The 72,089-nt window shown below is 40.6% G+C and overlaps 1 protein-coding gene across 1 annotated transcript; it reads left to right on the top strand.

Annotated features, from left to right (window-relative positions):
- The first annotated feature begins 37,229 nt into the window (after positions 1–37,229).
- Positions 37,230–45,081, top strand: LOC100773844 (NUT family member 2). The gene is made up of 7 exons (XM_027434000.1): positions 37,230–37,287; positions 39,693–40,401; positions 41,371–41,499; positions 42,494–42,651; positions 43,093–43,388; positions 43,673–43,789; positions 44,227–45,081. The coding sequence occupies exons 1-7, from the start codon at positions 37,230–37,232 to the stop codon at positions 45,079–45,081; spliced, it is 2,322 nt and encodes a 773-aa protein (XP_027289801.1).
- The last annotated feature ends 27,008 nt before the right edge of the window (positions 45,082–72,089 follow it).

Genomic DNA, 72,089 nt, shown 5'->3' with positions numbered 1-72,089 from the left:
CTCACTAATTTCACATCAACTAAAAAAGACAAAACTAAACTGCCCTAACTAGAGAAAGCTACTTCTACTAAATGTTATGTTCTATCATGGACGGGATTTTTCCACTGTGCTTCTATCCATGGCTTAAATTCCTCATTACAATTTTTATATGAGTTCTTGTCTAGTAAATACTTTTACCGGTGTCTTTGGCTTGTCATTCCTGGCAAGACATAGGACACACTCCAGCCTCCTCAGACACGTGGATAAAATCCACACAAGCTTTGAATTCACCCACACCTGACTGCAGGTTCAGCATATACATCATATAAACTTTCTTCCTCCAGATAGACACAGACAACTGCCAAAACACTGGATATTCACATAATCTGCCAAAGAACAAGCACATATATAAGGCATGCCCCACCACAATCACATAGGATGGCTTTTAAGCTCCTCCATACAGTTCCTCACATCCAGGTTGTACACATCAATTCTAATGTTTTACACAATGACAAACTAACCTGAACACACATAAATTCCATAACCCCAAAGGTAAACATGTGTCTTTCTTCTATCTTCCGAATTTGTGGGAAGAAATGGAATCCAGGTGACAGGAGCAGCAGTAGGGCATTGGCCACTTAGATTTCATCCCAAAGGAAGTGCATGCTTTAATAGTTTCTGAGAACACTACAAGAAGACAGTCTCATCATCAGCCATTTTAGCACTCAGTGTCAGGTACAAGCAGCATCTGCTTGTGAAGGGCAGAGGAGAGAGCATGAGATCAGTGACCAAGCAGGTGACAAACAAGCTAAGCCAAGACAGCGTTAATGAGACCTCATTTCAAATCCAGGTAAAACACAGCATCAGGCAAGAGGGTATCAGGGGTGTAGTCTTTATATTTTTATTTTTAAGTGCTCATATTTACATATCCATCTCCCCATTCCCTCACCCTCCCCTCCTTCCATGCTCCCTAACCAACACCCCAACTCACCCACCTACCCACCCCTGACTCCTCTCCATGGATAGATAGTATGTCCCTCTACCAAGGACCTACAAAGTCTGTCATATTGTTTGGGGGAGGGCCTCTGCCCTTCTTGCTGTATCTGGGCTGCAATAGTGTCCCTCCATAGGGAATGGGCTCCCCAAGTCCATATGTGCTCCAGGGATAAAGACTGGCTCTGCTGTTAAAGGAGCCATAAACTGTCTTGGACTCCTAGCTGGCACCCACATTCAGAGGGTTTGTTTGTTCCAATGCTGCTTCCCCAGCTTTATGATTAGGGTCTCCATTCTATCAGTAAGTCTGGTCTGTTTCTGCAGGTCTCTCCATTCCTGTCTTGGCTCCTTTGCTCAACCCTCCTCCCTCTCCTTAACTCAATTCCAGTAGTATGGTTCAGTGCTTAGCTATGGGAATCTGGTTCTGCTTCAGACCTCAACTGGATGAAGACTCTCCTTCCTCTCCCTTAACCTGGGCTCCCACATTGGCCAGGGGTTCTTGTCCCCATCCCCTTGATAGATGGACAATTCAATCTTCTCTTGGTGTCCTCCTTATTTCCTAGCTCCTCTGGCAGTGTGGAATGTAGGCTAATGATCCTTATTGTTTTCTTTATTTTAATTTAATTTGATATTCCAATATATTTCTCCCACCCAACACTAACCTAGTCATTTTCTGTGTGTAGGGGAGGGTTGTGGGTACATTGTGTGTGTGGGGGGGGTTGTAGGCATGTGTAGGCCAATGGCTGGTATCATGTATCTTCCTGCATCACTCTTATATTTGAGACAGGGTCTCACTGACCCAGAGCTCACTGAGCAGCTAGGCCTACCTAGGCCAATGTGTTTCCACAGGGTTCTCAGTGCTGCAATTACAAATGCATTCTGCCATGAACAACATTTTACATACTTACTGAGCATCCAATCTCATGTTCCAGTGTGTCTTAGTCACTATTCTATTGCTGTGAAGTGACACCAAACCAAGGCAATACTTATAAAATAACAACTTTATTCATGGCTTGTTCACAGTTTCAAAGGTTTCATCCACTATCATCATGATAGAGAGGATGACAAGGAGCATGGTGGCTCTGGGAAATCAGAGTCAACTAGGGTGGTAGACATAGAAGCTCTCTTCTCAACCACAAGCTTCTGAGCCTCTAATGGGAAAGCTGTTGCTTATCTCTGAGATACCAGGACAAAGCAAAGGACATGTTTCTTTGTACCAATCTGTAAGACCCCCAGAAGCTCAGGCATCCATGATCTCAGCCCAGGACCACTGTCACCCCAATCACCAGGCAGATTCAACGGCTTGAAGCAAACTGCATGAGGCTTTTTTTTAAACAAGCTAACCCCATGTTACCTCGGGTCTTTCATCCACCCACCATGGTGGATGGCTAGGAAAGACAGCTCCAAACATCTGCATAGAGATCTTATAGGGAGGTGTAATGGGAGTGTCTAGGGGTACACACAGGCTCAGGATTGGGGCGCCTCCAGGTTTGGAGATTTTTCCCCTGTGTTGTTTGGTCAACTGGTTGATATGGCCCATAGGCCCTCCCAGGGTGGTTGCTATGCTCTGCACAACATTGCTGTGCACTTTTCTGTAAAGCACACCCAGAGCCTTAAAGCATAGTACCACCAGCTAACTTCTGATTGGTTCCTTGCAATGAGGCAGGCATCTAACCTCCTAGTGACTAACACACACACACACACACACACACACACACACACACACACACACACTGCTAAACCTCCTCCTGTTGCTGCTGCCACACCCTCCATGCTTCCCTTCCTCCATGATGGATCTGATCCCTGTGGAACTGTAATCCCAAATAAACCCTTGATTGTATAATTTGCCTTGGTCAAGATGTTTTATAACAGCAATGCAAAAGTAATTAATGCATATAACAAATGACCTCTTTTTCAATGAACAAATATACATATCTCATGTACTCACTGATAGATAAATACAAGCAGTGTAAATGCCCAAGGCAGAGAAATATCACCCACATAACATTTAAATTACAAATACAAACCATTTTAAATTCCTCCATTGAGAAATTTCTAATTTAGTTCTGTATCTCACATTTTAAATGGATTATTTGGTGTTTTGGGAAACTATCTTCTTGAGTTCTTTTTAAATTTGGGACACAAGCCCTCTGTCAGATATGGCGTTTGTGAATATCTTTTCCCTTTCTTTGGGCTGCCATTTTGTATTGCTGACTGTGTCCTATGCCTTACATATGCTTCTGGTTTTGTAGGGGGATAAATTGAGGAGAGCAATATAAGAGATGCCATCATAGAGAGAGTTATTATAGAATTAAAGAGAAATCAGGAAGTAGAGAAATGTATAGAGATCTACAAGGATGACACCAAACAGCCATTTAAGCAACAGTGGAGAGTATACATTAAATTCCCTCCCCTTATAATGAGATTGATGACTTAAGATATATGTCATCATGGAGCCTTCATCCAGCCTTACAAAGACTTTTCAGTCTCAGGGGTCCCCATAACTGAAATGTCAGTCTGAGTGGCTGGGCTACTGTTAATATTCAGAAAATTGTCTGTTGTACAAATTCATTCAATCCTACTTTCCAATTGCTCCCTAATAGGTTCAGTGTGGCTGGATTTATATATAAGAATTTGATGCATGGGGACTTAGTTTGGTCAATAGAGGAATCTAAAATTGCAATCTATCAGCATGTATCTTTTTATTAATATATCATGTCCACTGATATTAAAAGATAATAACCGGTGATTGTTAATTTTTTTATTTTTTATCAATTTATTTTTTATGTTCCAATTCCATTCCTCCCCTCCTCCCTCTACCCCTTCTAATACCCCACCTCTCATTTTTTCCTTGGAGCTAGTATGTCCTCCCCTAGAAAATACACTAAGTCTCTCCTATTATCTAGTTGAGGCAGAACCAAGGAAATTCTATTGCCACCATAACACCATGTCAGAGCTGACCAAGTTACCTCTCTATATAGAACGGGCTTCAGCAAACCATTTATTAAATTAGAGTTAGAACTTGTTTCCACTGCCAGTGACCACATATTGTCTGACAATCACCTCTGTTACCTGAAATAAAGGAGTGAAGTTCTGTCTTATGTATTTTGTATTCTTTACAAGACCAAAACCAGTGATTTCTCATTAGCTTTGGTGAGCTGGTTCTGTTTGTTTCCCATCAGGTCTTGGCTCCATTTTTCAGAATATTTCTTCTTACTCACTTTGAGTTTTCTCCTGAAGCTTAGCAAACTGGTTAGTGGTGTATTTCTGCATTTGCTTCCATTTCTTTCTGCAAGAGGGTGGTATCTTGTCGAGGGTTTTGAATTGTAGGCCAGGTGTCTTTTGTGTTTTTTTTTTTTGTTTGGCTGATATCTTTTTTATGCTTAGCCATTTGATTACTTTGCATATTATAACTGCATAATCTGGGATATTAAAGGAAAGCCAATATGACAGACAACTTTGTAGAAGTAGAAAATTTTACCATGTTCTCCCATGATTATGTTGTTGTTTTTAACTTTAGATCCCTTCTCTAGGAATTCTTTTTGTATTGTCCTGTATAAATAAAGACAAAACTCTTGATCCTTCTCAATTTGGGACTTTGCTTCATACTCATCTTCCTCCCCATTTTCTCTCATAGCAGAAGGTGTCCATTTGCTAACCAATAATGAGATCAAAGGGATGATCTGTGATCAAGACTAAATATTTTATCTTTTTATATCTTATTTATTTATTTATTTATTTATTTTTAATTTCATTTTACATTCTAACCAAATTCTCCTTCCTACCACTCCTCCCATTCCCCTAGTCTTTCCACAGAACACCCACATCTACTCTTCCCATGGGGCAAGAATTCCCATGGGATGTCAGCAAAGTCTGGCACATCAAGTTGGGGCAGGAACAAGCACTCCTACTTTTGTTGAGCCTGACCATGACATCACCTCATAGTGAATGAGCTCCAGCAACCTGTAACATGCACCAGGGATAGATCCTGGCCCTTACTGACTAAATGTAACCAGTAAAAAGAGCCAAATCATAACGTCAATCAACTGCACAAAAAATGAATTATGTGACAATCATTGTTTCAAAGAAGCCACTCATTTCAAACATGTTTCCATTTAGAAACAAACTATATTTCTTACATACACATTTTAATGATATACTTTCAAAAAAGAATACTTATAAATGAACTCCTAAAACAGTCATATTGTCTTTAGATATGAGCATGTGGAAAAATTTGATAGAACTGTGAAGATGCAAAACAGTTTTTAAATAATTGCATATTCACATGCCAAAGTAAGATATAATATGGTGGGTCTGCATATACTTTTCCCAGATCACTTAGTAGTAATATTTTGAGAGAAGTGAACCATTAATACTACATAATCTTATCAGGGATTGATTAAAATCATGATAATATTTTAATTCAGATTAGCCTTACTATGTATACCATGCTGGTGTCCAGTTTGAGATGATCCTGTTTCAGTCATTCACATGCTGTCATTATAGTTCAATATGACCACATCCTATTTATTTTCAATACTGTGATATTAAACTATTTTCTACTCATAGGTCAAGAATAGAGAGCCTTACTCATGAGATAATAACTGTAATGGTATATTTATTACGTTATTAGTTATATAGTTATTAAGTAAGAATCCATCAAATCAGCTAATTGTTGAAGGCTTTTTTCCAAGTTGGTGTCATTACTAAGAGAATATTTGATTAATAAAGGGTTAATTTCATCAGCGGGCTATGAAGAGGCATCAGATAGTTGGAAACGGCAGTCACTAAAGGCATGCTTTGAACAATATGTCTTTCCCTTTGAAACCTCTCTATCTGCCTCCTGGCTGGGGTAAAGGATCATTCCCCCATCTTGACATCACTTTCTTTCATAGGCTGAAGAGAGTGCAGCTAACCACACATGAACTAAAATTCCAGAATCCTGAAGCCAAAATAAGTCATTTCTCTCTTATGTAATTTATTTCAAATATTTTGTAACAACAATAAAATACTAATGCAAGAAAGCTATAACCATATGCATTTTTCAAGGAATAATAAAGTATTAATAATTTCAAAAGAATATTCTCCATTAAGATTGTGAGAAACAGTCCTTTTTAAAAAAAATTATTTATTTGTTATGTATACCACCTTTGGCCTGCATGTATTCCTGTATACCAGAAGAGGGCACCAGATTTCATTACAGATGGTTGTAAATCACCATGTGGTTCCTGGGAATTGAACTCAGGACTTCTAGAAAGAGAAGCCAGAGCTCTTAACCTCTAAGTCATTTTTCCAACCTGTGACAGACTGTCTTATGCTCTACCTTCTACATTGCAGTGAACTTATTGTAGGTGACTATTATATAAATATTGAAGAACTTCTTTGAATAAAAATGTATTTTACCACTAAATCACCATTTAATTATATGCTATGATAAAAAGACTTTAGAAATCTGTCTTAATGTGATTTACAGCATCATAGCTAAATTACAGGAAATGTTCTTAATGAGTCTATTGGATATATTCAATACAATTTGAAAGAAACCCTTTATTCAATCCACTGATGAGAAAACAAAAAAACCCCAAAATTTATCCACTTAGATGCACTGTGCCATTTCTAGCAAGACTGAATTTAAAATGGAATTGATTTAATGTATATATACAAGGCAAATATAAGTGAGCACATACAAATCTTCACAAGGTCGGATTAGAATTATCTGTTCAGCAAATGATTGTATTTACAATTTACTGGATAGGATATAATCCTAATTTCTAGGCTCATTGGTCAATTGTTTCAGTACCACAAATCTACCAATTTCCCTGAAACACAAATACTAGCAGAGGTTACATCTATTTGGCATCTGATACTGCCATATCCAATATACAGATGGAATTCCTTTATCTAAAATTTTGCCCTTGAGGCCTGTCTAATAACAGTCTAATTTAAACACTTGTAATGTCCTATCTGTCAATTCTCTCTCTCCAAGTAGCAAAAGAACTGTCACAGCTACTTACATACTATCTTTATTCACGAATGCACTTTCTCTTATCATGTGATAATGGCCCACAATGGTGGGCCATTAAGTCTTAAAAGGAGCAATTCGAGGTAAAATTAAAGAATCATGAGAATAAAAATTATTTATCATAGTCATTAATATTGTTGCTATATTAATATTATTGCTTTTACTTTTATGGAGATATCATTTTACACATAGTGTGGATTTTTATAACTATTAGAAATACATGTTGTTTTCTACATTTTTGTCAGTTTACTAATAATCAATTTTCCAAGTCATTTTAAAATCCCATTCTTCTATCCACACAGTAAAAGGTCCATCACAGCCTAAATATTATTTTAAGAGTTACTAATAGGGTATGTAGGTATATCTCTGACTCTTTTGGCTGTTCTTGGGACCCATTCCCTCCTACTGGGTTACCTTTTCTAGCCTCAGTATGAGGGGTTTTGCCTTGTTTTTTTTTTTTCTGTTTAGCTCTCCTTTCATTGAGGCCAGCCCTTTTCTGAAGAGGAAACACAGGGGTACGGGGCCTGAAGAAAAGGAAGTGGAGGGAGCTGCAACAAGTGGAGAGAGCAGGAAACTGTGGTCATGTTGTAGTATATGACAGAAGAATCCATTTTCAATAAAAAGAAAAAGTAGTCAAAGAACTCATCTTGAAACGGGGATATAGATTTAATCAAATGCTTCCTTGATTTAAAAGAAATTAGACAAAATATTTGTTTCACTTACTTTAATCATTATCACTATATTTTTTCATTTTTTATTTCACACAGCATCTCTGTATTACTTTATGCTAAAGGTAATGGTAATATTTATCTTGATGTGAATGAAAGCATATATGATTAGTAAGTACATCAGGAAAACACAAGTATAGAAAGACTGTCAGAGATAAACCAAAGCATATGGCCAATATATTTTCAGTTTACATATTACTCTTGCTCATGTACTAGCTTACATCATTACCTTACATGATGATATATTGAAGCCAAGGATTTGAGTATATGCATTTTATTAAGGAATTCCTGCCAAGGAAAAAGAGTAAAGGAATAGATGAAGCAGAATGGGAAGTTAAACAGAAATTTCAGATGAAGTCTGATTTTAAGTATGTTTCTTAGGAGAAAATGAACAGTAAATTACAGTACAATATACTTCCATACTTAGCAAAGAAGCTGTGATTTCATCCTCTCATACCAGCTAGCTCTTATCTTTCTTCTACTCACAACACAGGAGGCAAAAATATTGAAGTACTGCCAACTTTCCAATTGCCATGCAGTTGCAATTCATCTTCTCAAAATGCATATATGGGGATTGGCTAAGTATCACCAGAGCCCACTCTATCCACATGTCAATTTATTTTATCTTTCCAAAAATTCTTTAAATAAAAAATCATACATTAATATCCAGCAAAAATTTTCCTCATAATTGCAGTCAGAATACTTGCTGAAATATCTGGGTATCTTTGGGACTAATCAAGTTTACACATGAAATATCTTCAATTTCTTATCTAAAATTAATACCCTGTTTAGCATTTCAAAACTTTATCTGGCTTTCTAATTTTAAAACGCATTTTTCTTCTTAATTTGTGAGTATATGTCTGTGTTTGTGTGGGGAAATACGGTGTGAATATGGTGTATGCTTGTGGGGGATAGACCATGGGGGTCATTTTCCATTTCCTATAGACCTTGTTTATTGAGATGGAGTTGCTCATATGACTTAGGGATGGATGATTGGGGTATCCTGGACAGCCAATTTGATACAGGGATCCTCCTGTCTCTGTCTCTCCAGGTCTAAGAATAAAATTGCTCACCACTGTGCTATACTTTTTCCATGAGCGCTGCAGCTCAAACTTGCTTTCTCATTCCTGGAAAGCAAGCACTTTACAACCTAGAAATCACATTAGTCCACATTTTCCCATTTAAATAATTGTGAATATAGAGATGACATCATTTCATAAAAGTTCTATGTGCTTATTTATAATCCATTCTGGCTAGTATTTTTGTTTTATGATTTAATGTATAACTATGTAAGCTAATAAAATATCCTATAAACAAGTATAATAAATTTTTATATTGTTTCTATGAGAAGAACAACATAAAAAGGGTTTTCCATAAATAATTTTAATGTAATCACTTTGGAGAAATGAAAAAGTAAACATTCCATCCTTCCATAATTTATCAAAATCCTTAACAGTTAATATGTTAATTGTATTACAAGGTGTGAGATTGGGAGATAATTAAGTCGTGGATGTGGTGCTCTCTTGAAGGGGATCATTGCCCCCTATGCCATTAGAGCAAGAGTACAATACTGATGCTAATGCAAACTTTCAAGAAACTCAGTCTGCCAGCAACTTTCACATTCTGGCCTCCATCATGTTGGGAAATTACATGTCTATTATTGTAAACTTGCTGGTATATGTTATTTTATTCCAATGGTCCAGAAAAGTGGAAATAATACACATAAAGATGAACACACATTGTTTGATCAAAAGATATTGGGAAATGTAAGTAGAATAACTGAATTGTCAGAATTATTTGCTTATGCATTAGTGGGAAAATTATTTCATTATTAATATAATATTTTTAACCTGTATTGATCTTATGGATTACACATAATGCATCTCAATCTGAATCATCTCCCTGTCCCTTTGCTTTTGCCCTCTGCCCTTGCAACCTGCTCCCTAAAACAAAATTTACAAGTAAAACTAAAATATAAGCTGGTGTTGGTGGCAAATGACTTTAATCTCAGCACTCAAGAGGCAAAGGCAGGTGTATTTCTGTGAGTTCGAGGCCAGCCTGGTCTCCAGAGTAAGTGCCAGAATAAGCTCTAAAGCTACTCAGAAAAACCCTGTCTCAAAAAACAAAAGACCTAAAATATAAAGACCAAATAAAAACAATTTAAAAACAAAATATCATTGTGGAAGCTGTTATGCGGCCTAGTGAATTACACAACATATCAATCCACACATCTTTTCTTGTAAGAGTTCATTGCAAAGGATCATTGTTATTTGAGACCTCTGGCTTCTGCTATATGGGGTTCTCCTGGGACTCCTCTTGGATATCCTATTGTTCTGTGTCATGGATATCCTGCAGCTTTGGATCTGTAGGTCTGGCCCCACACTTGTTCCAGCAATTCATAAATGAGGTGGGTGAGCTAACTCATAGACATATCTCTGGGCCTCGATGGTTGCTGGGTTGGTTGGCCTGCCAGCTATCCCCCATTGTCACCATCTGGGCGAGCTCTCCAACACTGCCCTGGCTATTTCACTCAAATTAGCAGACAACAAAGAAAGGGGACAGTTCTCCCGCTCTCACACCCTTGAGGCCAGTTCACCCAGTTGCACACCACCAGGAATGACTCTAGTGTTTTGCCCAGGAACAGCACAGGATCCACTCTCCAGATTGTTGCACTTTGTGAGGGGTAGCCCTTCCATTCTCAAGATTCCAAGGTTGACTTCTCACCTGTCACATGGTGCACGGGGTGAGGGAATATTTCCCTTATGCTTCCCATCCCATGGCACATGATGGAGGGGCAAGGTCAGCTCACTGGCTCTCACATACAAAGGCATGGTCACTTGTGTCCCACAAAGAAGGTCAGCTCTAGTGTGTTGCCCAGTAGAGGTGCAGGACCAGCTCTCCTGTGTGTTGCAGCTGGTGAGTGGCAGGGCCATTGCTCCACTCTTGTGCCCTTGTCACCTGCTGCAGTTGGCAAGAGGTGAAGGGAGGGAGGGAGGGCATTTTTCTTCACTCATGCTACCACATGGCAGATGAAGTGGGCAGGGTCAATCCTTCTTCTGTCATGCACCATGGGACAGCTCACCTTGCCTCTGCCAACAGGGTCAGCTGCATTGTGTTGCCCAGCCAAGTTGCAGGGCATGTTCTCCTGAGTTCTACTGCCTAAGGGGGTCAATGCCAATTCTTCCACTCTCATGACCACTGGGACAGCTCTCCTATCGGCCACAGACAGCCAGAGTCAGAGGAAGTCATCTCTTCATCACCACCTCTATCTTATGGCAGATGAATTGCGGGACTAGAGTCCCATGCTCATTTGCACTGCTACATTACGTGTGTCCCCATCACTGGGGGCAGCTCTACTATGCTGCCCCTGTTAGGTTCAAAGCCCATGCTCCAAGTGCTGTAGCCTTTGAGGGGCAGGACGAGTTCCCCCACTCTCATGACCCCGGGAATATATTTTCCTGTCAGGGCAAGAGGCAAGGAGGGTATCCCTCCTTCACACATGTTACCGTGTGACAGACCAGGGGGTTACACTCTTTCATTTTCAAAGCTTGCTCACTTACACCTTGCCAGTAGGGTCAGTTCTACTGTGTGGCCAGGGAGTTGCAGGAACCCCACTCCAGAGTTCAGCAGTTAGTAAGGGGCAGGGCCAGTTCTCCCTAGAGCTTTAGCCTGTGAACAGCTGGACCAACTCTGTGTAGCCCTAGCCTCACTGCTTTTGGTGGTAACAGGATCCACAGACATCAACACAGACCACTGTTGCCACAGGGACATGAACCTAGACATGGTCCCTGGAAGCCACCCAGGCCTAGACAACACCATGACCCTCGGTGGCATTGCAGGCAACTAAGATCTGCACAGCCATGGCTGAGGCTCAACACCTGCCCCTAGGTGGTGGCCAAGGCCCCTGACATATGTGTGGCCTTTAGAGATGCTACAGGCCATGGACATCATTTCAGACCCCAATTGTGATTGCCCCAAGGACCAAAACATGGTCAGCGGCTGAGGCTCAGATTTCATCATAGTCCTAGTTGGCAATGCATCTCACTTACATTGGCATGGACACAATGGCAGCATGCCCTTCAAACACCCACATGGCACCAAGTTGGGCCCAGATCGCTGACATGGACATCTGCATTCCTTTCTCTAGCAATAGGAGCCTTGGGCGTCAGCATAGGTCCTGTCTATGGCAGGTCCACAGATCTAGACATGGCCCAAGCCACAGCTCTGGCTCATACAATTTCCTGGCCTTATGTGGCAGCACACTTTATTCAAATCTGCATGGGCCTGGCAGCCACACAGCCATTGGGCATCACTAAGGCCTTTGGTGCAACATAGGACACAGACCTCAGCACAGACTTAGTGTCAATGTGGCCCTAAAAGCCAACAATGTCCCCAGATGGCTGCCTAGATCCAGAGTATCTATTCAGCCTTCGATGGTAAAAGGAACCACAGATATTGACACAGACCATGCCTGTAATAGGACCATGGAGCCAAATAAGTCCCACAACTGCATTTTAGGATCTATTGACACCATAGCCCCAGGGGGCATCACCAGCCACCTAATTCTATATGGTCCCAGTGTGAGCATTGACTGTGGACCTCTGCACAACCCTCTGTGGCAACAGGAGCCATAGATGTCAACTTAGAGCTCAGCTTTAGCAGGGCTGCAGACCCAGACATGGCCTCTAGCTGCAGGCTGCGGCAGATGTTACCATGCTCCTGGGTGGCAGCACAGTAATCCTGGGTCAGCATTGCCCCTATGGGGGGCAGATCCCTTGGACATCAACTGGGTCACAGGTAGTGGCCCAGAATCTCTGCAACAATAGGGCTCTCAGTGATAAAAGGAGCCACATACATCAACACAGGACCCTTTAAGCCACATCAGACCTAGGGACCAAGTCATAGCCTTTGGCAAGCAAGCCACCTACCTCAGCCTGTTCCTCACTGTCCTAGCCTCTTCAGGTATGCTGATTTAACACATTATTCTCTCTCTCTCTCTCTATCTCTCTCTCTCTCCCTCTCTGTCTCTCTGAACTCACTCACCACAATAGTGCCCAACTGCTAGAAGCCAGAGGTACTAGGAGAGTTTACAGGTGAAATTCTTCCCTTCCCATGTCTAGGGACATAAAAATTATTTTTAAATCATTATTTTAAAGATTCTGTTTCGACAACTTAAAATCACTATTTAGCTTCTTTTTTCTTTCTTCTTTTTGTTGTTCTTTTCTTCTTTGATTTTTATTCAAGGCAGGCTTTCTCTGTATATCCCTGGTTGTCCTGTAACTTGCCCTGTAGAACAGGCTGGCCTCAAATCAGAAAACCCCTGCATCAACCTCCTGAGTACTAGAATTAAGGGCATGTGTCATTACTGCCCAGCTTGTCTTCTTGATAAAAAGTTAACTTGATTGTAAACTATTAAACATCTTTAATTCTTTTGAACCAATTAATTTAGACTAATTATAGAGACAAACTGTGAGTAACATAGCTGGTACACAAATTAAGCTCATAGACACTGAGCACAACTACCTCCTCAAGAGGAATTGTGTACATTTTCATGTGTTTTATTTTCAAGTGCTTATGTTTAGCATTTTATAAATCTAAAAATATAATTTTTTGCTTCTTCTTCACGTGGATAACTTATTCATCATTGGAAACTTCCTCTAATGCCTCAGTGAGAATGCTTCTCTGCTCCCTTTCCTTTTCTGACATAATCTTTAATGCATCTCTATCAAAAATTCTATTTGACTTCACATATATCTCTCCTGGTGAACTGTTCTTTCCCAGTGGGTTTGAGACATAATCCAAACTAGGGTTAAGCCGCTTAATAACTTTTAAATGAATGATTCTCAGTCAAATTTACTTATATTGAAGAAAAATAATAACTGGATATTTAAAGTGATCAAGGCATTTGTTACAGACTAAAATCCCTGGTCTGGAAAACTTACAGTATAGGTGACTATGAGATTGTTGGTGCATGGACAGCCCTTCGGGTTGTAAGGATATAAAGCAGCACTTAGTGTTCATGCAAAGGTTTTTACAATGAAAAGTTTCAGCTTTGTGAGCCAGGTATTCTGTGTATGCAAGGATCTAGTCATCTTTGCTATTTAAGTATGAGAATTATCCTAGACAGTGTAAAAATGGATATGTTTCACTAATACAACTATTTACATGTACTAAGTTTTAAATTTCTCATCATTTTCACATCAAGTAAAATGCAGTTTTTCATTCAAAATTCTTTAGGAGTTAAAAATATATTTCAAAAAATGGGGCCTTCAGAGAAGAATACACTGCTTGGTTATCCAGTACCAAATGATCAGCCCTGAAAATATCCATATAGGTAATGTTACACAAACTTAACAGGTTATATTTGAGAATATGTTGTGTGTGTGTGTGTGTGTGTGTGTGTGTGTATGTACATGCTTAAAACAACAATTAATGATAAAAGAGCCATGCTATATTGGAGGGTTTGGAGTGAAAAAGGAAGGGTGAATTACATTATATTCTCCAAAATAAAATAAATATTAAAAATATGCAAAAGAAAAAAATGGGGCTGAAGACATAGCTTAGTTGGAAGAGTGCTTGCCTAGCAAGCATGAAGCCCTGGTTTCCATCCCAAGTCCCACATAAGCTGCAAGGAGTGGTGCATGAAGTTAATCCTGGTGACAATGGGAAGATCAAGTGTTCAAGGTCATTTTAGGCTGCATAACAAAGCCAAGGCTACCCTGGGATATTTGAAATCCTGTTTAAAAAGAGAAAAATAAAAACAAAATTGTCAGATCATGTTTGGTCTGCATTATATATTTTGCTTAAGCTTAGCAGTATGGTATTTGTGAAACATGCAGTCAGTAGAGAAAATGCTTTGACTGGGAAATAAAATTTATGAATTTCAAATTCTATCTTTGTGCCATACTAGCAAAGGGAATAGAGTTTTAGAAAAGAAGCCAGACACAGGAAATGAAGCCCAGGATTTAATCATTCCCTTTGTTAAATAACACTTGATGTCACATCATTCTGAAAATTAACCTATATACACCATCTTATATATAAAGCATAAACACTTACAACTAGCATGTCCATGTCGAAGTTATATTTTGATGCCAAATGGAACTTAAATGATACTTGACAGGGCTTTGGAAGTAGCATAGAGATATATGGTTTGCTGAGAATATGCAAAGCCTTGGGTACCATGCTCAAAACTGAAAAATAAGGAAGAAAGAAGTAACACTTCTTCCTGTGAAGTTAATTTTGATTTGTACTTCCTTTCTTTCATTGGTGAGCTACTACAATGAATCATGAGACATTTATCCTATATTTATTAAGTGTTCAACACTAACCTGTAATTTGAAAATTTTTCCTTGGCAATATGCAAGAAAAAAACAGCAAGGCGACAGAAAAAATCTTATTCTAGCCAAGCAGTGGTGGACACACCTATAATCTCAGCACTTGGGAAGCAGTGGCAGGGAGATTTCAGTGAGTTCAAGGACAGCTTGGTGTGTAAAGCAAGTTCCAGGACAGCCAGTACTGGTACACAAATCCCTCTCAAAAAAAAAAAGAAGAAAAGAAAGAAAGAAAAATATCTTCTCCAAGTTGGGCATTGGTCGCGCACGCCTTTAATCCCAGCACTCAGGAGTCAGAGGCTTGTGGATCTCTGTAAAGTGTGAGACCAGCCTGGACTACAAGGGCTAGTACCAGGACAGACTCCAAATCGACAGAGAAACCCTGTCTTGAAAAACCAAAAAAAAAAAAAAAAGAAAAAAAAATCTTCTCAAGTTTCTACTACAGATAGCAGGAGAAACTTCATTCTCAATAAAATGTTGAGTTACTTTTCCAAAGGCATGCCTTCTATTATGCAAGGTGAAGCAGGCACAAGATGAACGACCAAGTGTGGAAACAAGTATTAATTCAAGTGAGGCGAAGAGAGCAGTGGTAAATGAGAAACTGTCTGGAATACGAATGCTCAAGCAGGGTTGAGCTACTGCTCCTATAAAGTGCTTATTGTGTGCTTTGTGTTAGTTCATATTATCCCATTTAATCTTAATGAAATGGAACTCATTTCCCTGGAAATTAGAACAGTGATTTTGAGATATCCATTATTTTCTGTTACTAATGTAAAGACACATAATAAATTCAGAAATAATGAATCAGCCAGGCTAGATGTGGCACACAAGAATCCTTAGAAAAGATGGTGAAGATTTGCAGATGTGCAGACAAATGGAAACTCAGAATGACAGAAATGATATTCAAAAAGAAGTAAGATAAAGAGATAGCATGAACAACACAGAGTAATGAAGGACCGACTGCTTAAATAGGCACCGCAAAATATGAACAAAATAGAGAAAGGATGGATTGACTATTTCAATAGGCACTGCCAAGTTTTTCCAAATTTTTATGGTCTAAGTTCAAATACCTTTACATGGAACTCATGGATTTTCTTATTGGCTCTGCTATGGTCTCTATCTGATGCTATCCACCATAATCAGTTTGTTAATTGAAGATAGTCATGTGCTCCAACTAAAATCAGCAAAATTCAAATTTGTGTGTGTTTTAAAGAGGTGTGTGTGTGTGTGTGTGTGTGTGTGTGTGTGTGTGTGTGTGCATGTAGCCAGAGGAAAAGGTCAGGTGTCCTGTTTGTTCTCTATCACTCTCTACCTCATTGTCCTGAGCGCCTGAATTTCAGCTAGAACCCAGCATATCCTAGTAATTTTACTCTGTCCCCTACTGCAGTGGCATTACTGCCTTAAGTCAGATTTTGCATGGGTACTAGGACTTAAACTCACGTTTTCATGCTTGGTCAGTCTGGCTCACTCTTGTCTTTGTCTCTCTTCTCAACTTGTGCTTTCCTGTCTTTCAATGTTGCTGTCTTTCTGTCTCTATCACTGCAACCAAGACTGGATCCTGCAGCTGTACCTGGTCTTCTCTGGAAATGTTTCAGTCTGCATGTGGGCAGTTGTGCATAGGTTTATCGAGTCTCTCTCCTCTTCTCATCATTGAATTGAGTCACCATTTTTCCTTCTCTCTCAAAATCTGTGATGCTATGGATGAGTACATCGAGGGAGCTATGCCAGCCTTTACAGGCAGCTGATTTCAGAAATGGGGATTGTAATTTTGGCCTTCCATAGAGAATGAAAAATGTCCCCGATTTCTCTCTTTGTCATCCTGCTAGTGGTAACAGTCTCACCTTGAATCGATAAATTTGCTGTAAGTTACAATCCAATTCCAACAGAATACTGAATGACATGCTAACCCATTGCACAGTGTCAAATTTGAGGTGCATTCCATTGGCTTGAAGATATCTGCCACTTGCCGGGTGTTGGTGGCACACACCTTTAATCCCAGCACTCGGGAGGCAGAGGGAGGTGGATCTCTGTGAGTTCGAGACCAGCCTGGTCTTTGAGAACTAGTTCCAGGACAGCCTCCAAAGCCACAGAGAAACCCTGTCTCAAAAAAACAACAACAAAAAAATATATCTGCCACTTTCAAAATACATGGATGCTCACAGCATAGTGGCTGCTACCATAATTAGGCCCCTACTGTGTCTAAAGTTTATGGTTTTCACAAACCCAAAGGATTCTTGAAATTTCAAGGGAACCAAATCGGACTGATTCAAACTGTTCCCAAGATTCACTACAGATAAACAGTTTTCACCTATTCCATGGTCCAGTCTCCCTATTCAGGTCCTCACGCCATGAACACTCTGGAACAACCCACCTCCCCTTAGTATCCTCCCCTCCAATTCGCAGACAGAATAAACATTGATTTCTAAACTTATCCTATTCTTTCTACTCTGCTAACTACTTGCCATCTCTAAGAAGATCCAGAGAGTGTCACACAGCCCGGATTGGGGCAGAGCCCGCTAATACTGCAAAATATGGCAGCACAAAACATGGTTTACACATAAAAATGTTCAATTCTAAAGATGCTGAACATAACACCACATCAGCGGGAAGGAGAGTATAGGATTTGAGGTCCTTATACCCTAACCTGGCATGTCTAACACCCCACCATTTATTAATCAGTGAAGGTTTGAATGAGGTATAGGCATCAGGCTGTTTTATCACGTGGCATGATGCCTTCAGGTGGTACTCTGGTCAATCCAGGCAGGGTCCCTTGGTTCATAATTCTGCAGGCAGTTGTAAAGACATACCCTGGGCAATCATGTTCTCTAATTCTCTCTCTCTCTCTCTCTCTCTCTCTCTCTCTCTCTCTCTCTCTGTCTCTCTCTCTCTCTGTCTCTCTCTCTGTCTCTCTGTCTCTCTCTCTCTCTCTCTCTCTCTCTCTCTCTCTCTCTCTCTTCCCTCTGATCTCTCATCAGGCTCTTACATTGTTCGTCTCTGATGACTTAGGATGTTGAGCACTTATTTATGTGTCTTTCAGCCATTTTTAATTTCTCCATAGAGAAATCTGTATTTAGTTCTGTATCTTACATTTTAAATGGATTAATTGGTGTTTCAGAAACTAGCTTCTTTAGTTCTTTTTGAATTTGGAAGACCAGCAGTCTGTCAGATATGGGGTTAGTGAATATTTTTTCCCTTTCTTTGGGCTGCCATTTTTAATGCTAACTGTGTCCTTTGCCTTACATATGCTTCTGGTTTTGTAGTGGGATAAACTGAGGAGAGCAATATAAGAGATATCATCAGAGAGGGAACCAGCATAGGATTAAAGGGAAATCAGGAAGTAGAGAAATGTATAGAGATCTACAAGTATGACACCAAAAAGCCATTTAAGCAACAGTGGAGAGTAAACCTAAAATTTACTCCCCTTATAATGAGATTTATGAATTAACATACGTGTCATCCTGGAGCCTTCATCCAGCCTTACAAAGACTTCTCAGTCTCAGGAGGCCCCATAACTGAAATGTCAGTCTGAGTTACTGTGCTACTGTTATGTTCAGAAAAGTGTCTGCTGTACAAATTCATTCAAAGCTATTTCCCAATTAATCTCTAAGAGTTTCAGTGTCGCTGGATTTATATAGAAGTTTTTGATGCATGGGGAGTTATTTGGTCAATAGAGGAATCTAAAGTTGCAAAAAGACATTTAAAAATTGCTCAAACTCCATCAATATTAGGGAAATGTGAATCACAACAACAATGAGATTGTTGGGAGCTGCAAAGTACCTCTCCCAAAAGATGGTGCCAGTTTCCACCTTCTGAGTGCTCTCTGTGGTAAACAATCCCTAATTTGGTAAAGGCCATGTATCATCTTAATTCTGATTGGAGAAAACCTATCCTGGCACACCACGTAGGGTTAGGTGATTGGTAGATGTAGACTATATCAGGCCCCATCTTCCTCTACCCGGTGGCGCCATTCACTGTAAATCAAGGTTCCGATTAAATTGTGTGAAGAAGATTCCTCGGTGTTGCGTCGTTCTTGCTGGTCAAGGGTGGTCACCAACAAGTGGTGGCCCATACGGGGAATCAGAACTTCTCACAGTCGGGGTGGAACCGGTAAGTTCCCAAGCTGAGTGGGATGATAAGGTCTCCGGTAAAGGAGCAACAAGGCCCTCGGGAAAGAGGCAATAAGGTCTCTGGTAAAGGAGCAATAAAAGCCCTCGGCAAAGAGGCAATAAAGTCTCTGGAGAGGAGCAAGACTATTCGTGGCAAAAGTGAACCTAAAGTAAAACACCTCACTCGTGCTTTAACTTGCAGAGTGAGAGTAAAGTGAATGGACCCCACTATTAAAGTGGTGATTTGGCTGCTCTTTAACATTGCAGTGTGGGCTTTTGTTTTTTGGTGGTATTATCTGACTTCGGAGAGCACAAACTAAAACAAAAGCACAATGGTATCATCACAATCACATCCAATTTTTCTGGCTGTTCAAGAGCTGCTTCATTCTAAAAATTTAAGGTTAACTAAAGCCACATTGCAGAGGTTCCTGAATGAATGCAACACCATTGCACCCTGGTTCGAGGCCTCAGGCAATCTCATGGTGGCTATTTGGGATAAGTTAGGGAAAGACCTGGATTTTGCCTGGGAACAAGGAACGTTGAAGCTGCGTGTTTGACTGGTATGGTGACTGGTACGTAGCTGTCTAGAGGACCAAGAGGGAAATAGGAAAGCTACAGCAAATGGACAAGCTGCCCTTGAAACGCTTCAAGAAGAAAGATCAGAACAGTCAGAAAGTGAGAGAGGAAAGGAAAAACGGAAAGGGAGTAAGAAGGGAGTCTATCCTTCTCTAGGACAATTGAGGAAGGAATTAAAAGAACCAGAGAGGATTCAGAATCAGAGCAGGATAAATGTGAGGATGAGGACCTCACAGAGGATGAGGAGGGAGAGATTATTGAGCTCATGAAAAAACATTCCTTAAAAGTATCAGAAAAAAAGCACCCTAAAATGGCGACTGTAAAGCAAGGGCACCGCCCTATCGCTCCTTCCCCCTACTGCTCGAAAGAGGAAGAAGGAGCTCCTGGTTGCTCCACCTTCTGTCCAGAAGTGTGGCATACTGTTCGCACTGAGTTCCGGATTGCTCGACCACTGGCTTATCTAGTTTTTACAGATGGTAACCAACAGAGATATCATGAGCCGATTGACTTTAAAATAGTCAAAGCTCTGGCAGAGTCGGTACGCACCTATGGTGTGACGGCAGCTTTCACAATTGCTCAGGTAGAAGCAGTCACTCACTTCTGTATGACACCTAGTGATTGGATGAATTTGGTAAGAGCTTGTTTATCACCAGGACAATATTTGTATTGGAGAGCTTTCCAAATTGAGTTTGCCAATGATCAAGGTGCGGCTAATCATGTGTCTGGTAATCCAGCCTGGGATGTGGACATGCTTCTTGGTCAAGGACGTTTTGCACAGCAACAAACAGGACATCCTCCTCAAGGGTATGATCAGATTAACCAAATAGCCATTAGGACTTGGAGGTCTCTGCCCAACAAAGATGAGGTCAGTGGAAATCTTACAAATATATTACAAGGTCCTATGAAACCCTTCTCAGACTTTGTGGCAAGAATGGTAGAATCTGCAGGACGAGTTTTTGGGGATCCAGCTGCTGCTATACCATTGATCAAACAGCTGATTTATGAACAATGTACAAAGGAATGTAGGGCTGCAATAACTCCATATAAGGGTAAAGGCCTTGAAGTCTGGATGAAAGTCTGTAAGGAGTTAGGGGGTCTGCTGACAAATGCTGGCCTAGCAGCTGCTGTGATGCAATTAACTAAGAAAGGAAGTTCAGGAGCTTGCTTTAAATGCGGCAAGCAAGGGCATTTGAGAAACAATGCCCAGAGGGAGGAATTACTAAAGTCAATAACTCTACCCCACGCCCTAAGCAAGCTGGCTTATGCCCTAGATATAGAAAAGGAAATAATTGGGCTACGGATTGTAGGGCAGTAAAAGACATCAGTGGACATCCTCTTATACAGGGGTATGGTAAAGCCCATCCAAAAAACGGACAATGGGGCCCAAGACCCCAGGGCCCACAAATATATGGGGCCATGGATGATCAGAACCAGGAGCAGAGTCCCGAAACCTGGCCCTCTCTTTGACATCCGTGGGACTGAGGAGAGCCACTACAGGCTCCACGGGGCTGGACTTACGCTCCACCACCAGACTCGTATTAACTCCCAGAATGGGGCTCCAGCTCATTGACACTGATTTTAAGGGACCCCTTGAGCCTGGCACAGTAGGCTTGCTTATAGGAAGATCATCTGCAGCATTGAAAGGTTTACGAGTACATCCTGGAGTTATAGAACCTGATTACACATGGGTGTAGTAAAGATTATGGTAGAAACTCCTAGAGGGATTATAGCCATTTCTCCTGGAGATAGGATAGCACAGCTACTGCTTTTGCCAAGTTTACATGACAAGCTTCCAGCTCAAATCAGAGAGAGAGGAGAGGGAGGCTTTGGTTCCACTGGATCAAACTTAACTTTCATAGCTTTAGACCTCGATCAATGTCCAACCCTTGAGTTAATAGTGAATTGTAAGAAAATCCTAGGCTTACTAGATTCTGGAGCTGATAAGAGCATTATAGAGACCAAAGATTGGCCCTCTGGCTGGCCTATACAGGTCTCTTCTCAGACTTTACAAGGTTTGGGCTATGCTAAGGCTCCTGATGTGAGTGCTAGACAATTGCCTTGGAAAGATCAGGAAGGGCATTCAGGGACCATGCAACCTTATGTGTTAGACTTACCAATCTCACTATGGGGAAGAGATTTGTTAAAGGATATGGGTTTTAAACTCACAAATGAATACTCAGAAACATCTCAAGATATCATGAAACGAATGGGATACGTCCCAGACTGAGGCCTCGGGAAACATCTGCAGGGTCGTACCAGTCCTATTATTCCACAACCAAGACCAAAGAATCTAGGTCTGGGTTTTTTCTAGGGGCCACTGAGGGAGGTATTCCTATTACCTGGAAAACAGAGGAGCCGGTATGGGTTCCTCAGTGGCCACTTTCCTCTGAAAAACTGGAGGCTGCTAGGACTCTAGTGCAGGAGAAGCTGGATCTGGGACATATAAAATCCTCCATATAACCATGGAATACTCCTATTTTTATCATTAAGAAAAAATCTTGTAAATGGAGATTGATTCATGATCTTAGAGCAATTAATCAGCAGATGCAAGTTATGGGCCCTGTGCAACGTGGTCTTCCACTTTTAACTTCTTTACCTGCATTATGGCCTATCCTCTCTATAGATATTAAAGATTGTTTCTTTTCCATACCATTGTGTGCCAAGGATTTAGGGCGTTTTGCATTTACACTGCCCTCTTGTAATCATGAACAACCTGATCTAAGATATGAATGGATAGTGTTGCCACAAGGGATGGCCAATATTCCTACTATGTGTCAGTTGTTTGTAGCAGAAGCCATTGCTCCTTTGAGAGTGGACTTTCCAAAGATTAGATGTGTTCATAACATGGATGATATTTTATTGGCTGCCAAAGATGATAAAACGCTCAATAAGGCATATACAAAATTGGTAAAATTGCTTGAGATGCATAATTTAGTCATAGCCTCAGAAAAGTTACAAAAGGACATTGTTATTAACTATCTAGGGGCTAAGATTCTCCCTCATACAATTATTCCACAAAAGATAGAGATTAGAAAAGATAATGTAAAAACTCTTAATGATTTTCAGAAGGTGTTGGGAGACATAAATTGGATAAGGTGTTACTTAAAATTACCTAATTATGAGTTAAAACCATTTTATAATATTCTCAATGGTGATTCAGCGTTAGATTCACCTAGGAAGTTAATTGCTGAAGCCAGATTAGATTTAAAGAAAGTGGAGACAGAATTACAAAATGCCAGCCTTAAATGGCTAATAGAAAATATGGATTTTCTTTTGTGTGTGCTCCCAACATTCTCTGAGCCTAAAGCTTTGCTCTGGCAAGATGGTCTGTTACTATGGATTTATTCTAAATCCTCCCCAGGAAAAACTATTGAATACTATCCTGCAGCGGTTGCTGACTTGGCTCAAAATGGGATACAGCAATGCATTCAATATTTTGGGAGACAACCAAATAAGATCATAATCCCATATACTGCTCAACAAGTTAAGATTCTTTGTGGAACTGTGGATGATTGGGCCATTCTTCGATGCAGATTTTCAGGGGAAATAGATAATCATTATCCAAAACACCCTCTAATGTCGTTTTTTAAAGAACATCCAGTCAATTTTCCTAAAATGACTGCAGCAGCTCCTATTGCTGAAGCCACAAATATTTTCACTGATGTATCCAAGACGGGCTGTGGAGCCTATATAATAGAGCATCAGGATCCAGTGCAATTTCAATATCAGCCTGGCTCCCCCAAGATTATTGAATGCAAAATTGTCCTTGAAGTGTTTAGAAATTGCCCGTTCTCCTTTAATCTGATTTCTGATTTGACATATGTTGTGAATGCTGTTAAGGCCCTGGAGGTTGCAGGACCTATCAAACCTAATAGTATAGTTTGCAAACTCTTAAAGGAGTTGCAAAAGTTGATCTGGCATCGCGATCAGAAATTTTTTATACAACATATTAGAGCTCATACCAACTTGCCTGGACCTCTATCAAAAGGCAATGAGATCGTAGATCACTGTACTAGAGGGGAATATATATTTTTAGCTTCCCCTGTGGAGCAGGTGCAGCAATTTCACAAACAATTCCATGTATCTGCAAAAACTTTGCAGCAAAGATTTCAGCTATCTCGAGCGGAGGCTAGACAGATAGTATTGAATTGTCAACAGTGTATAACCTTTTTGCACCCCCCTAGCCTGGGTGTCAATCCCAGAGGGTTATTGCCCTTGAAGAATGGATCTGTCGGCAATTGGCTTGACTCCCTTACTCATAACCAGATCTCGAGTGCTCTGCTCACTAAAGTCCTGACTCAGATTAGTACAGGCGCTAGTTCTGGCTCTGGCACTGGTATAAATGGGACCAAGGATGTAAATATCACTACACTTCTTGTGCTGATGGAGGGTCTCCGACCCTCAAATTCATGCTTCCATCAAGAGAACTCCACTGCTCGACAAGTCTTGCCTTATTGTGCACCCAATCGAGGGTATCCTCCTCATTGGACGCTCTGTCAGAGTCCGGACCACAAACTTAAACAGATAGCTCCTGGTTTTGAATTTACTCCCCCTCTTGGCAGGTACCAGTATAACCTAAAATACCTGGCCATGGTTTCAATGGGTACTCTCCAACGAGCATGGAGCATTTACTTCCCTTGAACTTTTTGCGGTTCTCCAGAATCTCTTCATAAGACTTCTTAATGTTTCTGGTACAAGGGATGAGAAGGGACCTTCTCTTAAGAATCAATAAATACATACAACTTTGTATAATCTCACTGTTCCAGCTAGCCCAGTATGTTTAAAAGCTCCCTTTTTCTTTCTGCTCTCTAATGCTACAGATGCTACCAAAGAAGTGATCTTGTGCAATTCGACTGACATCTCCTGCATTGCTAGTCAATGTTAGAATGGTTCTGCTAATACAGCAGTAGTGATGAGGATTCCTATGTATGTTCCTATTCTGGTTAAAGTGGATACAGGAACTTTTCCCATTATGGAAATCATCAGAACCAAACGGGATTTTGGCATAACTGCAGCATTGGTTACTGCCATAACCCTTTCTGCAGCAGTGGCTACGAATGCTGCCGTTGCCATGGCTACTCAGGTCCAATCAGCTGAGATAGTCAATGACATTATGGGAAAAACAGCCACAACATTAACTACTTTAAGATCTATTGATGGCCACTTAAAAGCTAGCATTCTAACTGTGAACCAAAGAGTGGACCTGTTGGAGGAACAGGTGGATGATTTAATAATCTTAACTTCCATAGGATGCATTCATTCCTTTTTCTTTATGTATCTCTTCCAGGATAGCCAACAATTTCATGGAGAACAGCAACCTGAGTTGGCATCTGAGTGCCTACCTTCAGGTAAATTGGAGTCAACAGTTCGAGAACCTGACAGATACCTTAACACAACAGATTGTTGCCATGAATGCTACACGCCTAAGACTGCCCACTGTTAATACCCTCTTAACTACCCTTAAGCAAGCCCTTAGTTTAGTTATGAAATGGGCTGGAGTAGGAGTTATGCTTTCCATGATGTTGTTAGCCATTTTTGTTTGACTGTGGTGCCTATGCAGGATCAGGAAGTCACAAAAATCCCAAGCTACCATGTTGGTACAGGCCTTTGCTGCTGTGGAAGCAGGACAATCACCTCAAGCATGGTTATCTATGCTGACAGAAAAATAGGTGTCTGTCTCACCCTCACTGAGTGAGTGATGTGTATCTGAATCAGTCATGCTCAATGACAGGCACCTACCCTCTTGATGAGTGAATAAGCATGCATGTGTTCCCTTCGACCTAAGACATGAGCCTGTGAGGGCAACACAGTGACTCTTTGACAGGTAAGATAGGGACACTGGGGTTGAACCTAAGACAGAGATGACTGAAATCTGACAACAGATACTGCTTCTCCTTTATTATATTAAAACAAATAGGGGGTACTGTTGGGAGCTGCAAAGTACTGCGCCCAAAAGATGGCTCTGGTTTCTGCCTTACACCAGCCTGAAGGCGAGTGCTCTCTGTGGTAAACAACTCCTAATTTGGTAAAGGCCATGTATCATCTTAATTCTGCTTGGAGACAACCTATCCTGGTGCACCATGTAGGGTTAGGTGATTGGTAGATGTAGACTATATCAGGCCCCATCTTCCTCTACCCGGGGTTGCCATTCACTGTAAATCATGGTTCCCGATTAAACTGTGTGAAGAAGATTCCTTGGTTTTACGTTGTTCTTGCTGGTCAAGGGTGGACTCGACATGAGATAGCATCTTACACCTGCCAGGATAGCTACAATAAAAAAAGCACCATGGATAGTATGTAGTTGAGAGGATATAGAGAAAGGGGATTGTTTCTCTGATGCTACTGTGTGTGAAAACTTGTACAAAAAATTTTGGCAGTCAGTATGGAAGTTTTTTCTGAATATTGGGTATCAGTCTACTTCACCATCTAGCAATTGCACTCTTTTCATATAGCCAAAGGATATACATTTATGAATAATGCACATTTGTAGAAAAATGTTCATAACAGCAGAAGAACCTTGAAAAAACCAAGACATCCCTCAACTAAAGAATGGATAAAGAAAATCCGATACAATTAATCAATGGAGTACTACTCAGTGGAAAAAAAAACATTGGATAAACTGGATGGAACCATAAGAAAATTTCCTGAGTGAAGTAACACATACACAGAAAAAAGGAACATTTTTTACTCACTAATGTACGGATATTATACATAGAGCAAGTGATAACTAGATGACAATCCACACCTCCAGAGAAACTAGTAACAAGTAGGACCCTGAGAGAAAAAACATGGGTCCTCAGAATAGGGGAGAGATGCAAGGTCTTATAAATAATTTGGGAGCATGGGGAAGGAAGAGGTAAGTGGGAGAAAGAGATGGGGAGAATAGAAGGGGATAGGAAAACATGAGGGATCAGAAATTTTGACTAGGGGTAAGAATAGATGAGAGCAAAAAAGACATACCTTAATAGAGGCATAAATTATAGGTTTAAAGAGAAATATGGCACTAGGCAAAAGTCCAGGGATCCATAAAGATAATCCCAACTAACAATCTAAGCAATAGTGGAGAGGCTACCTTAAATGTACTTCCCTTATTATGTGATTGATTCCTACCTTATAAGCCATCCTAGAGTCTTCATCCCATAGTTGATGGATGCAGAAGAAAACATGCAAAGCTAAACAATGATGTGAACTCCTGTATTCCAGAATCTGAAAGGGAAGAATGATGAGTAAATAGGTCAATCCCAGGCTGGAGAAATCCACAGGAACAGCTGAACTGACCATGTGGGAGCTCATGACCCCATTCAGACAACTGGCAATCCATCAGTACCATGATGTTTCTTATGTCAATTTGATTGGATAATTATTTCAAAAACTTTTACAAAGAGGTAGTTAGTCTTTACTGCTGTGCTGTTTTTCATGCTTGAATCAGAAGGAGAGATCCTCTTTTCATATGCAATCTATTAGCATTTGTCTTTTTATTAGTATATTATGTCCACTGATATTAAAAGATAATAACCTGTGATTCTTAATTTTTTATTTTTTATCAATTTGTTTTTATTAACCAATTTCATTCCTCCCCTCTTCCCTCTACCGCTTCTCTCTATCTCTACCCCTTCTCTCCCCTCAGCTCTCATTTGTTCCTTGGAGGTGGTGAGGCCTCTCCTCGGAAATACACTAAGTCTCTCCTATTATCTAGTAGAGGCAGGACCAAGGAAATTATATAGCCACCATGACACCATGTAAAAGCTGACCAAGGTACCTCTCGATGTAGAATGGGCTTCAGCCAGCCATTTATTGCATTAGAGTTATGTTGGGATCTGCAGAGTACCTCGCGTAAAAGATGGCGCCAGTTTTCACCTTCTGCCAGCCTGATGTTGAGTGCTCTCTGTGGTAAACAACTCCTAATTTGGTAAAGGCCACGTATCCTCTTAATTCTGCTTGGAGACAACCTATCCTGGCGTGCCACGTGGTGTTAGGTGATTGGTAGTTGTAGGCTCTATCAGGCCCCATCTTCCTCTACCCGGGGCCGCCATTCACTGTAAATCAAGGTTCCCGAATAAACAGTGAGAAGAAGATTCCTCGGTGTTGTGTCGTTCTTGCTGGTCAAGGGTGGACGCGACAGAGTTAGAACTGGGATCCACTGCCAGTGACCATATATTGTCTGACAATCACCATTGTTACCTGAAATAAAGGAGTGGTGTTCTATCCTATGTATTTTCCTTTTTTTCAAAACCAAGACAGTGATTTCTCACTAGCTTTGGTGAGATGATACTTTGGGTTTTCCATCAAGTCTTGGCGCCATTTTTCATATTTCTCCTTACTCACTTTGAATTTACTCCTGGAACTTAGCAAAATGGTTAGTGGTTTATTTCTGCATTTGCTTCCATTTGTTTCTGCAAGAGTGTTGTTTCTTGTCCATAGTTTTGGATTGTACGCCAGGTGTGTGTGTGTGTGTGTGTGTGTGTGTGTGTGTGTGTGTGTGTGTTGGCTGATGTCTTTTTTATGCTTAGTCACTTGATTACTTTACATGTTATAATCTGGGACACTAAGGGAAAGCCAATATGACAGACAACTTTATAGAAGTAGGCAATTTTACCATGCTCTCCCATGGTTGTGTTGTGGGTTTTACCTTTAGGTCCCTTCTCAAGAAATTCTTTCCGTATTTTCCTGTATAAATAAAGACAAAACACTTGATCCTTCTCAGTTTGGGATTCTGCTTTATCATCGTCTTCCTCCTCATTTTCTCTCATAGCAAAAGGAGTCCATTTGCTAACCAGTAAAGGGATAAATATGGATGATCTGTGATCAAGACTAATATTTTTTTTCTTTTTCTATATTATTTATTAATTTTAAGCATGTCCATACAGTTACTCACATGCAGGTTGTACACATCAATTCTGATGTTTTACACAAAGACAGACTAACCTGAACACACATAAATTCCATAACCCCAAAGCAAACATGTGTCTTTCTTCTATCTTCAGAGTTTGCAGGAAGAAATGGAATCCAGGTGACAGGAGCAGCAGGAGGGCATCGGCCACTTAGATTTCATCCCAAAGGAAGTGCATGCTTTAATAGTTTCTGAGAACACTACAAGAAGACAGTCTCATCATCAGCCATTTTAGCACTCAGTGTCAGGTACAAGCAGCATCTGCTTGTGAAGGGCAGAGGAGAGAGCATGAGATCAGTGACCAAGCAGGTGACAAACAATCTAAGCCAAGACATCCTTAATGAGACCTCATTTCAACTCCAGGTAACACACAGCATCAGGCAAGAGGGTGTCTGGGGACCTTGTCTTTTTATTTTTTATTTATAATACTCATGTTTACAAATCCATACCCCCATTCGCTTACACTCCCCTCCTTCCATGTTCCCTAACCAACACACCCCAACGCACCCTCCCAATCCGACTCCACTCCATGGATAGTAAGTCCCTCTACCAAGGACCTACAAAGTCTGTCATATTGTTTGGTGGAGGGCCTAGAACGTTCTTGCTGTATCTGGGCTGCAATAGTATCCCTCCTTAGGGAATGGGCTCCCCATGTCCATTTGTGCTCTAGGGATAAAGACTGGCTCTTCTGTTAGAGGAGCCATAGACTGTCTTGGACTCCTAGCTGGCACCCACATTCAGAGGGTTTGGTTTGCTCAGCTTAATGATTAGGGTCTCCTGTCATGACCCAGCATGTCTCAGCCTTAGTCCATGAAGTTCTACCTGAGTGGGGGTGTGTGGACCTGGAAGCCTCGAACAACCCAATGGCGATAAAGACCAAACACAGGCATCTTGTCATCTTTAGAGAGCTCTCAGTTGAAGGTTGTGGAACTGGAGTAAATTTTTTTATTAGCCATCTTTTCTGGTGTTTCTTAACCATCTTGCTAATAATAGGAGGCAACCATTTCTGTCTTTGTTTTCTCACTGCTCTGGCTGCTCGCCCCTTAACTCCCAAACTTCTCTTCTCACATGTTACTCACTCCTCAGATCTCTCTGCCCAGGTGCAGGCCTAGTCAGATGCTTAGGTGCATAGAAATGCAAATGAGGAGGCATATTACAATGAGGGCATGGTAAACAAAAGTAGCCCTACTAACATTAACAATACAATAGTGGGCCGGATCTTTCCGAAGCTCCATGTTTAACGAGACCCATGATGAATCTCAAAATATTCCATAGCGGAAACACTTTGGTCCCCCACAGTCTCCATTCCATCTGTAAGTCAGGTCTGTATCTGCAGGTCTCTCCATCCCCATCTTGGCTCCTTTGATCAACCCTCCTCCCTCTCCTCAAATGAATACTAATAGTATGGTTCAGTGCTTAGCTATGGGAGTCTGGTTCTGCTTCAATCTGCAACTGGATGAAGACTCTCCTACCATTCCCTGCCCCTGGGCTCCCACTATCGTCAGGGGTTCTTGTCCCCATCCCCTTGTTAGAGGGACTATGCAATCTTCTCTTGGTGTCCTCCTTATTTCCTAGCTCCTTTGGCAGTGTGGAATATATGCTAATGATCCTTAATATTTTCTTTATTTTAATTTAATTTGATATTCCAATATAATTCTCCCACCCACCACTACCTTAGTCTTTTTCTGTGCATAGTGCAGGGTTGTGGGGACATTGTGTGTGTGTGTGTGTGTGTGTGTGTGTGTGTGTGTGTGTGTGTTTGTGTTTGTAGGCATGTGTAGTCCAATGGCTGGTATCATGTATCTTCTTGCATCACTCTTATATTTGAGACAGGGTCTCACTGATCCAGAGCTCACTGTCTCCAAAGGGTTCTCAGTGATGAAATTATAAATGCATGATGCCATGAACAACATTTGACATATGTACTGAGCATCCAATCTCATGTTTCTGTGTATCTTAGTTACTATTCTATTGCTGTGAAGAGACACCATGACCAAGGTAATGCTTATAAAATAACACATTTAATTTTGGCTTGCTCACAGTTTCAAAGGTTTAGTCCACTATCATCAAGGCAGAGAGGATGACAGGGAGAATGGTGGCTCTGGGAAATCAGAGTAAACTTGAGTGGGAGACATAGAGGCTCTCTCCTCAACCACAAGCTTCTGAGACTCTAATGGGAAGGCTGTTGCTTATCTCTGAGATACCAGGACAAAGCAAAGGGCATATTTCATTGCACCAATCTGTAAGACCCCCAGAAGCTCAGGCCTCTTGGATCTCAACCCAGGACCTCGGTCACCCCAATCACCAGGCAGACTCAAAAGCTTTATGCAAATTGCTTGAGGCTTTATTGTAGTTGTTTAATGAGCTAACCCCATGTTAGCTCGGGTCTTTCATCCACCCACCATGGCAATGGTTAGGAAAGACATCTTGAAGCATCTGCATAGAGATCTTATAGGGCAGTGTAAGGGGAGTGTTTAGGGGAATGTACAGGCTCAGGATTGGTGTCTCTCCAGGCTTGGATGGTTTGCCCTGTGTTGATTGGTCAACTGGTTGTTATGTCCCATAGGCCCTCCTAGGGTGGTTGCTATGCTCTGTGCATCATTGCTGAGAACTTGTCCCTAAGGCACACCCAGAATAGTAAAGCATAGTACCACCTGCTAACTTCTGATTGGTTCCTTGCCACGAGGCAGGCATCTAACGTCCTAGTGACTAAGACAAGGTCAGACAAGCACGTGTTCAGCTGTTATGGATGCTGAAGTGGGGAGCTGGTCCCTTCAAATCTCTTTGGCAAGCACACCACCCTTGAGTGCTACTTTAAATACACCAGTTTCTGGTTCTGATATAGCCTTAATAGTACACTTAAGATAACCCCATGTCTTCCCATTTTGCCCTACCTCCAGAAGGGTTTAATCAGTTTCTAGTAGTTCCTCTGGGGATGAATAAAACCTTGAACATGGGCTGTGGAGATGGCTCCATGGATATAGCTCTTTCTACACAACCATGATTAATTAACTGCATAACCCTGTATGCAGTAGGGTACATGCCTGTAATCCCAGATTTCCTCTGTGGAGATGGGAGGAGGAGATGGGGAAATGTAAAGAAGCTTGTGATTCAGTCGGCAGAAAAATTTCAGAAAGATCCTGTAACTCAATGTTGAAGGTGGAGACCAACTCTTGAAGTTATATTCTGACCTTCATTCCTGTTCACACCGCCCCCACAACACACAAATGTACCTGCTTGAGTGCACACACACACACACACACACACACACACACACACATATATATATATATATATATATATTATATATATATATATATGTCATAAATTGACTAACATACAAACATAAAGCCCACAACACAAGAGCATTTGGAAGACTTTTAACCCAAGAGTAATAGCTCATGATGTGACTCCTTTACTTCTTCCATCAAAGGCTAAGACTACTTTAGATCATGTTTCTAATTCCTAGTCAGTAGGAAACTCAACCCTGCCTATACAATAGAAATCCAGATGCCTATGTCTGGTCTTTATTGCCATTGGGTTACTAAGATTTCCCAAGTCCACACTCCCCAACTCAGGCCGGACCTCTTGGCTTCTGTGATTTGGGGCTGAGACATGCCAAGCCATGAAAGAAACACCATCATTAACCAAACCAATGTATAATCCAATGTGCATTTATACACTTGTGATCTGAAAGAAAACGTTCCATACAGGCACAGATGGTTGAACACTTGGAGCCTATTTGGTGGCACTGTTTGGTGAGATTTAGGAGGTACAGCCTTGTTTCAGGAAGTCACTGGATGTGGACTTTGAGAATTTAGATCCTCTATGTCATTTCCAGTTCAGTCTCTATGAATGGTGCTTGTGGTTCAAGATGTGACTGCTCAACCTCCCCCTGTTCGTGCTGCCACACCTCCATGATTCCCTCCCTCCATGATAGATCTGACCCCTGTGGAACTGTAATTCCAAATAAACCCTTGATTGTATAAGTTGGCTTGGTCATGATGTTTTATAACATCAATTCAAAAGTAATTAATGCATAAAACAAATGACCTTTTTTTCAATGAACAAATATACATACCTCATATACTCACCAACAGATAAATACAAGCAGTGTAAATGCCAAAGGCAGAGAAATATCAACCACATAACATTTAAATTAATAATACAAACCATCTGCTGAACCAGAATTATTTCTCCCTTCTAGAAACCACTTCCTACATCATCAATATTAACATATAATCATACTATAAACCCCAATGCAGCCAAGAGTTGCCACAAACTTGCCTATGAAATGTACACTCTCAAATACCCATCAGATATACACATCCATGTTTATTTGCTTTATGTATACTAATTCAACCATATTTACCATGTATAGAACATCAGAAAACCTTCATCCAAACTGCCATGTCACTCTAGTAAACATTTTGTTGCCTAAACATTCTCCACACAAAAATCTGGACATATATAGAAAATATAAACATTCATAAGCCATACAAGAAAACTTAAACTCATTTCTCATAGATTTCTCCACATACATCAAACATAATATAACACTACAAATGTGCAAATACATCTGCCCACAAATGTGGAATCTCAACACTTGCATAAATGAGATGACATACTTTGAATATCCACAAAGAAATAAATCCTCCCTCTGCCAAATATAGAACCACATGAATCTGGCACTACAAGTGTACAAACCATTCTACATTCTACAAATCCCATTCTAAAAAAAAGAAAAAAAAAACTGGTCACACACCTGCCTTCACATGCTAAAATCACAGTAGACAAATCCCATAACCATCCATGACATTCCAAATATACAAATAACCCTACATTTTCCCAATAATATTCTCCCTTTTGTATTGCCTCATAAATACACACAATTTCTTAATATTGTCCACATGCACTTATTTCTTCCCCAATGTGAACACATTTCTTCCAAGCTCTACGACAAACGAAAGTATCTCAACTTGCAAGGGAAAAAAGAAATAAAATATTCTGAAAATCAAATTATAAATACCTAATCTGAAACCAAGGTTAACTCACATTGTCTACATATAAAAAATCTCTACACACTTCCAATATTCCCTAATTACAAATATCTAAACAAAGACCATCCCCCACATGAGAATACATATATTAGATTCTCACCACTCATAATGGAAAACTACATACTCATAATTACTCCAAATTTTATGTCCTAAACATTATACAGCAAATCATAATACTCTGAGTATCTCCCCCATAAAGTCATCAAGCACACCACCAAATTACACACAAAAAAATCACCCTCCAATTCTCATTTCCGAAAATCACACACACATACAGACACACACACACACACACACACACACACACACACACACACACTCACGTAATAGTTGAATACAATTTAGTAATAAAATAGTCTTTGCTGTAATTTCCTTTTACACATCTGATTTTCAAAGAATGGTTTTATTATTACTATTATTGTCACTCTTAAGTTCCAAAAGGAGATACAAGGCTGAATTTTTTTTCGAGGCAGGGTTTCCTCTATGCAGCTTTGGAGCCTATCCTGGCACTCACTCTGGAGACCAGGCTGGTCTCAAACTCATAGAGATCCGCCTGCCTCTGCCTCCCGGGGGCTAGGATTAAAGGTGTGAGCCACCAACGCCCAGCTACAAGGCTGACTTTTAAAGGCCAGTTATTCAATTGTGGAAAGTCACAGATATCAATGGCAACTAAAAGAGCTACAACACTACAACATGAAGGTTATATTTCTGGATGATATCTATGCTTATGTGTCAAAATTCGCCCATTTTCAACAACATGAGAAATTTGTTTGCTCAACTGAGTAATGATTTCCAACACTTAGTAAGCTTCCTGAGATTGTAAGGGACATGGCTGAGGTACACTTTCAAAGTTCACACCTCATATATTAACTCTGCCCATCCACCCCCAACACACACACATCAAAAACCAGACAGCCTACAGAATGATGTTAAGAAGCCCTGGTCTGGGCACTTGCCAATGCCAGTAGTATAAAAACTCCCAGGGTTCAGGCCAGCCTCACGAAGGTCACAATGCCTGCAAGATAAAAAGAAATAACTGTCAAGGGCCAGCAACAGTGGTGACTGAATGCCCAGGAAGTTAGGCTCAACTTTCCATTACCTATTTTTATGTAACTGATTCTGAACACTGCCATATTCAACAAACATTAAGAGGTATATGCTTGCTCCAGCATCCTCCTTGCTTGTGCCAGTGAGCTCGTTCTGTGCTGAGCAATTGTGTCTCATAGAGAGCATATGCAGGGAGCAGAGGGAGGCTGGAGGAGCTTGAGCTGGAACTCCAATAGTATGTGCAACAGGAGTACTCAGGAAAAGCATAGAACTTTGCAGAAGAGGATAATAATGCTTGTGGAGTGCCGCCCACCTCCCTCCTGGCCTCCTCACAGAACCTGGACACCCATCTCTCCTTAAAAGCAGTTATTATAGACCTTCCACGAATGCATTTATCATCCTTACCCTAAGCTGTTAAAGAGGTTTAGTTCTTCAGATGGCATGTTTCCTTTGCACCATTCAAAAATAGTAGCATGTTCTCTCCCATAATTTCTGAAAGCTCCCATAAAGAACACTGGTAGCCAAAATTTTAAAAAAATCAGACCCAGGAGACACTCTGAGACATGATTAACCTTGACTCTGCCTCTAGGTCCTTCCTACAACATCCACTATATTAAAATCTTTTTCACAAGGAGAGCTCTGCTAATAAATGTCAGTTCACATATGTTTCTTATGAAATTGGTGTCATCCTACCTTTAATTGACACTTGATAGTCTGGGTCCCTCTGAACCTCTCTTCTGGCCCAAACACCTGCCACATCAGGAACACTACTGTCTCCTACCATGGAGGTAGGGCATGCACTCAACAGCTTCTGTGGCAGCTCTCTGGATTCTGAGTCCACCTCCCTCCTCAACTATTTCCTAGCAACCCTTCCTGTCACAACATGAGACACAATGTTAACTTAGGAACCAGACCACCTTTCTTTAAAGGGGTGCTACAACCATGACCCCACACTGAAAGGCACCTGCACCTTCAGTTACGATGCTTTATCATCATCAGAAAATATCACAAGCCAAATGCATGCTTAATTTACCAAACATTGAAGCATTGTACCTAGCCTGACCCACCTTATTCATGTTCAGAACAGACACTATCCTATAATGGAGGAAAATCATCTAATGCAAAGTTCTTTTATGATAGAATATCAAACATTTCATGCTACTGAAATCCTGCACTTGGTGTCTTATCAATTGGTGTCAAAAACTCCCAATATGCAAGATGCAAACAGCTTACCACAGTGTAGAACATTTGGGTCTTTTACCCAACATGCATTGTAATGTCATCTCCAGTCAGTGCAATGGTCATACAAATGCAAATATTATGTGTTGTGAATGTCTTTTGCTTTAGCATCCTAACATTAACAATTCCTAGAGTGAATTCTATTAATTCAGAGATGCAACAAGGAAACATGATTGAAAGGACACCGGCATATAAAAAAAACCAAGATGGAAGCCTACAGCTAGTGAATCCAGGATCATATTGGTGCTAGGAATGAGGTAGGTGCATGCACACATAAAAATCAGTATTGGGCAATGGCAAATGGAACCTTGGCTTTGTCAAAATGTACACAGGTAATGGGTTTCTATGCCTGGAAAATGGGGGAATTGAGCCTCTGTGTTTTGGAGTAGAAGGATGTTTTCTCTCATCCTCTCCCTCTAATTTAACACTGTTCCCATTGTGAAGCTCAGGAGGGGCAATTTGTCACATAAAGTTTCACATTATTATTTTGTGTTGGAGAACAGATTTTTAATTGTCAAATATCTGTTTGCAATAAAAGGACTCAATACCACCGATGCAAAGAGAAGTATTTTCAATTTGAGTCCCATGGGCTACTTATGCAGAACAAAGCCTTGATGGGCTGGGGAGTCTAGCAAAAAGGTGACTGAGACTATCATGCTGCAGGGTACAGATATACCAGCACTGCCCTGGCTGGACACACAAGGACTGCTTCATAAAGAATGATATGCACACTGCAGGATGATCCAAGGATCTCCCAAGATCATAATTACAAATATGTCTATCTCTGTTGCTTAGACCCTCTATATTTGTCTGAATATATAATTGGTTGAGTAAGTGTAAACATTGTAAAAATACTCATGAGCCTACAGTCTCTAGGAGTGATTTGGGACTCTGGATTGAGGAATAAAACAAGTTCTACTAAAGAAGAAATGAAGGAAGAGGGCACTGGTGACCCCATTGTGCTGTGACTGTCAGAAACCATTAAAATGTTCGTAGAGGCAAACACCACATATGTGAAATCACCTCCAACAAGGATGCATCATTTAAAATGACGCCAAGGTTCTCATGTACCTGCCGCAACCCCTCATGGAATGTCCCCTGCACTGTTTAACTCTCTGCCCCTCCCCCACTGTAGAATGCTCAATGCCATGTTCTTAAGCAGTTTACTTTCAAAATTTCAACAGTGTGGCTGGCTCTCTTGAGACTCTGGCACATATTGGTGACTCTTGGCGTGAATCCTCTGAGATTGATCACCATGGATCCTAGCAAACAGGCATGGTTACTGTCCAAACCTGTAGGAATAACTTCAGAAGGTAAGCCTGGAGTATCAGAGTGTGGTACTTGAGTTCCTGCCACTGGCAGTTTAAATCTGTTACTAGCAATGAGTGACTAGACCAAGGGAGTGTGTGGGAAACAGCTCTGGACTTCTGAAAGGACATCTCACCTTGGAAGCTAACAAAGCTTATGGCAGGATGAACAGAGCCCATGGTGGAACTAAGTTGACAAAAGCAAGCACACTTGATCAGAAGATACAATGACAGGCCCTAGACTGGCTCTTCCTGTGTGGCAGGCAGGTCTACTAAGCACAGTTTTCAGATGTGGTGGAATGGATCACTCTGGTGTCCCAGGGAAGGTTCAGGGGAACAGTTGAGCTCTGGGTAATTTTTCCAAGCCCCTGGAACTTGTGCTATGGATCTCAGAAATTTAACTGTGCCAGCTCTGGGTCATATTTCCAAGCCGCTGGAACTTGTGCTATGGATCTCAGAAATTTAACTGGGCTACCCTAGAACTTAGAAGGACAATGCAGAAAAATGGCTAGGCAGGAAATAGCCCAGTCTGGTCATCTCTGGGAATGGAGGTTACTCTACCAACTGGCAGCCCAGAGTCGCTCATGCCTTCCCACGGAGCAAGGCTTCTCCATCACCAGGTATTTGATGTCTTCAGAAGCACAGCAGTTAGGAAACATCAACTAATAAAGAAATGGGTGATTGCTCTCAACTTTTAGACCTACTTGTTTTGGTAAAGCTTGAGCAGAACCTTGGCAGATTCCATGGCAGTTGAGGGTGATAGTGGCAGAGGGACAAACACACTAGGCAGACAGAGGTGCATGAGAAGTTTTATTAGAAAATCGTGTGGGAGAAAAGAGGTAAATTGACACAGACATAGAGACTCAGAGAGGACATAAGAGCAGAGGGAGACAGGAAAAGTCCTGTGTTCCCCAAGGGAACAGAGAGAGAGAGAGAGAGAGAGAGAGAGAGAGAGAGAGAGAGAGAGAGAGAGAGAGATCAGGAATCAGAGAGCAGAAAGACAGCAGGAAAGAGCGGGCTGGAAAGAGATAGTAAGTGGGCAGAATTCTTTCTTTTAAAGGGGTTTTTGCACCTGGGCTGACCGGGGCACTGCCTGAGATCATTCTGCTGGTGACAGGTACAGGCCAGCATAATGCCTGAATCGTTGCACTACTTTTTAAAATATCAGTTTAGAGGTGTTGTCTTGGGAGTACGTGTGCAGTTCTCTTAGAACATCATGTAATAGACAGGAAGCCTCTCTTCCCCAATGCTACTTTCACTCAGGGAAGGGACCTGGACTGCTGTTGGTTTGGTTGTGTTCTGAAGTGGTTGGATCCTTTTCCTGAGGCTTTAGAGAGAAGCAGTTGTCTTGGATCATGTTCTGTGTTACTGTTAATCAGATCAAGGACATGTGCAAGCTTTTTGGACTTGGCTCTCTGTGAGGGGGGCCCTCCTATGTCTCTACTTAACAGAAATAATTTCAAATAACATATTCCCACTTGGCACCTGGCTCATGACTATACCCAACCCCAAAAGCATTCATTTATATTGACTATACACAACCCCCAAAGTATTCTTTATATTGGTGGGAGCTCACAAGTAAAGGACCACATGTGGTTTTCATTTCATGGCCAACTGTGACAATAACAGTGACTGTGATAATACACAGAAATCCCCTGTCAGACCCTCCAATCTCCACTGCTGGGCTTGCAAGGACAAGATACCAGGGAACTGCATAGGTATCTTACATGAAAGTGCTGTGAAACATCTCCCAACCACAGTGTGGATCCATGTGGATCTGGGCAGTGTGGAACTGCCAGAATCTATCCCATTGCAGTTCTCTGTGGGAGGCATTAGGAGAGGGAGGAGCAGGATGGGTAGTACATGCTACGGGGTTGCCTCCAGGATACCTGAGTTCTGGCTTGGAGGGTAGCACAGAGGTGGTTTTGGTTTGCAGTGCTGGACTGGAAAGGGAAGGGGGTTTGAGAATGTGGAAGGAACACTCAGAAGCGATTGAGGTCAAAATATTTAAAACCTGCCACCTTTACAGAGGCCCTTCTGGAAAATCGCCCTCAATGATGGTGCCTTGCCTCCCGCAATCATCATTACTGGTTAATGGTCCAGACACAGTCACACTGATCCATCTCTAGCGAGAGAGCTAGAACGCTGATGAGTTTTCTGCCAGGGATTCCCAAAAGAGTCTCTCAGGGGTGGAAAAGCTGTGGGCTCCTCTCCACAGCTGCATCAGGGAATGTTGGAGAATGGAGAGGAAGATCTCTGCTGAAACAATGCTCAGTCAAATGAACCCAGCATGGAATTCCCTAGGGGACATCTGCAACCAGAACAATTTCCTCGTCCCCATGACCCTCCCCCAATTACCACTGACTACCAGGACCAGAGACCTGCCCTCCTGTTTCTCTTTATCTTTCCAGCATCTTCATTGGGACAGAACATGACTGTCAACCTCGATGCCGCCATGTCTACATTTGCTACCCTGCCTGTCCTCCCACCTGCCCCCCAGCCAACACTTCAATTATTCTGGGAGCCCCAAGAGCCCCTCCTGACTGGAGGCATCTCTCCCTGGAATCCACTAGTGTTATCTGCCTTGCCTGGGATGTCTTTGGTGGCAGAAGATGGAAGTACGACCCTAGGTACAGCTGTACCTCTGAACATTGTGCAAATTGGGACAACAGGCAGGCCTGTACAGCCCATGCCCAATGCCAACCTTTTCCTCACTCAGGTGTCCCTCAATTGTAATGTCCCTGTGACCCAAGGTGGGGTTATTGGGTGCCCTGCTTCAGACTTCATGACAACACATGAGGCCAATACCTTCATAAATGCTCAAATTGCTTCGGCCTTCCAGAACCAAGAAGTATTGTGGGTCCTGGGTTCTCACCCTCCCACAACACAGCCAGTTGTCCAGTTGGTTCCTGTCCAGTCCCCAGTGAACTCAGCACCACCTCCAAAAGGAGCAGTTGTAGAGAGTGGACCAGCCAACGTTCAAACCAACTCCACAGAAAACTGCTTGTCCAAACCAGACAGCGTCTATGGGAATATCCGGCGCTGGCAGCATATCAAGACTCTGGTCCAGCGGCACCTGTCCCAGACTCCAGACGTGTCAGCTTTCTCCTGCTTCCTCATGTGAGTGTCACCTGCGCCTGGGATGTCCTACTGGGCTCCAACATGATGAGTGTGTGGTGGAAAAGGAAGGTGGTGAAGGTAACAGAACCACTCCAGAGTCACAATCTGAGAAATAGAGGTGTCACATGGGGGATCCTGGAGTCCCAGAAATCTAGGGTTTGGATTTATGCCTTTCACTCCATTTGGTAGTTCTTTGCCTTAGCATTTTAGCTTCTAGCATTGACCTTAGTGTTTAGGGACCACAGCATGTCACAACCAGGATGGGGAAGAGTGCTGGACTCCAGAAAGACCTGTACATTTGTCCCTCACCCCACCGTTTAAGGAATTTCCCTTAAGCCAGAAAGGTTCCAGACCTTCCCTGGGGAAACTTTTGGTCTTGTTGCTCCATGTTTATCCTCAGCAGTAATTTGCAAAATTTCCCCAGTCATTGACCCTAGGATCCAGATAATTCTCTTTCTTTTTGCCATCAGCTCAGTCACATCACCAGGTAGACTAGACGACTAAATCTACAGGCACTGTTATCTCACACTCCTGGACACTGGAGACCCAGACAAGACCTTGAAGAGCCAGTTCTGATGCAGTCTCCATGGCTGTCTCACAGTACTAAAAGAAAAATTGGGGAGGCTTCTTTTCCATTCCAAGAAGAGCACTATCCCATCCTGAGAGCCCCACATTATGAAATAAGCTTGGTTACAAACCAAGGCCCCATTTATAATGACTTTCACTTTGATTTTTTCACCCCAACTTCCATGTGGGGAAACTAAGTCTCATTCATTTTTCCACGCACAGTGATAGAAGGAGACTCACATGGCAGGCTGGGAAATAGACATAGATCTTTGTGTTGATGTCTGCTGCATGGTTATTAGTTTCTAGAAGCTGACTTTATTCTGACTCAAGTTTATAGATGCATCTTGGGCAGGGTCTGCTGGTTCAAGATTATTTTGGTTGAGTGGTTCTAATGAATTACAGTCCAGTGCTTCGGTCCCTGGCCCAAAGGAAGCCCACCATGAATGTGGAGGAGGGCCTGTGGAGGGGTCTGCAGGAATGGCAGTGTACAAGCAACTATGACCGGATGATCTTCTTTGAGATGGCTGAAAAGTGAGTCAGGGGAACTTTGAAGCAGGGTGTGAGGAGAACTGTTTAACATGGATGGGCCTTTTAAGTCAGGATTCTGGAGGAGGGTATATGTTGGGGGTACTCCTCAGGTGGAGCTTGGTCTGGTGAGTTTGTAACCCACACACTGTGAGGAGGATTACCCAATACTTGGGCCCCTGGTGGTAATCCATGAGGTCCACAATCCTGTTCTCACTTCCTTGAGTGCTGGGCTACCTGCCCCATGGTACCATCATTTATGACCTCATTGGCCATGAATCTATCCCATGCCTTTCTTTTGAAGGTCAGATTTGAAAAACTGACCCATTCCAGCCCTGTCGTGTCTCCTCCAGCACTGTGGATTGTATAATGCAAACATGCTCTACAAGTCTTAAGTTAACTACCTGGTACCAAACCACTGCTTTTTGACAGTAGAGACTACTGCATCCCAATAGGAGTACCTGGAGTGTTTGTGAACAGAATCATGCAGAGAGTAAGGAAGACTCTTACATATCTGAGGACATGTCTCTGGTCTTCATGTCTTTGATCAGTGTGATACTGTCATGCACACAAGCCAACAAACAGCTCTCAGAAGGAAGCAGCCACATCTCTCAGTTTCCCTTCTACTTTCTCCTGGCATCTCCCAGGCCCTTGTCTCCCAGTTTATTCCAGCTCTCCCACCCTCAGCTTCAGCATCTCTGGATCTTTTTCAAGATCCCTGATGTATTTCATCAGTCATATCTGTGGCCATGTAGGTTTCTGTGTGGCTCTAGGCAAGGTCAAGATAGGCCTTAAGTAAGAGTCACATGAAAACCCTGTTTGGGCCACCTCAAACTTTTTTGATTCCCACAAATACCAAGGTACTTAGTGTGCCCACAGAGCTGTGGTTATGTTCCAAGATCAGCAACTTCATGGGACTATACCAGATAATCCCAAGACCCTGAACACAATGTAATCTTAAGTAATCTCTTGGTTGGGTCCTGCCCTCCCTCATCCTTAGGTTTAAAGAATTTGAGAATGCAGAAGAGAAGGAGAATTCAAGGCTGGAGTTCGAGAATTCAAGGCTGGAGATGACGAGAAGTATCAAGTGCCAAGTTCTTACAACCACAAGGCAAGATCCTCCAAGGTTCCCAGCTCCTGAGGTGTTTGAGGAACCAGGTAGGGATCACATATCTTTAGGTCTCTATGCAGAGGTGAAATCAGTCAAAATGTGTTTTTGCCCTGAACATAGGCTTCTTCCTTCAGGTTAGGGCATTTTCTATGTAGCCTGGGGGACCTTGCAGCCCTTAGTCTTGAACTGGGTAATCATTAAGCTGGCCACCATCATTGATTCTCTCTGTTCTTACTCTCTAAGGACACAAACACCTTATGATCAGGACCTGGCCACTGAGTTTGGAGCGTACCTGAAATATTGGTGGCTCCAAATACTCTCCCACATGACTGTCCTAGACATATCAACAATTTGCAATGTCCCCTCTCACAGATCTTTAGGTTCGGCTTGCCCTAGGCCATCGTGGTTTCTCTGAACTATGGTCTACATAGCATGATAGGGTGGAACTAAACAATATCTATCTATCATAATGTTCTCCTATCTCTTAGTGTGTAACTCCATGAAGATTGGTTCCATTACTGACCCTGCCTGCCTCCCAGTATTTAGACACAGGCAATTACAAAAGACTGAGGCAACCATGGAAATTCCACCTGAAGCCATGCAGGAGTACATGGATATTACGGACTGGCTAGAGAGGCCTCCACAGTCAAACACAGGAAACCCCACAGAAAAAGAGCAAGAGGAGAACAGTGAGCCGGAGCAGGAAGAAGATGACTTCTACTCAGATGCAGGAGTCCTGAGTTACATTGATGAGCTGTGCTCCCAAAAACACTTCGTTGACCAAGTGAGCTGCACCTGGAGCCATGGTGTGGGCCAGATTCTGAGTTTGGCATCCCAGTCCTTGTAACTGAGCCTGCTTCCCTAAATTCAGGGCTCTCTCTATGTCTCTGTCTGTCTCTCTCTCCATATATATATATATATATATATATATATATATATATATATAGTGTGTGTGTGTGTGTGTGTGTTTGTGCGCACGCGCGTTGGTTGTAATCATTAATTGGCAGCAACATAGAACTCCCTGTACCCCCCAGTACTCAATCTCAATTCTTCTCTTTCTGTTTATAGGTGGAGGACATAATACACCCCCAATTTGTGGCAGAAATCCTATCTTCCAAGCCAGAGATTGACATACTGTCTCTAATGAAGGATCTGGAGTATGAGGAAGAATTCAGTGTTGAGCAGGTAGCTAGGGCATGGTGAACACCAGGGACAACAAAAAAGAAGTGATGTGTAGGCAAGAGGCAAGCAGACACCAGGCAGACAGGATACAGGGAGACATTAGGCAAACTGAGTGGGGCAAGGAGGACCCCAAATAGAGTGGGGTGCTGAAGGACACCATGTGGACAGGGAAAGGAGAGGATCCTACTCATAAGAACCATGTGACCTATAGGAAATTAAAGCATCCTGCCTGGGGCTTCACCCAGAAAGGGATACTGGTATGGACATGAGGAGGGGGTGAAAGTGCATAGCAACAAGGAACCAGGCAAGTCAGCCAGCAGACCCTCGGTCTCTGACACAAAGAGACAGCTGACTATCCCCTTAGCTACCTGTACCCAAATATTTTGCCCCCTGAGCCTTCCAGCCTGGAATGAATCTTATATACCCCTTTCCTCCTGCAGCTGGTAGAAGAGAACTGCATGGCTTTGAAGAAGAAAGGCTGTAAGAGGGCAACTCTGAAACCTGGTGCCCCTCAGATACTTTCCAATGCTTCATTTCCAACTGTCTGTCAAGATGCAAAGAGAGAAGGCCATGGTCCCCAAAGAGGGACCAGTGCACAGAAACGTTCCTCACTGGTGCCTTCTTTAGATCATCAGTTTCCTGGAGCTACCAATGCAGAAATATGGGGGCCTAGTCCTACTGTCTTCCAAAGTAGTCAGTGTTTACCCTCACTGGGAGACCTCAGTTCCACTGTTATTACCTATGGCAGAGGAGCCCATCCCCAAAGCCCAGGGTCCAGATGTGCAATGAGCCTCAGAGGAGTTTCTGCTATGGAGGAGTTCCAGGAGGCACTGGGCAGAACCATTGAGGACAAAGAGGAGATCCCCAGCTTGTCCTTCCTCCTGTGTTCCCACTATAGTCTGGTGCCATGGAAACTGTCTGGCTATTTGTGCCCCTATACAGGTCTCTCTGACTCTGCTAGTATCCCCAAACCCTTATCTCCAAGGATGAGGGACCTCAGTCCAGATCCATCTTCAAATGACAAGTCAAATAAGCCAGCTCTCATTGGAGGCTTGACTCCTATGGCTAAGAGGTCTAACTCAGGGCTTGGTCATGGGATATTTGAAGGGCCACTCTCAGCCCTGGGGCTCACTCACTCTTTGCAGGCACAGAAGTTTGACTCACTAAGCACAAGGAAGAGGAAGAGGAAGAAGTGGCACTGTGTCACCTGTGGGATGTCCCGTCAAAGCAGGCAGAGTTTCACTCTGCCTCCACCCTGCACCCCCATACCAAAAATGAAAAAGAAAACACACTGAGCTCCTTCTCAATCAGGGATGATCCAGCTGTTGCTAAGTAGTAGAAGGCTAGAGGCACTGGGCAATAAAGCCAGGGATGAGGGGTGGGGCAAGGAATCGGAGGCTATTATCACTTTAGATGTTTGTAAGATACAGCGAATAAATACAGTTTTGTTGAAAATGTTGTAAGGGACATTTCTTAAGGTTTCTATTGCTGTATTTCTATTGCTATATACCATGACTACAGCAACTCTTATAAAGGAAAACAATTATTTGGCTTGCCTACAGTTCAGAGGTTTATACCATTATCATCATGGCAGAATGCAGGCAGACATGGTGTTTGAGAAGGAACTGAGAGTTTGACATCTTGATCTACAAGGAAAAGGAAGGGAAATGTCTCACTGGGCATGGCATGAGTATATATGAGAACTCAAAGCCCACTTCCACAGTGACACACTTCCTCCAACAAGGCCATATGTCCTAAGAGTGCTCCTCCTTTTGGGCTAAGTTTTCTTTCAATCCACCTCAGGCTGCTAATTACATACTGATGTCTGAACTGCTACATGGAGTTCAGGGATAGTGAGGGAAAACCTGGAGATGCTGCACTCTAGGGTGCATAGGTGCAGACCCAGGACTTTCTCTAGACTTACCCTCTCACCCTGGGAGAATGCAGCAGACCAACAGCTCTCAGAATCATAGGCCTTGCCCTCTCACAAAGCCTCACTGCTTACAGGGACTACTTGGAACACATAATTATTATCTGTGTCCTCAAAAACCTTCACAGCCTGCAGCCTTGTGGACCATTACCCAGCTTCTAGAATTAGTCTAGCAATTGAATTTTTGTGCAGTAACTCAGGGATCATTTTTCTGCTCCCATAAAGACATTGGTGGCAAGACTAATCCAGTCCTCAGCAAGCCAGGGACATCTTGAGTGTGTGGGTGGTTCTAGGAAAAGTCCTGGAATATAAAGAAAAGGGGCAGTAGTGGGCTGGGGAATTTTCAGCCAGCCATCATCTTACACATCTACAAACACCATGCTCTCTGACAATGACAGGAAGAGTCTGTTGCTTGACTCGTTTTTGTGGACTCTGTTATTTTTTTCTTTATTGAGGATTGAGCATAAAACTCTCTATGTGCTAGTCAAGCATTCAACTGCCAACCTCAATCCCCAGATTCTCTTATTTTTTGAGACAGAATCTTCCTGAGTTATGATAGTTGGCCTTGAATTCTTAGTCCTAGTGCTTCCTTGTCACTAAACAACAGTGAAATCTCCCCCATGAGGACAGGAATCAAATTCCTAGTAAGTGCAATAAGAGGAATGGGATATGATGCATTGCTTTCTCCTCATAGTCCATTGTTGTGACACAGTATGCCAGTTCTTCATGATGTGCTGAAGGAGAACCACAGAAGGAGAAAACACATGAGTCAAGTGTCTTACCTTTCCATTCCTGTGATAAACACCATGACCAAAACCATCTTGGGGAGGAAAGGGTCTATCTTTCAGCTTACATTTAATCATGCAGGGAATTCAGAGAGGGAACTCAAGACAGGAAACTGAAGGCTGGAGTTAAAGCATGGGCTAGAGAAGAATGTTGCTTACTAGCTTGTCCCTCATTGCTATCTCTGCCTTCCTTTCCTACAACCCACTTTTCAGAGATGGCACAGCCCACAGGGGTTCAGGCCCTCTCACATCTATCATTAATCAAGAAAATATCCCCAGAATCTCCTACAGGACAGTCTGATGGAGGAATCTTCTCAGCTGAGGTTCCTCTTCCCAGAACCTGGCTTGCATCAATTAGACAAAACACTAACCAGCATAAGAATATGAGGGAACAGCCTCCTACAATTCATTCTACTTTTATGGCTAAGGGCTGATGCTAGTTTTCTTGGATCCGCAAGTGCTGTCTCAGAATTCACTGTACACTTGGCATCAAAAATTTCCTACTTCAGTCTCTCTAGGTGCATCCAGAAAATGGGCCTCTGACACCTGACGCAATGGATTTCAGACATTCTCTCCTGGTTACTCTAAAAGTGCAAAGCAGAGCTACACATTACCTGTCGCTACTGTGGTGTTCAGAGAACTGACAGCATTAGTAAGCATTCACAGTCTGCTGCAAATGCAACGTGTAATCTATTGTATGGATAGTCACAAATGGGAAGAACATTCCAAGACTTTTTATAATTTGCAAAGATGAGGAGGGAATTAAATGCATGCTTCTAAATAGTACATGAGTTAAAAGATAAACTCAGGCTAGGCTTTGGTGGCACATGCCTTTAATCCCATCACTCAGGAGGCAGAGGCAGGTGGATCTCTGTGAGTTCGAGGCCAGACTGGTCTCCAGAGTGAGTGTCATGATAGGCTCCAAAGCTACACAGAGAAACCCTGTCTCGAAAAACCAAAAAAAAAAAGATAAACTCGGGAAAATTAAAATTAGAACTGAATGAATATAAAAGTCAGATAAATCATTGGTCAGTGGGAAGTAAGTGGTGGTTAATGTCTGCCTTAGAAAGAAAAACAAACTAAGGTGTTCATGTCACGAAATCAGAAAAATACAACAAGATAAACCAGAAAAAGAGAACAAAGTATATAGGAGTATAAGCAATAAATTTAAAGTTTAAATATTAAATGATTGGAATGAAAAGTTGGTTTTGAGATGATCAGTAAAATAGATGATCAGTTCATAACAGTTGAATGGTGATAGAGGATGTCATTTAAAAATGCTGCCAGTCATGAAAAGAAGCCATAACTACAGATCCCATATTCATTAAGAGCATATTAGAAAATCTGCACATTCATGTTAATAACTTCCATGCAGGCTTGAGGGATGGGTGAGTTTATGAAGTGCTTATCTACACCCAGTGAACTGGATTCCCAGAAGCCATATGAAAATACCAGCCATGGTAGTGCATACTTGAAACTCCACATCTAAAGCAGCAGAGACAGGTGGGACCCTGTACTTGATGACTAGCTCTGGTTCTAACCTGGCATAGGGTAACCAGTGTTGGTCTTTCACAACACACTCTACTGTCATGCTCTGCCTCCACACTGGCCCAATAGTGGATGCCACATGGGTGGAAACTTCCCACTATACCCCATGATACAAAGCATTCTAACCAAATAAAAGCCCAGAACCATGTCTGAAATTACTTGTGCTTTCTACACAGTATTGTGAGTTGTGGCATTCCTTCAAAACTGGCATTTGTTGTAGCACAGTTCAAACACTTCCAATGACTCATAGGAATCAAATCTTCACAGAAGAAGGAGGAAGAGGTTGTTGTAATTTTTTAAAAGCAGCGATTGAGAGAGAGAGAGAGAGAGAGAGAGAGAGAAAGAGAGAGAGAGAGAGATGCCATGTGACTGAGTTCAAGAACAGCAAGAGGAGGTGTTTTTTATTAGGGGAAACGGATCATAAAATGGGGAGGGGAAGGAGACTAGCCTCAGGAAACAGGAGCAACAGCAGAGAGGGAAGAGAGATAGAGATAGAGATATAGATAGAGATAGAGATAGAGATAGATAGATAGATAGACAGACAGACAGACAGAAAGACAGATAGATAGATAGAGAGGTTGAAGGTGGGCAAGGCCCTTTTAAAAGGGAACCGAGTGAATATGCACTGGTGTTGTGCTTAGTAGCTGCAGCTAAGCATGTATCCTGTCAAAACTCCAAAAGCAGCCCAGTACAAATACCTAAATGCTAACAGAGGAGGAGGGGTAGGAGTCAAAGGAGAATCAAGGGTATTGATCTCCGGAAATGAAAATTTACACTCGGTAATACTTTAATAAATGTCAATAAAATCATTGCCACTAGATTCAGGGGACATTGTCATGACATTTTAAAACACATAGAACATTAGTCTTTACAAGTTGGCTAGAATTTGTGAACTGGGAAGCAGAACACACAGTCCTGTCAGTTTATTAATGGACAGGCTCAAAATGCCAACTGTTAACTCATTACAAAGACCAAGATATCTGTTTGCTTTCACATGTGTGCAAATAAACAATCAATAGACTGTTATAAATCATATAAAATATGGGATAATGGCTGCAAACAGCTATTACACATGCATATGCTTTACAATTGGCTAGACAGCACTGGATGACTCTTAACTCTGAAGCCACACACTCCCATTAGGCAAATCTTACTGATTATCAGTCCGGGTGGAAACCCTCATAGGCTCCTGAACCACATTACACAGGAACTGATGCCCAACAACAGAAGAAAATAAACAGGTCACCCACCCATCACTCCTGCTTCATGCATTTTACTTAACCAGCACAGAAGAAGTATGTACTGCTCTTAAAGTGAATCAAAGTTGAGGTCCCATGTCAGTTTGCTCACAGAGGTCTCTACCTCAATTCCAAGGGAGCTGATTCCCTCTTCTGGAATCTGAAGGCGCCTTCACTCAAGGGCATATACAGAGAGGAAAATAAGATTTAATCATTTGTCTTCATTGTCTGTTTCACTGTTGTTTGGAATTATCTAGGACACATACACACCTCTAGCTATGTCTGTGAAGGCATTTCCAGTGAAACTGAGGATAGAAGAACTAACCTCATGTACATGGCACCATTCTAGGGGTTTGGGGTCCCAAAATTATGTAAAAATTAGAAAGCATGGGGCTGAGAAAATGGTTCAGTTGGTAAAAAATCTTGCTGTTCTAGCATGAGGATATGAGTTCAAATCCATTCCACCCACACAATATATAAGAAATGACTGTACATACTTGTAATCTCTATATTGGCAGACAGAGATGGGCAGATAGTAAGAGCTTGCTGTCCAGAAAGCATAGTTGGAAAAGTGGATTTCTTGTTCTATGAGAAATCTATCTAAAAAGAAAAATGAAGGCTCAGATTGATAAAGGCAGGTATTACCACTGGCTTATACACAGTCTCATACACCCATACACTAAGTATACCCCCATATATGCATGTACCACATACAGACGCCGAAGCTTAAAATGAAGAATCTAAAATAAAAAAAACAACGCAAATAAATGGATACAAAGTCCACTGAAAACTATCATTTACCTCTACTTCCTGGTTGCTGATGCAATATGATTATCCACGATGTGCACGATCCTGCTGCTATGCTTTCTCTGCCAGATAGGACCAAAGCTTTCTGAACATTATCAAATCTCTACTTCCTTAATTTATTTCTTGTCAGGCATTTAGTTGGAGCAATGAGAGAAGTAACTAATATTTAATGAAAATATAAGACAATTATTATTTACAATGGCAAAAATACAAAGAAAAATGCTGAAATTTAAAAAACCCAAATTCTAATGCATGTATGTGTGCCTAAGTGTCTATAAAGACTGGAGACTATACAATTTACAGATAAACATGGCAATATAATACACAGCAATAGAAGACTAAGACAGCATTGAAAGCATAGTCTTCATATAAATGGGAGGAAATGGGATTGATCTGATTAGGTAAAATTTTTTCAAGTTTTACTCACAGAACAAAACAGTAATTTTATTCTCTGTAACCCCCAATTTTATAGTTACAAAAAGACTTTGTACAAAGCAAACAAAATTAAGGAGAGTGAAATTTTAAATAAAAATGGAAATAAAAGACAGCACAATATGTTTAGATCAGCATAGAGAAATCCATGAACCAACACACAAAGACAAAAGAACAATTTTAGTATTGAATCCCCAAAATCAGAATGATTCTGTAACATTCAGGAAATTCTACTGTCATACTGGGTAGACAGTACAGTGTGTAAAGTTTAATCCCCAAAACCCACAAAACAAACACAGTGGATGGTGGTGAATACAAATTATCCCAGCCTAGGGGAGACAGAGAAAGGAGAATCCCTGTGAGGGTCAGAGAGTCTAGTTTACTTAGTGTGGCAGAGGTCCCAGTGAAAGGCACAAATAAACACAAAGTGGACAGCTTCTAATGAACCATACTTCAGGTGTACTTCTAGTCTACACATGTAAACACACATAAGTGAACCTGAACCTGCACAATGTAAAAACACAATAATATTAATTACCAAGTAATAACTTTTGTGAAATAAAAATTATGGAGGGCATAAGGAGAAAAAAATCTTGTAAATTTTGGAATTTACCACTCCTATCTCACTAGAAGACAAATCTTATGTACAAAAAATAAGAATAACTAGAAACAATCAACAGTATAAGATTATTAATATGTTATATTAAACTGCAAACTGCAACAGATAATGGGGTTTATTTTCTATGTCACATTGAAAATTTACAAAGAGTATATATTAAATTATAAAATTATTCAAAACATATATTTTATGCAAACCTTCTCTACTCATAAGGTAACAGAGAAAAAGCTAATAAACCAAAATGTATTCTATTTTCAAGGCAAATAAAATAACTGAAATCCATCCACAATTGATTGACAGTATATTTAACATGAATAGATATACCATGTAATAGATCAAAAATATATTTTTTCACTCTCAAAAAGCAAGAAATCTGGGAAATGAAAAAAAATTACCAATGAGGTTTGAAATACTTGTTAATTGCAAATTGTAATGCTTTTACTTATCCTGTAATTTAACCAGCACACTGTTAACATACTTTCTAAATATTGAAAAAACATTTTTTTCTTTATAATTTGACATTTTATATGAGATTCCACATTTTACTAAAAGTAATATTCTATAATACGAAACACTATTTTTATTTCATTCACGCTGCATCTCCTTCTGCAAGCCAGAAGTGCTTGTTTAATGATATCCACCCACTACCTCCTGCATAGGGCAAGGAGTAAAATATGCAGCCATGTACTATCATCTTCACCACCCAGCCTCCTCCCTTTCTACCTCCATCCCTTCCTCCTCCTTTTTCCTCTTCTGAGACAAAGTCATTATACAGCCATGGCCTAGATACCTGTTATCACCATTCACCAGCAGACAACCAAGCCAGCTTCCTGATTAAACTCCCCACTCCCTGCTTTTCCTTTTTGAGAAAGTTTCTCAGAAAAGTGACAATAAGAACATTCTGTCCACCAGAGTTCTATTTCCTCCCAATCCTCCTCCTACTGCTACCACATGTTTAGTCAAAGTCTGTATAGCCCAGTGGAGGGCTCTGTCTCACTCAATTTGTGTCCCCTTGTATCCCGCAATGACTCTTTGATTAACATGCCTATGGCTCCATTTTGCTTATTTAGCTAACATACCCCATTTATTTTCTTGAGGTGAACTTTCATATATACACCAGAATTGACTCAATGTTGGCATCCTCAACTAATCTTGCTTTCCCCATTGCCCAGGGCTGGGACTACAATCCTCTGAAAACACATTGCTTATCAAACCACTCTGCCTGATTTCTATTATTACTATTATTAATTATTGTTTGTTTCAAGCCAGAGGTCTTGGAACAGGGTTTCTTGGTATAATAGCTGGGGACTGACTGCCCTGAAACTACAATTACAGAGTAAATGGGCCTCAAAAAAAGAAATTCCCCCTGCCTCTGCCTCTGGAGTGCTAAGATTAAAGAAGTGTGCCAACATGCCCAAACTTTACAAAATTTATTTTTATTTTCTTTGTATGTGTGCTTTGCATGAATGTACATATGTGTACCAAATGAGTACCTGATGCATAAGAAGGCAGAAGAGGGCATCAGATGTCCGGGAACTGGAGCTATAGACACTTGTGAGCCAACATGTGGATGAGGGAATGGAAAGTTGGTCCTCTAGCAAGAGCAGACAGTAATCACTCTCAAACACTGAACCATCTCTACAGCACTTTTTTTATTATTAACAAGAGTTCTATTATTTAGCCTGAACTCAAACTTTTCATCCCAATTACTAGTGCAAAAATTCTTGAATTGTGCCAATACACTGACTGCCATCTCACAATGCCAAGTTTACCTTGAATTTCTATTAAAACATTCTGGCAGTCTAGTGTGTTGTTACATACCTGTAATCACAGCAATTGGGAGGTACAGTCAGTCATATTTCTGAGTTCTAGGGCCAGCCCGGTCTATAAATCAAGTTCCCGGGGCTATTTAGAAACCCCTTGTCCTAAAAAAAGCAACAACAACCCCCACTCTGAAAGGCCACACCTACCGCAACACCATCCCCACCCTAACCACACCCCACCCTGTCACACCTACTCCCATCTCTAAACCCCTGCCCCGTCCCCCCCTCACATGTCTTCCAATCTCACAGTATTTGTCGACTCAGGTCTCCACCAAGGAGCTACTGTGTAGTCCATCCATCTCATGAGGCCAGTTTACTAAAGACAAAGAAATATATTAAATTGTGTTTTTTTAGACACCCCAGAAAGTAGCAAACTTGAGTTCTTCTCCCTGACTATCTCAATCCCTCAGTACAGATTAAAGTCTAGGCCACCATTCTGCATGGCATGTCACTAAGCTCGGTTTCTTTTTTTTCTTTTTCTTTTTTTTTTTTTTGATGGAGGGTTAGGGACAGTGTGTCTCTACATATCTCCAGCTGGGCTCAAACTGACTATCCTCCTTAGGATGTGTCACCTTCGGGCCCATCCCTTCTGCCTCCATCCAGCTTTCTTCTCCCCCTTTTTAGTCTCTCTTACCCTTCCCATCCTTCACCCATTTCTGATGGCACAAGCAACTGTTGCCAAAATGCCAGACAACATGCCAGATTTTTAGTTTCTTTTCTCTCACTCTTCCTTTCTCCCACTCTCTCCTTCATTCCTCTGTCATGCTCCCTCTCTCACCCTTCCTTATCCTTTCCTTCCTCCCTTTGCCCTCCCTCGCTTTTGAGACACTCAAACTGGGGAATCTCATGCCCGCTCATGTCCAGGTCCCAAAACCAAGCTCAAGAGATTGTGATCCCGAATGTACTGCCAGCCACGCCACTGTGCCAGGCTCTCGAAGTTTTCTTTTTCTATGAAGAAAAAAAAATGTGTTTCTCTACATTGCCCAGATAAGCGACACTAAACGTTGTGAGCCGGGTACCCTGGTTAGCTCTCTACACCTCAGAGTAGCCTTTAAAGATCTGGCCATAACACAGATGCCCACCACCTCACTGTGACCACTTTCTCTGGTAATTAATTATTTTCCAGACAGGACTGCATACAAGTCAACAAAAGCTAAAACTCACAATTTTTGTACCCTCAGGCTTTCAATTCTCAGCCCTGGAATCACAGGAACATTCGAACACACCCTCATGCACCCTCTCATCCTGCTACCTCAAGAGAGACTTCTATGACTCCTCAGCCGCTTTATATATACACCCGGAGTGAGGCTGAGTCTCGCAATACTTGTACTCTCATGCTCTTGTGTCTCCACCAATCAGTGGTGTGTTAATATTCTTGCATCACCATGCTTCAGCACAGGATTTGCAGCCTTTTTTTTCCTGAGGCAAGGTTTCCCTGTCTAGCCCAGATGAGATTTGTATTCAAATATTGGGAGATTTTTTCCCTTTGCGTGTTCCTATTTCCCAGTGATGCGATTATAGTCTTTTGCCAACACAGTGCCTACTTAGCCACCAAACCATTCTTATCAAGGAAAATCGCTCTACAGATCCCAGGCCATGCTTAAATTGGCCATCCCTAGACATTTCCTCCCTTCCCCTCAGAATAATGGCGTTATATATGTATAAATACCACCAACCTGTGTAACACTGTTCCACCTTTCCTTTTTATTTTTAAAGCAAGATTAGGGTTCTCTTTAGTGCAGGCTAGGACTGAACTTGGAATTTTTACATCATGCCAACCCCACATATCAATGTAGGCATTATAATACTAAACCTACTCACCATAGCACCATGGCCACTTTGTTGTTGGTGGTGTTTTTGATTGTTTATTTTATTTTTTAGGGGGGAGGCATGGTTGCTGTTGTTCATTTTGGTTTCGTTTTCCCTTAGGCGACGTTTCTATATATAGATCGAGGCTCATACTTGGAACGCTCCCTTTTGCCTGGAACTACCTGTATTCTGCCTCCATTTATAAATGGTCTGCAACCCCAGAGCTCAAAACTGAAAACATTTGATGGAAAACATTAAAGTTTGGAAAGTACTGGTTTTTAACTCTCAAATCCTGATTTAGTGAATAGTTTAACATTTAGGTGGTTTGACAATTGATGAAAGTATATGGAGACAATGTCAAACAATATTTCTAGGGAAGTTAGACATGGTGATATATAAAAAAATAGAGAACTCTGCTTTCAAGTACAAATGGGAATTCATATAATAAGGCAATTAAAAGGTAAAATTGAACAGTAGCTTCCATCAGCTACTGGATGAAGGCCCTAGGATGGCATTAAAGTAGTCATTAATCTCCTTTTAGGGGAAGGGCATTTAAGGTACCCCTCCACTATTGCTTAGATTCTTAGAGACATATGGAAGCCTAATGCAATAGCAGCTTTCTGAGGAGAGCAAGAAAAGAGATATCTTAGTAGAGAGAACCATTATGGTTTTAAAGAGAAATCTGGCACTAGGGGAATGTTCAGGTATCCACAAGGATTACCCCATCTATCTTATATGCCATCCTTTAGCCTTCATACAGTGTCTTGTGGAAGTAGAAGCAGACACCTACAGCTAATCACTGAGCTGAACTCTGGAATCCAGTTGCAGAGAAAGGCAAGTGATGAGCAATGGGGTCCAGACCAGGCTGGTGAAACCCACAGAATCGTCTGACCTGAACAAGAGAAAGCTCTGGGTCCCCAGACTGATAGCTGGGAAACCAGCAGGGGACTGATCCAGACCTCAGAAATCTGTGGGGCCTCCTGTAGTAGAGCAATATTTATCCCTAGCATAGGTGTGGAATTTGGGAGCCCATTCCAAACAGAGGGATATTTACTCTGGTTGGCCTGGGCCCTATCCCAAAGGATATTACAGATTCTGAACATCCCATATGGAGGGCCTTACCTTCCCTGGGGAGCAGAAAGGATATGTGATAGGCAGGGTTTTAGTTGTGGTGGAGGGTAGTAAGGGAGGATGGGAGGGATAGGGAAATGGGATTGACATGTAAAGCAATCTTGTTTCTAATTCAAATAAAAAATGAAAAATAAAAAAGAAGAATACATAGCAGACTTACAAACAAAGTAAATAACTCTACCCACAGAACTGCTTTTTCCACTTACCAAGGCAAACTTCTTCTCAGGGGTGGCATGTGCCTCTTAAAAATGCTGAAGTTTCTCGTCTACTATATTCAGGAGCAAAGAGTTTCTTAATGAAGTACAAAGACTAACAGTCTCATTTGGTGGGGCTCAAGATCTCTTCCCCACAATGAATGGCTCTGAATATGCCCCATGGTCTCCTTAAGAAAACCAATTCTCTACTCAGTAGTGAAGTCCAGAGTCTCTGCAGAGATTGAAGGTTGATTACCTTTGATTCACAGGATAAGCTAAGTATCCCCACTTACTCATCACCTAAAAAAACTGAGGTAGCCAACTAAATGGGGAGGAGAAAGAATCCTGTCCAGATATAGTTGCTTAATTTGTTTCAAAAGCAGGGAACCCATTCTCCCCCATGTATTGCTTTGCTGGTCTTAAAGAGGACAACTGTCTGGGAAAATAGCTAGGGGCTATTGTTTGATTTATTTTCTCTCCTTGTTTGAAAAAATCAAAAAGTAAAGTCCCCACATCCTGAGATCTAGAATACTAGTAGAGCCACAGGAATCTCTTGAACTACAAACTATGCAATAACGTAGTCTTTATTTGGGATTTTGTTTTTTTCCTTTGTTGTTCCTTTGAAAACTTGGTATTTGATTTAGTACTTTACATCCTAAGCAGGTACTTTATTATTGAGATATACCCTCAATTTAACAGTTGTTTGCTCATACTTCTCCTATCCTATTAATGCTTGTAGCAGCCAGCTTTTACATCGGTCTCTGTTCCTAAGGTCAAAGGACAGGAATCTAGTAATAGATTCTGAAGGTTTGTCTTCTCCTTTTTTTGGACAGAATACTGTTTAAATAATTAATTTCACTGGAAAGCTTTACAAGAAAATCATGTAAATTGCTTATGGCATTTTCTTGCGTTAATTCATAAAAGCAAACTGACAAAATGTGGAAAACTGGGCAACAATAATTAAGGAGATAAAAATTATTTTAAAAACATGTTAGATATAATTTAAATGTGTTTCCAAGGGCAAGACTACATATATAAAAATTATGTCATATCATAATAAATATTATATAAATGACATATAACTTATATGCTTTATACTATATGATTGCTATAAAGCACATAAGGGTATTTTTGTGAGGATTTATAACATATACACATTTATTTTACATATAAATAATTAGATTTTATGTGTTAATAATGAAATAAAATATTATAAAATAACTAAGACATTGGAATTAGACAAAACAAACTGAAGGAAAAGAGACAAAGAGAACTTACAAGAAACAGAGATCCACTCTTTTGCCCACTAACTAATGCCATAAAAATCTCTAAACTTGAAGCCTTAATACTTACACCTAGGAGACTTTTTCCACTTCCCCTTCCCCAGGATTCATGAGCCTTGGGATGGGATTTGATGGAGACATTTCATTTACATCTGAGTGGCCCAAGATCTCTCACTCTCTGCATATTGGCTAGCAGTGAGTCTCTGTATTTGTTCCTATGTGCTGCAGAAGGAAGCTTCTCTGATAATGCCTGAGTAAGGCAATGATCTATGACTATAGCAGAGTGTCTTAAAGAGTTACTGTATTGCTACTTGCTTTTTTATTCACTTATTTTTAGTATTTCCTTGTTTTTGAAAAGTTGGTTGTTGTTTATGTTTCTCCTTTGGTGGAAGGCAGTGCATCTTCTATTACCAAAGAACATAGGAGTGAAGGTTCTATGTAGGCACATACTCAGGTTTTCCATGTGTAATGAATTGTATATGTGTTGTCTTTAGCATTGTGGCCTTGCCACCAGTTGGTGGGGAGCTACCTTCATTATTGTCAATAGCCTGAATTGTTTACAGGTAACCATGGTATTGCTTTGGCCAACAAAGCAATTAGATATACCCCATTCCTAGTACTGGAAGAATCCTTTGGTGACAAGGGATGTCCATTTGGCGCTCAATCTCCCATATCATTTAGAAATTTAATTTAGATTTCCTTCATATATATTAGTAAGCTTTTACTATATTAAATTTTTATACTAGCCTTCAAATTGCCCTTAATATTAGCTACCACTCTTCATATTCTCTCTATCATCCCCTATAGTGGGAAATTACCAATATGGAGCCAAGTGGAAATATAAGGGTATTTAATAGAGAAAGGCCTTACTTATAGAGCGACCTAGCCAGCTTGCGTGGCAGCGGTGTGTACACAAGCCCAAAAGTGAAACCGAAACTGAAAATGCAGTCACTCTACGTCACCCTGACCACACCCTCGCAAGTGTGGTTAGGCACATCTGTAGCCAGCCTCTAAGTAGTCGTGGCTGCAGCTTCCCCTACAATTCCCCTTTTAGTCTAAAAGAGGATTAAATCTTAACAGTGTAAAGTATCCCAAATTAACAATCATAAAGGTAAAATATAAGAAGATACAACAATCTGCTTGTGTCACATCCTAACTATCTATTTTAACTAAACCCTAAAGTCATCTGAAAGTGGTCTCCAAGCCTCAACACCTCCTTCCAATCCCAACCATGAACAATAGGAAGCTATCCCTAACTAGGTATAAACTATCTTAAATGACAACAATGGGGAAAGGGGGCGTAGCATCCTCCAAGTTACTTCCTAATGAAATGGGTTGTTGATAGTTATGTGGGGTCCTGTAGAAAGAAAATATCAGTGTAGTAAAACTCTTGAATGGAATGTATCCAGTCCATGTTAGATGGGATTCTCTTGATAGAAGATCTCGCTTGAAATCCTCAGATGCAGTAACTATATTTGACCAGCAGGTAGCACAGGCGTTCATTTAGTCCCTGGCTTGGCAGCAGTTAGAGAGTATACATACAGCCTTGCAGCCCTAACCATTGAAACAGATGCGGCTTTACCGCAGCAGCCACCAAGGGAAGCCTCTGCTGAAAGCTGAGGCCTACCTCCATTCTAGGCAGCTAGAAACTGTCTCCGAGCTGGGTGGATGTTTCTGAGCAGCTCAGTTGCAGCTGGTTGGCTGCTAGCCAGGAGCACCTGTGGAGAGAGGGTGCTTTCCAGGCCTAGGCCGCAGGCCCGGTGGAACCCACAGCCCGTCCCAAATGGGGTGTAGGTTTCCAATATCCCACTTCTGACACCAGATATAGTGGGAAATTACCAATACGGAGCCAAGTGGAAATATAAGGTTATTTAATAGGGAAAGTCCTTACTTACAGAGCGACCTAGCCAGCTTGTGTGGCAGCTGTGTGTACACAAGCCCAAAAGTGAAACCGAAACTGAAAATGCAGTCACTCTATGTCTCCCTGACAACGCCCTTGCAAGCGTGGTTAGGCAAACTTGTAGCCAGCCCCTAAGTAGGCATGGCTACAGCTTCCCCTACAACCCCCCTATTCCTCCCACTCTCCACTTGATCTTCTCATTCTATCCTCCCACCCCTTCATCCACAACTATCTATTCTATTTCCCTTTCCTTATAATATCTGTCCCCTACTAGAAACTTACTCTATAACTTTTCTTTGTGATTTTGCAGATAGTAGTTTGGTTGTCATTGACTTAACATCTGTTGTCCATACATAAGCAAATGCATACAACATTTAACTTTCTGGGTTACCTCACTCTGGATGACTTTATTTATTTATTTACTTACATATTTATTTATTTATTTATGTATTTCAGGGAATGTAATCACAAAAGGGGAAAGTGGATGGGGAGATCAGCCTCTGGGGACAGGAGAAGCAAGACAGTGGAAAAAGGAAAGGGGGAGGGAGAGAGAGAGAGGAACAGACACACAGAGGGAAAATAAGAGGGGAGCAGGATGACTTTTTTTCGTTCCACCCATTTATCTGTGAATTTCATGGTTTCATTTTCCTTAGTGGCTGAGTAATACTGCATTATGTAAAGATATCAAATTTTCTTTGTCCATTATTCTGTTGCGGGACATCTAGGTTGTTTCTAATTTCTGCATATTATGAATAGAGCCGTAACAAATAATGTTGGGCAACTCTCTCTGGGAGGATAAAATATCCATTGCATACATACCCAAGATTGGTATACTTAGATCTTGAGATAGATTCCCATCCTCCAAAGAACTTCCCCATTGATTTTCATACTGGCTATAAAAGTTTGCACTCTCATCATCAATGGATGGCTGTTCCCCTTGCTCCATATACTCAACAGCATGACTTGTCATTTCTTTTATTGAATTTAGCCTTTATCACAGGTATAAAATGAAATTTCAAAGTTTTGCTTTGCATTTCCCAAATGGTTAAGGATTTTAACATTTCTTTAATTGTATCTCAGCCTTTTTAGATTTGTTTCCTCTTTCAGAATTCTCTGTTAAGTTCTGTACCCCATTTTAAATTGGGTTCTTTGCTTTTTATCTAGGATTTTTATTTCTTTTAATAGTTTGTACATTAGGCCTCTATCAGATGTGTACTTAGTAATAAATCTTTTTGCATTCTTAAGCTGCCACTTTTTCTTAATGACAGTGTCCTTTGCCATACAGAAGGTTTTCACTGTCAAAGGTCTCATTTATAAATTTTTTACCTTAGTATCTATGTGGTGGTATTCTGTTCAGAAAGAGTTTTCATGTGCAAATGGCTTCAAGACTATTCACCACTCTTCTTTCTTTGTGTGCTTAATTTGAATAAATATTTTACAATCTTTTTGATTTTCTTAGAGAAGCAATGCTTTTTGTTTGATTCTTTATAAATTTTTGTTCTTGCTGTTTCTATGTTATTGATTTTAGCCCTGTCTGATTATTTCTTGCCCTCTACTCTGATGGGAGATGTCCTTCTGTATGCTATGAATATATGTTTCTACTATTGATTGATGAATGAAGATGTTTGGCCAATGGACAGGCAGGATTTAGCCAGGTGGAAAATCAAAACAGGGAGAGAGAAAGGTAGCAGACAGAGTCAGCGAGACACCATGTAGTGACCAAGATAGCAAGAGACCTGGGAATCACCAGTAAGCCAAGAATACCTGGAGATACACAGATTAATGGAAATGGGTTAATTAATATGAAAGAGGTGGACAACAAGTAGCCTGAGCCGTTGGCCAAACAGTTTATAATTAAATATAAGCCTCTGTATGTTTCTTTTGGTGAAATAGCTAAAGGACCGGGGAGCAGGGGGGAATTACATCGACACTACTCCTTCTCTCTCTCTCTCTCTCTCTCTCTCTCTCTCTCTCTCTCTCTGTGTGTGTGTGTGTGTGTGTGTGTGTGTGTGTGTGTGTGTGTATGTGTGTGTTTTTCTTTTTGTTCAAATACGTTCCGTATGCCGTTAAATTACTTGTATAAGATTGCTCCAATGTTTATGTTGACATTTAGTGCTATGAACTTGCCTCTTAGAACCACCTTTATTGTGTCCCATAATTTTAGGTGTGCTGTGTTTTTATTTTCATTCAATCCTAAAAAAATCCTTAATTTCTTTCTTGACACATTCTCCTTATTCAGCAGAGAGTTTTTCAGTTTCCATGAGTTTTCAAGCTTTCTGTTGATTCTATTATTTTTGATATTCAAATTTGTTTTGTTTCTTCATGGTGGTCAGATAGGATTCCTGGTGCTATTTCAGTGTTCTTGTATCTGTTGTGACTTGTTTTGTGTCTGAGTATGTGGTCAGTTTCGGAGAAACTTTCATGAGGAACCGAGAAGTGTGTAGTATGTATGTATGTATGTATGTATGTATGTATGTATGTATGTATGTATGTATGTGTATATATTTGTATTGGGGTGAAATGTTCATAAAATATCCATTAGGTCCATTTGATTTGTAATATCAGGTACCTCCAGTATTTCTCTGTCTGGATAATATGTCTATTTGTGAGAGGGGGGATTAAATTCTCTATTAGTATGTTAGGATAAATATGTGATTCAAACTGTAGTGGTGTTTTGTTTTTTTATTGTTTGTTTGCTTGTTTTATGTACTTGGATAACCTTGTGTTTCTCACATAAGTGTCAAGGCTTACAATGTCCTCTTATGGATTTTTCTTGCTGAGTATGTAATGCCCTTCCCTATCTCTTCTGCTTAGTTTTGGTTTGAAGTCTATTTTGTTAGATATGAAAATGGCTACACCAAGTTTCTTCTTAGTTGTATTTGCTTGGAATATCATTTTCCATTTTGGAACTCTGAGATAATGTCTACCCTTACATTGAGGTGTGTGACTTAGATGCATTGAATCCTGTTTTCACATCCATTGTGTTAGTTTGTGTCTTTATATTGGGGAATTGAAAACATTGATGCTGAGAGATATCAGTGACCCACGATTATTAATCCCTTTTATATTGTTTTGGGGTGTGTTCATGCGTGTGTGTGTGTGTGTGTGTGTGTGTGTGTGTGTGTGTGTATGTATGTTTCTGCTCTTTTGATTTGCTGATCTTGGATTATTTCACTTTTAGATTTTCCTGGGTGATGTTAATCTCTTTGTGTTATAATTTCCTCTCTAGCACCTTCTGAAGGGCTGGATTTGTAGAAAGATACTGCTTAAATACTTAGTTTTATCATGGAATATTATTTTCTTCATCAATTTTGATTGAAAGTTGTGCTGGGTATAGTATTCTGGCCTGGTATCTGTGGTCTCTTTGAATCTGCAGGACATCTATCCAGACTCTGGCCTTTCCAGAAGTTAATGTTGCCATTGAAAAATTGGTAGTAATTATAATAGGTCTATCTTTATATGTTACTTGATCTTTTCCCTTTGAGCTTTCAATATTCTTTCTTTGTTCGATACCCTTAGTGTTATGTGCCAAGGGGCATAACTTTTCTGAAACTTCCTTTTTTTGATGCTTCAAAAAATATCCTGTGGTCCTTTTAAATGGTCCATTAAATGGTCCTTTTTTATGGACCACTTAATGCACCATTAAAATCAAATGTGTATAATTCATTGTATTCAGTACATTTGTTATGTTTTATAATGACCTTAATTTAAAATGTCAATTTCCCTTTTTCCATTAGCTTCTATATTAGTCAGCTTCACATTATTAACACACAAAATTAGAGGCAAAAAATACTCAGAGATATGGTAACTTAGCACCTAATTTTAGAAACAAATGTGGTAAATGGTGTCCCGTCTTGATAAGAATACATGCATAGGCAAAAGGCTCACATCTCGAACAAGAGTAGAGAGAAGATTGGTAAGGTCCATCAATCCCTTTAGGGGACCTAAAGGCCTCCTGTAATTCCCTATCTCCTAGAAGTCTTATTGTCTTATAATAGTCCTAGCCTAAGAACCAATATTTAACACATAGGAGTTTCGGGTATTCAGTAGTCAAATTAAAGCATTTGGGTGAGGTTATTTAGCACTCTATCTATATTGTATTGCCTGTTTTTCACATTTGAGATTATTCAACCTGATGCCTTTTTTGTATGCCTTCCTTGCCTTAGAATACTTTCAAAGTTTATTCTTCTCGCAGGATTCATTGATATTTTTCCTTTGCATATTGAATAGTATATTTTATAAGCATGCCAATATTCTTGTTTGCTACATCCATTTATCTATCTATTAATGGACTTTATGGGCCTTCTACCTTTCCTGTCATGAGTAATGTTACGATAATACTTTCTATATAATGATATAGAATATATGGGATAGATTTCATTATCCTTCTTTGGATGTTTAGAAAACCTCATTTTATGCATATGATAGTTTTACTTTAATGTGTACATGCATACCATGGGCATGCCTCATGTACATGGTGGTCAGAAGCGGTTATCAGACCCCCAAAGCCCCAGAACTAAAGTTTCAGCTGTTTCCGTGGCACTATTTAGGTGTTAGGAATCAAATCTGAGTCCTCTGCAAGAACATTGCCTGCTCTGTTTGTTTGGCTTTTTATACAAGGAGATTAAATGGTTGGTCTTAACACATTCAGATGTGTCTCTTTTTCAGTCCAACAGTGGTGAAGAAATAAATTTAACCAAGAAGCAAAATGGAAGGAGAAAACATATGTTAACTCAGAAACCACAAATGAAAACTCTGTCCTGACTGCACGATTTCCAAAGCACAACACTGGTATTTTGTTCTCTACCTCAAATCTACTAGAATTCCAAAATCCAGAAAGATAACAAATATTCAGCATAAATCACTCTGTTTACAAAATAGAGTGCATAGTGAGTCACTCTTCTTACTAAGGAAGTAATAGAAGCCCTAGAAAATTATAAGTTCCAGAATCTAGCTAATAACTCACTCTAGTACATGTGGAATGTGGGTGAAAATTAATGTATTTTCTTTCTGTCTCTCTTTATTATTTATTTATTATTTTTATTCCCCTCTTTTTCCCTCTTTTTTTGTCTGAGTTTCTTAGGCAATAAAAATCCAGCATCATATTGATAACTGAGTTTTAAATAATATTTCTATTTCACAAAATCCCAATTAAATGACAACTCCAGATTCATGATATGATCTATAGTTATGATTAATCTGTGTAAGATGCAAACTGTATAAAATGTGATATGTTTTCTGTACTCCAGAAGTTACTAAAGCCCAAAGGCTGTAATTCTGGAGTCTCCATTGTCCTTATTCATCTCCCTTGGAGAAGAGGAAGAACCTGCAGAAGTATGGATTCCTGAATCTAGGTATCCCTCAGATCTGCTGTGCCCTGTACATATAGACCAATAAATAAACAGGCCACATATAGACTAATAATATATCCACATCTTGCTCAAAGTAGTAGCAACTGTGTGTCTATCTCTTCCAACAAAGAATCCTTAACCGATTTATATGTTCCCCAAAACATATGAGACCCCTTCAGGAGGCTTCCATGGCAACACATGTTCACCTGTCCACTAGTGTGAGTGGGATGAGAGAGAAGCTTAATCATGGCTGACAATGGGTGGTTTCAAAAAAAAGATATTTGTGTAGAGCTTCACAGATAGGTCTGTGGTATTGTTTCTACAACCCTGACTCTTTGTGATCTAGGTACATGCTGAATATCTCCTGAAAAAGTCAACTATAGAATGATTAGGAATGGAACAATTAAAAAAGGAGCAAGAATCGAATGAAAAGGGCAGAAAGCAAAATAACCAAGATGATAATATTAATTTCATTATTGCTCTATTATATATATATATATTATTATATATATAGTGTGTAACAGTAATTGCTGATAATTGAGATCATAAAATTGGAAGTACATGAATATACCCTGTTATTTTATTATATTTGGTCATTTGGTCTTTTATTAAATCATTAACTTATATTAACTTATGTAACCAAAATGAAGTTTTAATAACAAATATTTCTTTTTAATTGGGAACTGTATTTCTCCCACAGTCAGCATCCATCAATTTTTTCTATGAAAACATAATTTGGTTTCACATATAAATTTGGAAACATCATTTGTCACATTGATAAGCTCTTGTTTACAGTATCAGGTTCAAAGGGGCACATTGGTAAATGTTATCAAAGTGAAGAGAATAAGCATAGGTGACTGGCAAGGGTTGGAAATGGCAAAGCAAATGGGAAATTACAATCATATATTTTATCTCAAAAATAGACATTTTGAGGAAGATTTTAAGGACATACACAGAGGCAATAATTATACGGACATGTTATGATTTTAGAGTATATCAGGTAGGATAGGTTGGGTAGCTGCCAGTGAAGAGGGAAACAAACACAAAGATCAAAACTTATCTTTTCTAGAAATTTAACAGCCATAGGAACCCTGAGGCACATCCATGCCTGGCCTCTCCCATGATGACTTTCAAATGCTGGGTTCAATCCTTAGAACACTATAACTATCCTAAAGACAGCATATAGCACCCATCCTATCCTATGTTCTTCTGAGTAAAAGGCCACACCTCAGGACTAAAATTCCACTATCCCTACAATTGGAAGCTGTACCCTAAAACGTCTCACCACTCCCAATGGTACTCTTCAAATTCCCTTCAGTATTTTCAATCCCCTGCTGTATCTTCACACACCATCCTGGATTTATACCTACCAAAAATCTCTTGTATTGTAAAGTGTGACTTTGTAGAATTCTTGGACTTGCAAATGCCAGGATAGATTTCCATCTGAATTTTAACATTCAAGAAAATATAACTGACGGATGGTAACAATGCCAAACTCACCATGTGCTGGAAACCTATGAGGCCTTTAATAACTGAATTCAGAATATTAAATTTCAGTGAAGAAGACATCCACCATCAAAATCGTTGAAAATATAATCCAAAGAGGGCATTCATTGAGATGAGGTACCATTCACTTGGGAAATAGTGCCAGCTGAAATTTAATGGAAACAAGTTTACCTATTAATTAATTTGGAGAATTACCCCTCTCTATGCTGCCTTTAAAAGTTGTACAGATAATTTTTTATAATACTAAACATGCAAAGGAAACATTAAATCCCACTTTCTCAATTTTTCTTGGGCTCTTCGTACAAGTAGTGTAAATCCCTACTTGGTTTGTGAAGCACCTGTTATAATCAAACAGCCTGTCACTGGTTAGTTCATCTCTACATTATAAACAAACTTGCCGACCTATGACACCATATATGTACCCTTGTTTACACGACACTAAGGACACTAACCTGTGTGAGTTATAATTATTTTTATTTTTGATACCCCACAGCAATCTAATAAGTGTGGGTATAGCAAACATGCAAGTGAAAGTGTCACTATGCCATTATAATTGAATGATGAGTACTTTGATATAGTTCATGTACTTCAGATGTCATACATGCAGAATGCCGACAAGACCTCCAATTTTCCTATGCCTTATCCAGAATCATTTAACTCAAATAAAAACAAAACCTTAATTCCTCTATGTCATCCACCCCCGATTTCCCACTAAGACCAGCCTATCGAATTCAATTACTCCACATTTCACTATGAACATGGTTCCTAGCGAAAGGTCTTATTTGCTATGAAACAAAAACAGACAATTCTGCTGACAAGTAAATATGCCTTTCCTAGATGAACCATGGTATATAACCTGGATTAACCTGAGTTTCTGAAGAGAATTTAGTCTACATGCCTTCCACTGTATAAATATATTTATCTGTGTAAGCACTAGTTTAGGTCTAATAGTAGATATGGTGTCCTACATTAACTAATCACTAGAATGACTCTGAGATGTATATTGCAACTTTACATGCTTTTTTCCTTTGTATCAACAGCAATAATGAATTATCCCTAGTTATTTTATGAGATTTCTTTATCCAGACTTGTCTTACATGTTTTATAACCATTATGTTACCTATTCGTTCAACTGTGAGAACTCTTGATATTCCAAAGTAAGAGTGGCTTGATATGGAATATAATGGCTGCAAGATTTTATAAATTTTGATAGTTATTTCTTCAGAAATTTTTAACAATGTGAGAAATCTCTATGAAACTCATCATTTATCATTTATTTCAAGATGTATTTATATGTGGATGACAAAAAAAATGAAAACAGGACAAAGTAATCTCTTCCCATTTCGTTGGTTGAAATGCAAAAAGATTACTGAGAGGAAGTCTCTTGTTCTGGTACTGTTCACCCCAAGAAAAACTCTTTCTTCTGCTCTTCGTTTTTACACACCAATGGTAAAACCAAATTACTAATAATTTTTAGTCATAGGCAACCCACCAACAATTATTAATAATGGACATGATATATGCTTTCAGAAACATTTTTTTTGTGATTCACTACATCTATGACACTCATATTTAGCTCTCTTCATGGAGAAATTTTTGAAATGTAAAAAATGAAAACTTGAACAAAGGAAATAAATATACAAATAAGAAAGGAATATATAAAGATAAACTGGATAAAAATTACACAGAAGGTAGTAATAAATGGTAAAATTTTAAAAGTTGGAGCGTACATAGCTGTCAAAGCCAGTTGAACTTCTATTGATGGAACCACTGGTATCCTGATTGGGATTGCATTGAATCTGTAGATTGCTTTTGGCAAGATTTCCATTTTTACTGTGTTGATCCTACATATACAAGACTACGGAAGATCTCTCCATTTTCTGGTATTTTCTTTTGTTTCTTTCTTTAAGGACTCAAAATTCATGCTCTACTGGTCTTGCCATATTTGGTTAGTGTTACCCCAAGATATTTTATCTTTTTTGTGGGTCTTATAAAGGGTAACATTTTTCTTATTTCTTTTTCATCACTCTTATCATCTCTATATAGAAGGAGTATTTAATTTTTGAGTGGATCTTATATGCTGCCACTTTGCTGAATGTGTTTATCAGCTGTAGGAGCTCACAGGTAGAGTTTTTTGGTTCACTTATGTAAACTATCATATCATCTGCAAACATTGAATTTCTCAATGGGGAATAAGACTGATACTCATTTTTCAGAAAAACATCATTATTGATGCCAAATTGGTTGTAGAATTTTTCACTCCCAGCAACAACAGAGAAGCGTTTGTCCACATCCTGTCTTCAATAAACTGCCCGTGGTGGTTTTTGTAGCCAATTCAGAAGGTGTAAAAAGATTTTCAGAAATGTGATGATATTCATATCCCAGATGGCTATGGATGTTGGATCTCTCTAGTTACCACACTAATGTCCCATTGGATCAAAGACTTCAATTTAAATCCAGCCACCCTGAACATCTTAACAGATTAATTGTAAGGCAGCATTGAATGAATTTATACAGGGGGCAACTTCCTAAACATAAGATAAGCACAGACACTCACATAGACAATTCAGTGATGGGGCCTCCTGAAACTGAGAAGATTCTGTAAGGCAAAAGACATACTCAACAAGACAAGACAGTAGCCCATACAATGGGAAAAGATCTTCAACAACCCCACATCTAACCAAGGGCTGATTTCCAAAATATACAAAGAACTGAAGAAACTAGGCACCAAAACACCAAATAACCTAATTAAAAAGTGGGTTACAGAATGAAATAGAGAACACTCAATGGAGTTTTTCTTCTTATGGAAGAGAAAATCTAACAATAAAAGACTTGGTGCAGATGTTTCATCGACTGTATTTAGTGTCATATCATTTAGTCATCAATCTCATTATCAGGGGAGGGCATTTAAGGTTGCCTCTCCACTGTTTCATAGATGGTTTGTTGGTGGCATCCTTGTAGATAGCCACACATTTCCCTAGTGCCTGATTTCTCTTAAACCTATACTGACTCCCTCTCTGATGGTATCTCTTATTTTGTTCTCCTCTATTCTTCCCAATACACAACCAGAAGCTTCTTTAAGACAAAAGACACAGTTAGCAATACAAAATTGCAGCCCACAGAATGGGAAAAGTTATTCACCAACTCCATATCTGACAGAGTGCTGAACTCCCAAATTTACAAGAAATCAAACACCTAGTTTCCAAAACACCAAATAATACATATAAAATATGGGGTACAGATCTAAAAGAGAATTCTCAATAGAGGAATTTAAAATGGCGGAAAGACACAAAAATGCTCAACAACTTTATCAATCAGGGAATTGCAAATCAAAAAAAATTAGCTTTAAATAAGGATGTCATATTCATAAAACTTAATGGAAAAAATATTCAGAGAACTTCTCATCTCTTACTGTCTCTGTCTATATCTCTCTGTCACTCAGTCCCTCTGTCTTTGTCTCTGTTTCTGAAACCTAGGTGGAACCTGCAGGTGTACATGGCCTGGACTACCTTGTGGGGAGCTGTCCCTGCAGCCATCTGGCTAGCAAGTCTGTCTACTTCTGTCATCATTGACTAGGGTCAATTTTATCCCTGTCTAGAATTCTGATGCTTTGGACGATGGAGATGGTGCTTTGCCATCTAATGTGTCTAAAATTGATGTTTCTCACAAAACCAAAGTATATTTTAAATTCCATGGAGATTAATCAGACACATGAAATGTGGTCTGATTCATTCCAAATAAATAGTAATCATCCTTTCCCTGGTCATGTACAACCTTCCCTCCTCATCTAGGAACCCCTTATATTACAATCCTCCCTGACAATACATGAAGGTAAGAAACTTGTTTTGTTTTCTAAACTTAACATTTTCATCTGTACTGCTAACATCTGCCCAGGTATAAGAAGAGCCAAAGTGTTCAACACTGTCTGGACTAGGTAAAAGCAACAAGCTACTCCAGGAAGTGACACCACTTCAGGTTTCTCAGGTCTCAAAAGATGTTCAGTGCCCCCTATATCAGCAGTAGGCAGCCTTGAGAACTTGAGGTAAGTATTCCATAACCTGCCAAGTCTAACATCCTACCTTTTAATAATAAGTGAATGTGGGAATGTAAAGGAACAGGAATCATGCTGGCCTACCCCAGTAACCTGGTAGGATGCACTCAGGAGGTACTGTGGAAAACCCAGATTTCTGAGGGTACAAAATCTGTTGGTAGGTGTAAAGGACCTATTTAAAAGATCATGTCCCACTTATACACTCTTAGTCTCTCTCTTTCTCTTACCCTCCACATCCTCTCTACTCTCTGGTCTTCCACTTACCCTCTTTTTCTCTTCTACTGTCTTCCCCACTCTACCACTCCCACCCTGTCAGAAACTCTGAGTTTCATGGACTCTCTATGGTTCATGTTCCATCGCTCATATTCCCTAATAATATTCCATATCACTGACTATCTCTGTCATGCTGTATCTCTGTCTCTCACTAACTTTGTCTCTCTGTCTATGTCTGTGCAGCCTGGATGGGAGTCGGCAAATCTACACTCACTGCACTGGGCCTGTCTGTTACAGTGAGCCTTAGTCTCTGTCTTGCTGTCTCTGTCTCTGTCTCTGTCTCTCTCTGCATGTGGTACTCCAGTACTGCTCTGTGCCTCTACTGAGCCTTGGTCTTTCTCTCTCTCTCACTCTCCCTCTCTCTTTGTCTCTCTCTTCCTCTGTCTCTAACTCTCTCTATCCCCATGCATGAGATACTCCAGTATTGCTCTGGGTCTGCACTGAACCTTGGTCTGTCTGTCTCTGTCTCTGTCTCTGTCTCTGTCTGCATCTCATTGTCATTCAGTGTCTCTCAGTCTCTCTCCCTCTGTCTTTGCTTCTGCAAACTGGGTGAAATCCTGCACCTGTACTTGCTCTGAACTGGCCTGTACCTAAACTGAGCCTTTTTCTGTCTGTCTGTCTGTCTGTCTGTCTGTCTGTCTGTCTGTCTGTCTCTCTCTCTCTTTCTCTATCTCCCTCTGTCTCTAAAAGCCTCTGTCACTCTGCATGTGATAATCCTGTATTGCTCTGGTCCTCCACTGAGCCTTGGTCTGTCTGTCTCTGTCTGTTTCTGTATTTCATTGTCATTCACTGTTCTCAGTCTCTCTGACCCTCTGACTTTGCCTCTGCAACCTCAGTGAAAATCTGCAACTCTACTTGCTCTGGACTAGCCTCCATCTAAACTGGCCCTTTTTGTTTCTGTCTGTATGTCTCTCTTTGTTTGTGTCTGTCTCTCGGTCAGAGTGCTGAACAGCAAGCTAAACCACATTATGATGGCAAAATTAAGGTGCTTTTATACTGTCCTAAAGGTATCCTTTATTTTCCAAAATATGAATGCTTTCAGCCAAGCCACTTCTACTGTAAGGAGCTTGTGGATTTCTCTCAAGTTTATCTTTATTTGAAAACCCAAAAGATTAATGTAACCTCCGGGGAGCTGAAACAGAAAAATACAAACAGGTCCAAAGATTCACTCCAGATAAATAGGATTCAGCCTCTCCAGGGGACCCAGACTTCCTTCCTCCTCTTCTGGGATCTCTTCCTCAGGAAGAGCTCCCTGGTGTGAGCATCCTCCCCTCTGATTCCAGGACTTCAGAATTTTTTTTTGTTTTCAAAATTAAACTTATCTCTTTCACTGCTGACATCTGGCGAGGTCTAGGAGGACCCAGAGAGTGCCACACTGCCTGGACTGGAGCTGAGCAACCAGATACTCCGGAATGTGGTAGTATCCCAACATTCTTGGATCCCCAAAATATGGGCAAAGCCTCCTGCATCAGCAGGAAAAAATCATGACAACTCCACATCCTTATTCCTTGACCTGCCATGTATAAAACCCCACATTTAAATAATCAATGAATGTGGGAATGAAAGTTTCAGGCATCAGGCTGACCTTCCCTAGTACCCTGCCCGAATGCTCCCATGCAGTAT

The sequence above is a fragment of the Cricetulus griseus genome, unplaced genomic scaffold, assembly GCF_003668045.3.
Source record: "Cricetulus griseus strain 17A/GY unplaced genomic scaffold, alternate assembly CriGri-PICRH-1.0 unplaced_scaffold_22, whole genome shotgun sequence".
In the NCBI taxonomy this organism is placed as follows: Eukaryota; Metazoa; Chordata; class Mammalia; order Rodentia; family Cricetidae; genus Cricetulus; species Cricetulus griseus.
Note: the sequence above shows the minus strand (reverse complement) of the source record. Positions and strands in the feature narration are given on the sequence as shown.

Coding starts and splice junctions, on each gene's coding strand:
- LOC100773844 (XM_027434000.1), top strand. CDS start 37,230: ATGGATCCTAGCAAACAGGCATGGTTACTGTCCAAACCTGTAGGAATA. Junction 40,402..41,370: donor GCTTTCTCCTGCTTCCTCAT/GTGAGTGTCACC, acceptor AATGAATTACAG/TCCAGTGCTTCGGTCCCTGG. Junction 43,790..44,226: donor AAGAATTCAGTGTTGAGCAG/GTAGCTAGGGCA, acceptor TTCCTCCTGCAG/CTGGTAGAAGAGAACTGCAT.